Here is a 72,089-nt window from a genome sequence, read left to right on the forward strand (position 1 = left end):
TAAGTGAGGGTATTATTTACAAATCGAATCCTCAAGTTCTCAAGTGGCTTCTTCAGTGCCATGATTCCGTCACAGAACCTTAACTTGAGGAATGATCTTCTTCCTTAAGACTTTTTCATCTCGTTCCAGAATCTGAACAGGTTCCTCATCAAATGTCAAATCATGTCTCACCTTAATCTCCTCAATAGAACATGAGAGGGGTCCAACCGGTATCGTTTCAGTATAGATACATGGAACACATCATGAATCTGATCTAATTCAGGAGGTAACTTTAACTGATAAGCCACAAGTTCGATACATTTTAAAATACGATAAGGCTCGATGAACCTCGGGCTTAATTTGTTGTTACGACGAAACGAAGAACCTTTTTCCATGGAAAAACTTTAAGGAATACTTGATCACCTATAGAATACTCAATATCACATTGTTTTAAGTCTGCATACATTTTCTATCGATCAGAAGCTACCTTAATACGGTCTTGAATCATTCTAATAGTATTCCCAGTCTCTGAAACCAACTTAGGGCCCAAAACTCGACATTCACCTAACTCAGTCCAACACAGAGGGGTATAACACTTACGACTATACAGAGCCTCGTAAGGTGCCATTTGAATGCTAGATTAGAAGATGTTATTATATGCGAACTTAGCCAACAACAAATAATCCTCTCAACTACCCCAGAAGTCGATTACACAACTTCGTAACATATACTTTAAAATCTGAATGACTCGCTTAGACTGTCCACCGGTTGAGGATGATACGCTGTACTAAAATCTAATTGAGTGCCCAAGGCCTCGTGAAGCTTCTTCCAAAATTGAGAAGTAAAACGTTAGTTTTTGTCAGAGATGATTGAAACTGGCATTCCGTACTATCTTATGCTTTTAGAGACATAGAACTTAGCCAATTTCTGAATCAAATGGTCCGTCCTGACCGAAAGAAAATGAGCAGACTTAGTCAAATGATCAACGATGACCCAAACTGAATCCTTCTTAGTAGGTGTCAAAGTAGTCCACTAACAAAGTCCATAGTCACATGCTTCTACTTCTAAAGGGGAATTTTAACTAGTTGTAGCAGATGTGAATGTAGTTGATGCTCCACCTTAACCTTTTAACACGTTAGACAATTAGTAACAAAAAATAGTTACCTCCCATTTCAAACTAGGCCACCAGTAAAGCTCACGAAGATCTTTGTACATCTTATTCCTACCAGGATGCATAGCATAATGACTACTATGCGCTTCTTGCAGAATTGACTGCATCAACTCAACATCATTAGATACACAGATCTGACCCCTAAAACACAGAATCTCATCATTATTTAGTCCAAAATCAAAAGTCTTACCACCCTCAATTTGACGAAAATGAGAAAACAGAGACTCGTTACTAACTTTAGCTCTAATTTGATCAATCGAATTCGACTTAACTTGCAACTCAGCCAGAAGACTACCATCGTCAAACAAACTCAAACGAGCAAAGATCTCTCTCAGATCAGTCATCGCTTTACAATTAAGAGTATCTGCCGCAACATTAGTCTTACCGGAATGATACTCTATCGTGTAATCATAATCCTTAAGCAACTCAACCCATCTACACTATCTATTGTTCAAATCCTTCTAAGTTAGCAGATATTTGAGACTCATATGATCGGTGTAAATGATATACCTCTCACTATACAGATAGTGCCTCCAGATTTTCAGAGCGAAGATAACTACAACAAACTCAAGGTTATATGTAGGATAGTTGCCCTCGTGTGACTTAAGCTGTCGAAATGCATAAGCCACTACCTTACCATCCTGCATCAGAACGTACCCCAACCCGACGTGTGAAGCATCGCTATAAATAACAAACTTTCTACCACCTTCAGGTTGTACCAGAACAGCTGCCTATATTAGAACAGACTTAAGCTTTTCAAAGCTCATCTGTTGCTCATCGACCCACACAAACGGAGCATTCTTACGCAACAACTAATTCAGAGGAGCTGCGATAAGAGAGAACCCTTCGACAAACCTCTGGTAATAACCTGCCAACCTAAGGAAACTATGGGTCTCAGACACATTTGTCGACTATTTCCACTCGATCACGGTCTCAATTTTTTTAGGATCAACTCGGATCCTCCCGGCAGACACAACATGCCTCAAAAAAGTAACCTCTTGCAACCAGAACTCACACTTGCTAAACTTAGCATACAGCTGTTGCTCTCAGAGTATTTGAAAAACTATCCGGAAATGCTCATCGTGCTTCTTCTTAGTTTTAGAATAAACCAGAATATTTTCGATGAAGGCCACGATGAACTAATCTAAATACGACTGAAATACCCGATTCATCAAATCCATAAACACAGTCAAAGCATTCGTTAAACTGAAGGGCATGACCAGGAACTCATAATGCCCATAATGAGTCTTGAAAGCAGCATTATACACATCCGTCCCCTTAATCTTGAGCTGATGGTAACCAGAATGGAGATTAATTTTGGCAGATGTCCTACGAAATTGATCGAAAAGATAGTCGATCCTTGAAAGTAGATACTTATTCTTTACTGTAAACTTATTCAGTTAATGATAATCCATACACATTCTCATCGTGTTATCTTTTTTCTTAACAAATTGAATCGGTACTCCCCACAAGGACACACTTGATCAGATGAACACTCGATCAAGAAGTTCTTGAAGCTGGGCTTTTAATTCCATAAGCTCCCTTGGTGCCAAGCGATAAGTAGCAATGGACACCGGAGCTGTACCTGGTAATAGTTTAATACCGAACTCAACTTCTTTGTCTAGAGGTACTCCCGACAACTCATCAGGGAAAATGTCCAGAAAGTGTCCTACAATTCTAATATCCTTAACAGAAAGCTTTACAGAACCAAAATCAGATACAAAGGCTAGGTATGCCTCGGAACCTCTCCGAACTAGCTTCTTAGCTACAAGAGCGAAGATCATGTTAGAAAGATAATCTCAATGCTCACTAATTATAATAATCTAACTATCCTCATCCGATCTCAGAGTAACCGGCTTAGAGGTACAATCTAAATTAATTCGATGTTCCATGAGTCAATCCATTCCCAGAATCAAATCAAACTCACCAAGCGGTAATTCCATAGGCTAGCCGAAAACACAATGCCCTGAGTCTCTAATAAAACCCCTCTATATATCTTATCAACTCGAACCGACTGACCCAAGAAACTAATTATAAAAATCTCTTTAGTCGTACACTCAATAGATATACTCAAATCCATAGATACAGTGCTAGATACGTATGAATGTGCAGGCCCAATATATCAAAGAAAAGTATGGAATATTATGAATAAAGAATGTACCGTTATAACATCGGTATTGTCTCTATTCTCGCGGTGCCACACGGCGTACGTAAGAGCAGGTTGTCGTGCCTCAGTCTAAACCACACCTCTACCCGGTGCTTTATAACCTTTTCTAGAATTGATACCACCCCTGGCCATACCACAACCCCTAGGTGGTTGTTGATCCATTTTCAGAGGTTGAATGGAACCTAGAGGTGGAGCCTGTGTAGGAGCTAGCACCTGATCAGATCGATGAACATAGTTCCAAACGCGGTGCTCTATTTGTTGGGAAATGTGCCCATATTGTACTAAACATGTAACTATTTTCTATTTAATTAAACGATGAATAAATAAATAAAGTTAATTTCACATTTCACTGTTCTATCTTTTGTATTTTGTCTTTTATATTTTACAAGCATAGCGAAATTATGAGAAGCAAATATTAGCTCATTGATTGTCTAAAGTTCAAACTGAAGATAAGTGACATTTGTAAAGAACATTTACACTGCGAGAAAGACAACTTACTTCAGTAGATAATCTAAATGAGCCTGTAATCCCGTAAAAGAATCAAAGTGAGTATTTGATTCAAATACTAAGAAGGATTATTATGTTGTCTACAATTCCAATTGGGGAGATGGTTAGTCTTGGCTATCGGAGCAGTTGACTCCACGAGTAGAGACATAGACGTATTCATTGGTAGAATGATACTCTGGACTGGACCTAAGATGAATTAATTCTGAATCCATTTGTGAATTAATTTCCCTGTTGACATTAATGGTGTGATTTACCTAAATCCTGAGTTAGTCACTGACCATGCTTATGCACTCATATGCTTTGATATAAGTGGATGCTTATGCTTTAAAGATAATCGAGCCCATAGTCAATATGTTGGGTACATGACTTGTGTATGGCATGACTTTACTAGCAACAGTGGAATTCATAGCTCAATTAAAGTGTTAATGATATCTTCTCATTGAATTTATATGTATTGATAAATATGAAACGTGGCCACAGGTTGCTAGTTCTCGAACGAGCAATTTATCATATTCATTTGTTGACAGTGATCATATCAATCATTAAGAAGACACAATGGGGACACTGAGATAAAATAATATTATATTGAGTGAACGGATTTAACTCAAAAGAATCAAGGATATCATATGCGGGTAACACACACATGACGAGGTCATTGGACAAAGAAGTTAGATGAATTGCTTTCGTAAAGAGTATACAATAAGGAGTTTTCAATCATTGTACTTATTGTGGACTGACTCCATGATTAAGTAATTGCGAATTATCGTAACGATGCTTCTGAATATAATTGCAATCACTAGAGCCTAATTGTATATGTCCGATTGGTCTCTCTACAAGCTCAACAAAAGCTCGACTAGACTGTATTGGAATTTGAAGAAAATTCTACAACTTGAGAAATAATTTAATTGAGTCGATTTATTCAATGTGGAATTAAATTAGGTGGTCGTGAGAATTGTTCAACTAGAGAATTTGCTTAAAGAATTTTCTTGAAAAATTAATTTGGAAAATCTAATTGATTTTTGAAAAAATTAGTTTTGATCAAGTAAAATTAAATTAATCAAATTAATTAAAATTAATATGATATTTTTAGAACTTAATGTTCAAGTCAGACAATTGGCCCAATGGGTAATTGAACTTAAAAATTGGACTTGAGATCATAAATTGACCCCAGGAATCTAAAATCGAGACCAATACTAAAAAAACTAGTTGAATCGGGCTCGGTACATAAAACCGAGCCGACGGTCCAATTGGTAGCTAGACCGAACTGGCAGCAGTCGAACTAACTCAAGGTGTCATAAGGGTGTCGCACCTGCATCACCGGACACGGCGATGCCGGCAACTGCGACGACGGTGTCCCGGTGGCTGGCGACAGTTGGTAATCAGTGGTTGATCAGTCAAAAATTTACACTTCTACTGGGATTCTACCAGAAAATTTGATTTCAAATTAATTATTCAAAAAATAATATTATTTTAATATTTTAACATTAAATTAAATTAAATATTTATCTTAATAGTATTTTATTAATTTAATATTAAAGTGATTATTGTAATATTAAATTTAATTTAATTTTATCTTATAGATAAATATTCTATTATTTTAATAAGATTTAATACTAAATTTAACCTAATATTTATCTTGATAAATATTATATTAATTTAATATTAAAGTGATTAAGTTTAGTCATAGTTGAACTCTCTAAATTCTTTATATATAAAGAGAGTTTCAGGACATTAATTACACACTTGAATTCACGAGAAAGTTGTAGAGAGAAAATTCTCTAAAGAGATTATTTCAGAAAATTTCTAGAGATTTTTTTCTTATTGACAACTTGAACCAAAAGCTTAGAGAAATTATAAAATTACCCCATTGATAATTTTTGTGAAAAATTTTCTGATTCGAAGTGAGCCCACACTCAGCAGACGTAAGCTATAGGATAGCGGAGAAGACTACTCGGTCGAAGCACTCATTCTAGACGAATCGAAAATGTATAATTTTAATTAAGTATTTATTACTTTAGATATCACAACTAAGATACTATTTTGGAAAAATTTTAAAACTCTGATTTTTCACTAAATTTATTTTATGTTTCTTTTTCCAAACCTGCTTTTCCAATTCCATTAACCCATATCGGAGGCAAGCCCCTAACTCGTCTAGATGATGCCTCCCACAATCACCACAAGTCTGAATCTTAGTCGAGGCAGCTGATGCCTCGATCCTCGGAGGATGACACGGGATAGAAGAAGCCACCTAAGAACTTAAGGAAGCTATGAGAAAGTAATATCCGAACCTCTTTTCTGGTAAGATTTTCTTGCACAAAAATTCCCTTAGGGGGAGAGTTGTAACAGCTAATTTTCAGTGAAATCAGAACAGTGATTTTGGAACCACAAATTTGATGTTAAAATAATTCTCTTATTATTATTTTATTGTCTATAACATGATAGTAGTATCGTATAAAAATTTCATAAAGAGATTTTATCGTTTACATGCTCAATTTGATAAAAAAAAGAGACTAAATCGCATAAAGTGTAAAAGTTGAGTTCTAGTAGCTAAATGATTAAATAGTTATAGAACCTTAAATTATGAATTCTTAATTGGTAATTAGACCATAATTAGTGATAGTGGATGTACATGGCTTGGCATTTGTGTAATTATTAATGTTATTAAAGGTTATATATGTAAATAGGTAAATAAATGATAAATTAAATAAAACCAAATTAAAGCTATCATCTTTAAGTTATTCTTCAATTGAAATTAGGGCTTTGGGAAACCATTGTTGAGCTTAAACTTTTGGCAACTTCATCTTGCTCATAGGTAAGTGATTTTTATCTCGTTTTTAATAATTCTTATGTTTTCAAGATCGTTGTAGCTTAATCTAGCTATCTCAGGGACTAATTTGTAAAGCTATTAAATGATTTAAGTTTTTCAACGAATGAATATTGGTTTCTTTTGTTGTTTGATGGAAGAAAATGGATAGTTGTTGTTAGATGAACAACTTTTGTAAAGAAATTTTTGATGAAATTATCAATTAAGAGTTAAATTGAAAAATGTGAAAAATTCATGGTATAATTTGTGAATTAATGAAACGTGTGGGTTGTTATAAGTGTATACCATATTCGGCTAGGCTTGGGTAGGGGTAAAATTATATGAATTTCATTTTTCCGAGCCTAAGGATTAAGTTGTAAAGAAATCAAAACATTAGGGGTAAAACTGTAACTTTTCAAAAATGTGAATTTGGATTGAATTGAATAGATTAATTATTAAATCTATTAGATCTATTCATTTTTATCAATATAATCCACGTACGGCTTTAGATCGAGGAAAGGAAAAAGCTTCAAATTAGACGACTTTATTTTCTACGTTTATCGTCGAGGTAAGTTCGTATGTTTAAATAGTGTTTTCAATTATTATTTAAATGCTATTATTACATAATATTAAATTGTGTGTTGACAAAAAAAATTCAACGACGTAACGGCGATCATCGATGAATGAAAAAGGATGACTTCGGCTACCAATTATGAAAAGGGATGGTGACGACCATCAAATTATGAAAAGGGATGGCTTCGACTATCGTATTAAGAAAAGGGATGCCTTCGGCTATCAATTATGAAAAGGGATGGCTTTGGCTATATAATTATGAAAAGGGATGGTGACGACCATCAAATTATAAAACAGGATAGCTTCGACTATCGAGCCATGAAAGGGATAACTTCGATTATCAAATTATGAAAAGGGATATGTTAACCATCGTACTATTACCTCGTGTGAGCTTCGGTAAGAGTTTTAATGTAAATTTCATTATTATGATGAAAGGTACATAATGTGTACCTTTATGGAAATTAAGAGTATGAATGTATATATATATATGAGTTTTTGAATTAGTTGTTCTCATGTTGAATTTGGATATACATGCTTTGTGTTTGTTTAATGTATTGACAAACTTATATTATATTTGTTACAAACTTACTAAACATGACATGATTCCTTTGTGTTTATTTTTCTGTATTTATAGTTATCAGAAGCTCATTTTAGTTGGAAAGTCGTCAGAGATTTATCTCATTATCCATTGGCTATATCGGTACCTATGGATGTTTTTAAGTTCGGTTATAATGGCATGTATAGGCTTTTGGTTGTTGAAGTTGCCATTTGCTTGTCTTGTATTTAGAATTTTATGTGTTATTGTGAACTTAGTTTGATATGTAAATATCTAGTTTTTAGGTGGTTGTTACCTTTGATCTTGATGCTTGGATGTTTAAGGATGAAATGGTAATCTAAAATGGAAGCTATAAGTATCTTGTGATGTGTAAGAAATGTGATGAATTGGTACCTTGTTTTATATGAAATATATGTACATTTTGGTGCTAGTTGTTGAATGGAAATTTTGGTACCAATTGATATGTTTTAGTAGGTGAATTCAACGGTTGGTTATTAATGTAAGATTATTCCAACTTTAGTTAAACATTTTAGTCAAATTGAGAGTGTATTTATACAAGATTAAATATTGAGTTAAAGTGCACCATGGGCATATTGGTTGAATGATTGTATACCTTAAATTTATAGCTTGATTATGCTTGAATTTGATGCCTTGTTTTGGCTTGCCTATATGTGAAAATTTGGTTGTAGGTTCATGGCATGTTGGGCGAGAAAAATGGCTTGTAAAATAGCCTATTTTCATCTAAACGGGTAGAGACATGGGCATGTATCTTAGCCATGTGTGACACGCAGCCAGGTGACATGATCGTGTGTCTTCTGTAGCTTTCGTAGGGTTACAAGTTAGGTTATTACATGGCCTAGCATAGGGTCTAGCACACAGGTCTGTGGTTTGGTCAAGTGACGCAAGTCACTGAGTTACACGGTTACGGGTACAAGCTGGGACACGACTGTGTGTCCCTACTTCAAATGTCTACATGGCCTGAGACACGGGCATGTCTCTTGGCCGTGTGACCCCTGCAACTTTGAAAATTTTCCTCGTTTCTTGAAAAGTTATTTGAGTTTTCAATTTAGTCCCGACTTGTTTCTAACGCATATTTAGGGCCTCGAAGGCTCGTTTAAGAGATAATATGTATGTTTTAAATTGGGTTTAATATGATTATTGATGTGATTTGAAATGTTTGAAATTTATGTTCGTTTGGTTTGAAAATTCGATAATGCTCTATAACCCTGTACCAGCGACGATTACAATTTAAGGGTGTTACATTTATTAGTATCAAAGCTATGGTTTAGTCGATTTTCGGACTGAACGTAGCGTGTACGAGTCTAGCTACACATGCCATTATATAACATGTGATAGTGTGATATCTCATGATCGTCTTATAACATGTTTTCTTATAGCAATGACATCCAACTGAGTTGACTCTGATGAAGTCGAAAGTAACGCACAAGTCTTCATTTACGGAGAAACATCTAGTGGTTCAAGGCCTGTATTTGAGGGTTGGGGAGAAGATAAGAAAGCTTTCTTCCAAATAATGAGTGAGTGGTTTACCGAGTTCGTACAAATGAACCTGGCAGCACAACGACCTCTACCCCTACCTGTTTCCCAACTGGTTCCCATTGTTCCTCAATGTATGGAAATAGTACGAGTTAATAAGCCGCTAGTCGACATAATTTGAAAATATAGGGCTGAAGAATTTCAAGCTACAGTTGATGATGATCTTGAGAAAGCTGAGTTTTGGTTAGAGAATAAAATTCGAGTTTTCGACGAGTTATCTTGTACATTAGCTGAATGTGTAAAGTATGCGGTATCCCTACTAAATGATACAGCATATCAGTGGTGGAATACTTTGATTTCAGTTGTACAGAGGGAGCGTTTCGATTGGGAATTCTTTCAAAGCAAGTTCAGAAAAAAGTACATTAGTCAAAGATTTCTGGATCGGAAGCGTAAAGAATTTCTTGAGCTTAAGTAAGGTCGTATGAAGTATAAGAGTATGGACGAGAGTTTGTTCGATTGAGTAAATATTCCTAGGAGTGCATTCTGACCGAGACTACAATGTGTAAATGGTTTAAAGATGGATTAAATGAGGATATTAAACTTCTAGTTGGGATTCTCGAACTAAAAAAATTCGTTATTTTAGTTGACAGAGCACATAAAGCTGAGGAGCTTAGCAAAGAGAAAAGAAAAGCTAATTTTGAAGCCAGGGATTCAAGTAAAAGGTCGATCATAAAATTGTATCAATCACAATTGAAGAGATCGAAAGAACACCATAGACGTTCGATTGTTTTAGTGGGATATCCTGACAGAGACTGAGGCAAACATTATCCAGGTTCCAAGATGCAAGCTACATCTATGGCTAGCGTAGGTAGCGTTAAGGATAATAAACCTAATTGTTAATGATGTGGACATTGACATTTTGGTGAGTGTAAAGCAAAAGGCGGGGCGTGTTTCAAGTGTGGTTCTCTTAAACATTTTATTTGTGATTGCCCAGAAATATATAAGAAAGAAAAAGTTCAGAATATTTGACCTAGCAACACTGCCACGAGGGGTAGACCACCTTGTAACCCTGGAAATGTGAGTAGTAGCTAAGGTGAAACAAAAGATTCTGTTGTGAGATCTGAAGCACGAGCACTAGCTAGGGCTTACGCTATTAATACACGAGAGGAAGCTTCTGCGCCAGATGTTATTATGGGTACTTTCTCTATATTTGACATTGATGTTATTGTTTTGATTGATCTGGGATCAACTCATTCATATATGTGCACGAATTTAGTGTCTAGTAAGAATTTAACTGTTGAGTCCACTGAATTTGTGGTTAAAGTATCGAACCCCCTAGGTCAGTATGTGTTAGTTGATAAAGTTTGCAAGAACTGTCCTTTAATTACTCAGGGTTATAGTTTTTTGATTGATTTATTGTTATTAACGTTTAATGAATTTGACATGATTTTGTGCATGAATTGGCTAACTCTACATGACGCTATTGTAAACTGTATACGAAAGCTTATTGTATTGAAATGTCAAAACGGTGAGACACTTCGTATTGAATCAGATAGTGTGAGTAGGTTGCCTATTGTTATTTCAGCTGTGTCAGCACAGAAATATGTAAGAAAAGGATGTGATTCTTACCTTGCATAAGTATTGGACTCTAAAATATCTGAATCGAAGCTTGAATCAATGCCAGTGGTTTGCGAGTATTCTGATGTGTTTCCAGAGGAGTTACTTGGATTACCGCCAATCAGAGAAGTTGAGTTTCCTATTGAATTAGTACCGGGAACATCACCTATCTCAATAGCACCATACAGAATGGCTCCTACTAAGGTTAAAGAGTTGAAAACACAGTTGCAAGAGTTGACAGATAGGGGTTTTGCTTGACCCAACTTCTCACATTAGGGTGCACTGGTTTTATTCGTTAAGAAAAAGGATAGATTGATGAGATTATGTATTGATTACCTTCAGGTCAACAAGGTTACAATAAAGAACAAGTATCCTCTGCCTCGAATTGACGATCTGTTTGACCAGTTGAAAGGTGTAACAGTGTTTTCGAAGATTGATCGTCATTCTAGTTACTATCAGTTACGAGTTAAAGATTCGGATGTACCGAAACCTACATTCAAAACCAGGTACAGATACTATGAATTTCTTGTGATGCCATTTGGTTTAACTAATGCACCTGTAGTACTTATGGATTTAATGAACATAATTTTTAGACCATATTTAGACAAATTTGTTATGGTATTCATTGATGATATTTTGATTTATTCATGAGATGAGTCTGAGCATACCGAGCACTTGAAAATTGTGTTGCAAACCCTACGTGATAAACAAATGTTTGCCAAATTTAACAAATGTGAGTTTTGGCTCCGAGAAGTAGGTTTTTTGGGACATATAGTATTGGGCGAAGGCATCAGAGTTGATCCGAGTAAAATTTCAGCCGTTGTTGATTGAAAACCATCGAGAAACGTATCTGAAGTTAGAAGTTTTTTGGAATTGGCCGATTATTACAGAATATTTGTCAAAAGATTCTCGATGATAGCCACACCGATGACACGATTATTACAGAAAGATGTGAAGTTTGAATGGTCTGAGAAATGTCAGCAAAGTTCCAATCAGTTGAAAGCACTATTGATCGAGGCACCAGTTCTAGTTCAGCCTGAATTGGGTAAAGATTTTTTTATTTTCAGCGATGCATCTTTAAATGGTTTAAGTTGTCTTTTGATGCAGGAAGGCAAAGTAATAGCTTACGCTTCTAGACAGTTAAAGCTATACAAAAAGAATTATTTGACATATGATTTAGAGTTGGCAGCTATTATGTTTGCGTTAAAAATTTGGCGACACCATTTGTTTGGAAAAAAATGCCATATATTTACCGATCACAAGAGTTTGAAGTATCTAATGTAACAAAAAGATTTGAATCTGAGACAGCACAGATGGCTTGAACTGTTAAAAGATTATGAGTTGATTATTGATTATCATCCGGGAAAAGTGAACTAGTTGTTGATGCTCTGATTAGAAAATCTTAATTTGCTTTGCGATTGATGAATACACAACTGACATTATTTGATGATGGTTCAATCTTAGTCGAGTTGAAAGCTAGACCGATGTTCTTACAATAGATTAGCGAAGCTCAGAAGTGTGATGTTGAGTTGCTAGCTAAACGGCAAAGAGTGAGTTGATTTCCAATTAAGAATTTCATATAGGACCCAATGATTGCTTATCGTTCAGAGGTAAAATTTGTGTACCAAAGAATTCTGAGCTCATTCAGAAAATCTTGCTTGAAGCTCATAGTGGTAGCTTTTCTATTCATCCGGGAAGTAATAGGATGTACAATGATTTGAAACAGATGTATTGGTGACAGGAATAAAACGCGAGATTTCGAATTTTGTATTGAGATGAGTATGTCAACAAGTTAAAGCTAAACATCCTGTACCTCTTGCAGCCAGTAATGATACTGGAATGGAAATAGGATCGAATTACAATGGACTTCGTATTGATTTTACCCCTATCTCTGAGGAAGAAAGATACAATTTAGGATGTTGATGATTGTTTGACAAAGTCTACACATTTTATTCCAGTACATACAGATTATTCCTTTGAGAGATTAGTTGAATTATACGTTTCTGAGATTGTCAGATTGCACGGGGTGCCAATTCCCATCATTTCGGATAGAGATCTGCGGTTTACATCGCGATTCTGGAAAAAGTACAGGAAGCTCTTGGTATTCGGTTGCATTTTAGCGCTGTATATCATCCTCGGATCGATGGTTAGTTTGAGCGAGTAATTTAGATACTTAAGGATATGTTTCATTGTTGCGTATTAGAGTTCAAAGGTAACTGGGAGAAATATTTCTCATTGGTCGAATTCGCGTATAATAAAAGTTATCAGCCGAGCATAAAGATGGCACCGTATGAAGCTTTGTATGGTCGTAAATGCCAAACTACACTATTCTAGACTGAGCTCAGTGAAAAAAAGATACACGGGGTTGATTTGATTCATGACACTGAAGAAAAAGTAAAGGTGACTCAAGATAATTTGAAATTAACTTTGGATCGAAATAAATCATATGAGGATCTTAAATGTAAAGACATAGAATTTAAAGTTGGCGACAGAGTGTTTCTAAAAGTATCGCCCTAGAAGAAAGTTCTTCGATTCGACCGTAAAGGAAAATTAAGTCTGTGATTTATTAGGCCGTATGAGATTATTGAAAGAATCAGACCTGTTGCGTATCGATTAGCTTTGTCGTTAGAATTAGAAAAGATACATAATGTCTATCATGTTTCTATGTTACGCCGGTACTGATCTGATCCTTCACATGTTATCTCCTCAACAGATGTGGAGATTCAGTCTGATATGTCGTACAGTGAAGAACCCATCCAATTTTGACTCGAGAGGTTAAACAATTGAGAAATAAGAATATAGCTTTAGTAAAGGTTCTTTGGCAATGACACGGGATAGAAGAAGCCACCTAGGAACTTGAGGAAGCTATGAGAAAGCAATATTCGAACCTCTTTTCTGGTAAGATTTTCGGGGGCAAAAATTCCCTAGGGGGAGAGTTTAGTTTTTTAGTGAAATCAGAACAGTGGTTTTGGGACCACAAATTTGACATCAAAATAATTATTTTATTATTATTTTATTGTCTACAACATGATAGTAGTACGGTATAAAAATTTCATAAAGAAATTTTATCGTTTACATGTTCAATTTTATAAAAAGGAAAAAATCGCGTAAAGTGTAAAAGTTGACTTCTAGTAGCTAAATGATTAAATAGCTATAGAACCTTAAAGCATGAATTCTTAATTGGTAATTAGACCATAATTAGTGATAGTGGATGTACATGACTTGGCATTAGTGTAATTATTAATGTTATTAAAGGTTACATATGTAAATAGGTAAATAAATGATGAATTAAATAAAACCAAATTAAAGCTATCATCTTTAAGTTATTCTTCAACCAAAATTAGGGCTTTGGGAAGCCATTATTGAGCTTAAACTTTTTCAACTTTATCTTGCTCATAGGTAAGTGATTTTTGTCCCCTTATTAATGATTTTTATGTTTTCGGGATCGTTGTAGCTTAATCTAGTTAGCCCATGGACTAATTTGTAAAACTATTAAAGGATTTAAGTTTTTCCACGAATGAATATTGGATGCTTTTGCTGTTTGATGGAAGAAAATGGATAGTTGTTAGATGAATAACTTTTGTAAACAGATTTTTGATGAAATTATCAATTAAGGGTTAAATTAAAAATTGTGAAAGTTTCATGGTATAATTTGTGAATTAATGAAATGTGTGGGCTATTATAAGTGTATATGATATTCGGCTAGGCTTGGGTAGGGATAAAATTGTATGAATTTCATTTTTCCGAGCCTAAGGACTAAGTTGTAAAGAAATTAAAACATTAGGGGCAAAAGTGTAATTTTGCAAAAATGTGAATTTGGATTTAATTGAATAGATTAATTATTAAATCTATTAAATTTATTCATTTAGATAAAGATAATCCACGTACGACTTTAGATCAAGGTAAGGAAAAAGCTTCGGATTAGTCGACTTCATTTTCTATGTTTATTGTCAAGGTAGGTTCGTACGTTTAAATAATATTTTCAATTATGATTTAAATTTTCTTATTTCATAATATTAAATTGTGTGTTGACGAAAAAATTCAAAGACGTAACGGCGATCATCGATGAATGAAAAGGGATGGCTTGGGCTATCAATTTTGAAAAGGGATAGTGACGACCATCAAATTATGAAAAGGGATTGTGACGATCGTCAAATTATGAAAAGGGATGGCTTTGGCTATCATACTATGAAAAGGGATGGTGACAGCCATCGAATAATGAAATAGGTTGGTGACGACTATCAAATTATGAAAAGGGATAACTTTGGTTATCAAATTACGAAAAGGGATACGTTAACCATTGTACTATTACCTTGTGTGAGCTTCGGTAAGAGCTTTCAATGTAAATTTCATTATTATGATGAAATGTAGATAATGTGTACCTTTGAGGAAATTAAGAGTATGAATGTATATATATAAGTTTTCGAATTAGTTGTTCTCATGTTGAATTTGGATACACATGCTTTCTGGTTGTTTAATGTATTGACAAACTTAGACTATATTTGTTACGAACTTACTAAGCATGGCATGCTTACTTTGTGTTTATTTTTCTGTATTTGTAGTTACCGGAAGCTCGTTCGGGTTGGAAGTCATCGGAGATCTATCACACTATCCATCGGCTATATTGGTACCTATGGATGTCTTTAAGTTCAGTTATAATGGCATGTCTTGGCTTTTGGTTGTTGAAGTTGCCATTTGCTTGGCTTGTATTTAAGATTTTGTGTGCTATTATGAACTTAGTTTGATATGTAAATATTTAGTCTTTAAATAGTTATTTCCTTTGATCTTGATGCTTGGATGTTTAAGGATGAAATGGTAATCTAAAATGGAAGCTATAAGTGTCTTGTGATGTGTTGGAAATGTGATGAATTGGTACCTTGTTTTATATGAAATATATGTACATTTTGGTGCTAGTTGTTGAATGGAAATTTTGGTACCAATTGGTATGTTTTAGTAGGTGAATTCAATGGTTGGTTATTAATGTAAGATTATTCCAACTTTAGTTAAACATTTTAGTCAAATTGAGATTGTATTTATACAAGATTAAATATTGAGTTAAGGTGCCCCATGGGCATATTGGTTGAATAATTGTATACCTTAAATTTATAGCTTGATTATGCTTGAATTTGGTGCCTTGTTTTGGCTTGCATATATGTGGAAATTTAGTTGTAGGTTCATGGCATGTTGGGCGTGAAAAATGGCTTGTAAAATTACCTATTTTTGTCCACACGGGAAGAGATACGGGCTTGTGTCTCAGCCATCTGTGACACACGACCAGGTGACATAGTTGTGTGTTCCCTGTAGCTTTTGAAGGGTTGCAAGTTAGGCTATTACATGGCCTAGCACACGGGAGTGTGGGATTATTTCAAAGGGTACATGGCCTAACACACGGGGGTGTGGTTCGGCCGTGTGACCCAAGTCAATAAGTTACATGGGTACAGGCACGGTTGGGGCACAACCGTGTGTCCCTACTTCGAATGTCCACATGGCCTAAGACACAGGCATGTCCCTTGGCCATGTGAGTCACATGGGCATGTGACCCTTGCAGCTTTAAAACTTTTCCTTGTTTCCTGAAAAATTCTCTGAGTTTTTGATTTAGTATCGACTTGTTTCTAATGCGTATTTAGGGCCTCGAGGGCTCGTTTAAGGGAAAATATGAATGTTTTGAATTGGTTTTAATATGATTATTGATGTGATTTGAAATTTTTTAGATTTATGTTCGTTTGGTTTGAAATCTCTGGTAATGCTCTGTAACCCTATACATGCGACAGTTACAGGTTAGGGGTGTAACAACGAGCCTCCACATAGCTCGCCCATACATACTTATTTTGGAAGGCATTCTTGAAGAAATCCCAAGAAATTTATTCGGCATGAATGCCCTGCTCAATAGTTTGCCACCACTGATAGGCCTCAACTCAGAGTAGAAAGACGACACCTCTCAATTTCTAAGCAGGAGTGTAGTTGATGTCGTTCATAATGCGCTTACTAGCTTCTAACCAATAGTCGGCCACTGTAGAGGCAAATCTAATGACACCCCTAAATAGCTCACCACCATTTGATCGTAGTCATTTAGTAACGGACCCTCGACTCTCAAATCTGGAATGGGCCTAACGACCCTCTCTAACACACGTAACATAGCCTAGGATAGTACGTCATCCCCGGCTGTCAGAGTCTAAGACCTAGTCTCAGTAGTAGAGTACCAACGGTCTCGTTGGTCTCCGGATTAGGCATACTACCTATAGAGGATGATTCTGCTCGAGCTTCTCCTTGGCGTCCACGACACCCATGCAAACCCTGTCCATGACTACCGCACAAACTCATTATATCTACTTATCTACAGTGCAAAAAGTTTAAAGATTAACTCAAATTCCCATCAAATATCATATTTCACAGTTCATATCACAGTCTCTAACTAAACCATAAGTTCAGGCATTATAGTAGTTTCCTATCTAAATGGTATAGGTAAAGTAGAAGTACTTACGAGTTGGACACCGGAGACTCGGTCTTTTATAAAATCAATTTTCAGAGTTACTCGAATAAAATTCTCCTTTAAAACAATTTTAACAAAAATAAGAGCCCAAAAACACAACCCGAGTTTTGTAAACCTAGCTCTGATACCACTAAATGTAACACCCCATACCCAACCTAGACCTTAAGACCAAGTCTAGATGTTACATCAAAACGTTTAAAGGAAAAACCAACCTTTAAGTATTTAATTATTCGTCATACCAAAAGCATTTCAACAGTTAAACCAACATGAAAATCCAAATTTACAAACTGTAGGACGAAATAAAACGTATGATAGTTCAAATTTAAACAAACAAAAAAATATCTAGAAAAGAGAGATGACCGAGCTCCCGCCACACTGAGCCTCTGAAGTCTGTGGATTTCTTGTAATCCTGTTAACAAAAAGAGTGAGCTTATAACTCAATGTGTGTAACCAATATATATGTAAGGCAAAAATATAGATATAAGAGTAGTTTCCCAAATTCAGATATAGAATCAGAAATAGATAATACTCAGTTTTATTGTAACAGTTCACATAAGATGCAAAACAAATTGGATATAGATGCAAAATAGATTAGAATCAGATGCAATTTCCTACCCCAGTCTGCTACACACCATCTCCAACCATCCCAACACACCATATAGGGTATTACGTACCCATCCAGCCCTACACACCAATTAGTGTCAGTATGACACATTTCAGAGCGATTACAGACTAGCTGCCAGATCAGTATGCGATAAATCGCCAAAATTAGATACAAATTTGTGGCTTAGCCACTCAATTCGACAAACCATTAAACAGTAAAAAATTCTTTCTTTATACAATTCCCATCGAATGCAGATACAGATATCAAATATCAAGGATGTTCATACAGTTATTTAATTATGGTTCATAATTAGATAATACAAATTATTATCATTTAACAGTTATCGCATCAATTATACGTACAGATAATCGATTATTCAGCCTCAGAATATTGGATATCAAGTTATACAGTCTAATTCAGATCATACGAACCTTATTGAAGGCCTACGTTCGATTCGAAAGACGATTACAGCCATAGGGAAAATTTTTATTATTTTGGCCCACACGGTTGTATGACTCAAAATAGTGAGTCATACAGTCTGGCACACGGCCAAGCTGTAACACCCCTAACCTGAATCCGTCGTTGAAATAGGATTACGAAGCATTATAGTAAAATTGTAACGTAAAAACATAAATTTTCAATTATTTCATTAAACATATCATAATCAATTCATATTCATGCATTTCGTCCCTTAATCGAGCTTTCTAGGCCTTAGAAACACGTTAGAAATTATTCAAAACTAAATCAGAAACATTTGGAACATTGAAGAAAAAGTTAGGAAAATTGGACTGTAGAGGTCACACGGCCGTGTGGCTAAGCTGTGTACCTCACACGACTGAGACACACGCCCATGTCTAAGGCCATGTAACAATTGAAATAGAGACACACGGCTGTGTCCTAGCCCGTGTTCATGCCCGTGTAACTCTCTGATTTGGGCCACACGGCCAAGCCACACGCTCGTGTGCTAGCCCGTGTAACTTTCGAAAAGGCCTCAGACACTTGTGTGCCAAGCCGTGTAACTACCTAACTTGCAACCTTTAAAACCTACAGGGGATACACAGCCGTGTCACAGGCTGAGACACACGCCTGTGTCTTTGGTTGTGTGGACAAGAAATTGGCCAACATCAAGCTATTTCCTTCACCCACCTCAAGCACGTACCTAAACACATTTTTACATATTACCAAAGCATCAAAACTTACCCAAAACATGCATAAAAATGACCAATTCACTATACATTAATCCATACAACCAATATGCCAATAAGGCACCTTAATCACAAACTATTAAACATACCTAAACATATGCATTTTTGGCCATACATCAACTATACATAGTTAACTTATTTCCATACCAAAACATACCACAATTGACCACATTTCCAACATACCATACTTGATCCATACCATATCAAAATAAACTTGCCATTTGGGTCCTTATTCACATGCCTCAAAATCTCATAAATGACACAAAACAACCATTTCCAAATGGTACCAAGCAACCAACAAATTTACATATGCCAAATTCAACACTTAGCATTCAATCCAAACTTTAAACATAAGTTCCCTATACATGCCATTATAACCTTGGCTAGAACATCAAAAACTATCGATATATTCACTGGATAGTGTGATAGATTTCCGACGAGCTTCCAAACCAATTAAGCTTCCGATAAACTATAAAACATAGGAAAGAAAACCATGTAAGCATATAGTACTTAGTAAGCTCATCAAACATAAAACATAACATTTCATTACATAACATTAAATTTAGGCATAATACAATCCAACCATAAGCTTGGCACAAACCTAAGCACCAACAGCAACACATGTTAGCATACTCAAACATAATCCACATGAATTTAACACAGGTAAGCCATTACACATAAACATAATTCACTTGAATTCACCATCTTTTTTAGCATAACATGTTTTCAATGTAACTCATCATTTCAATCCTTTTAATAAATAAATATCATGGTTCATATTGAACACTTACCATTCATTTCCTTTTCATGCCCGTTGAACCGTTTAGAATATCATCGGATACGCGGGATAGCTCACACGAAGTGTGCTAAACATATAACCGTAACCTTTCATTTCCTTTACATCATTGCTCACACGAGCTGTGAAATGGGCCTACTCACACGAGTTGTAGAGTATCTGCAAAAAATATAGGACCTCAGCCATCGGTAGGACATTCAAGACTAGCATCAGAAACATGAAAACCCTAATGATATGTCATTTGTATCCTATGAATTCCTAAGGTTCAAACGGGGCTCGATAATCGTCGTAACTTTGTTGGATTTACATCATACAGTTGCATAGAAATTGTTATATTAACATATAAATCAATACATGGCATTAAAACGATATATAATCATACGAACTTACCTTAACGATTAAGGCATAGAAATAGGTTGACTAATCCGAAGTTTTAACTTTACCCTGATCTAAATTTGTACGAGATTTATCTTGATCTAAATATACAAATTCATTCCATTTATCATTCATACTATTCAATTTCATCCAAAATTTATACTTTTCATAATTACATTTTTACCCCTAATATTTTAACTTCTTTACAATTTAGTCCTTAATCTTGTAAATGAAAATTTATGTAATTTCATCCCTAACCCATGCTAGAAGAATTTATTATGAACACATATCAACTCATATAAATCATCATTTCACAATTTCACCATGTACTTTTGCTACTTTTACAAATAAGTCCTTAATTGACATTTTCATCAAAAATTACTTTACAAAAGTTGTTCATTAACAACAAGAACTCATAATATTTCATCAAATTTCATAAAATAATGCAAATATGTTCATGGAAAAACCTTAATCCTTTAACAGTTTTGTAAATTAGTCCTTAGGCTAGCTAGATTAAGCTACAACGATCCTGAAAACATAAAAATCATTAAAAACGGGACAAAATATCACTTACATGCAATGGATGAGTCTGCCAGAATTTCAAAGCTTGGATATGGCTTCCTCCTACCCTAATTTCAGTGGTTAAAATTCTTAAGGAAGATGATACCACACTTTTGTTTATTTTAATTTTAAGTTGATTTGTTAATTACATTTTTAACCTTAGTTATTTACCTTAATATTAACTTAAATCATGCCCAATATTTTCCAATAACCTTATGAATGGTATTATTACCATTTAAGTGCTCTTATTTTAAATTTTTATAGCTATTTGATACCTTTAGCTACTAGAACTCCACTTTTGCACATTTTACAATTAAGTCCTTTTCACTTAATTAAGCATGCAAACATCAAAATTTCTTAACGAAATTTTAACACGACCCTAACATAGTCTCGTAAATATTAAAATAATAATAAAATAAATATTTACTCGTCAAATTTTTGGTCCTAAAACTATGGTTCCGGTTTCACTAAAAATGAGTTATTACACAAGCACACGTCTGTGTGACTCACAACCCCTCACACGATCTAGACACACGCCCTTGTCATTGACCTGTGTGACCCTAAATCCAAAACAGTGAGTCAGACGACCTGGACACATGCTGGTGTAGCTTATGTGACCCAAAATACAAGCAGTGAGTTACACGGCCTGGTCACACGCTCGTGTCCCTAGCCCGTGTGCCTCTAACTCATAAATAGTGAGTTACACGGCCTGTCACACGATCGTGTGGCTCACACAGCCTACCACACGACCGTGTGGTGTCAACAGTCATTTTTTTGGCATTCAAAAATCGTAAAAAAATCGAGTTTTAGGTACACACCTGGTACAGTTTCGACGTAGAAGCACCTAGAAGGAGTCCAAAACGTAAAAATGGTAATAAAAAGCCATTTAAGCAATTATTCACAACATAATGCTAAAATTAGCGCACAACCCCAAACTTATGTCAAAAAAATTGACATAGAACCCCGACTTGAAAAACATCTGTTACCTTATACGTAACAATGAATTATGAAATCAGTGCGTTGGAGTAACCGTTCTCGCAAGACCTTTGCCGAACAAAACCCCAATCACACAATTAACATAGATTCAAACAAACCACAATTATTTCTAACTTCAAAGCAAACAACGAAATTTCGTGAGACAAAAGAGAATAACAACAGAACTTGTGCAATGACCTTTCAATTGACTTAAAGAAGAACTTAAAATTTCCAATTAAACCCGATAACAATCAACGGAAGCAAGTAAAAATGAAAAAGAGAAAAAAAATAAAAGAAAGAAAGAAGAAAAGAAAAATGTGAAGGGAAGAAAAAAAAGAGAAAAAAAAAAGTTAAACAAAACTTTTTTAAACAACACAAACTAAAAAAAAAAATCTAATAGGCTTCCACAAGTAGCATAAAAATATTTCATTAATGCATGCACAAAGATTCGAACACAGGACCAGAAAGTAATTAAAACTTAATCATCGAACTAGCAAACTCATTGTTGACATAGATTAATGCAGAAATAAACTTAAGTTGAGAATCCATAGATAAGGGTGAAACCAAAATAATAGAAAATTTTCAAGAGGGAAAACTTGAACCCCTAATCTCAAACACATAAATAGAATACTCAACCACAGATACAAAGACTCAATTATTAGCAAACTTTAACAATCAAAACATCAAATTTTTGGGGCGTTACAATCACCTAAAAATGCATTAAGAATGAGATTAAAACATGTTACTTTTAACAGTTATCAATTATAGTGAAATCTCCGTTTACTCGTGCTTTTTTATCCTATTTTGAGAAGTTTTTTCACATAAAATTTTATGTGTTCGATCTTTTCGATTTTATTTTATTTACTTATTTATTATACACAAATTAATTCCTACCACTAACAAAAACAATATCGGTTTAAATTAAACATGTTTGAATGTATCATCATATATATTCGTTTCTGAGTAAGTTTCTCAACTTAATAAATATGAATTTAACATAATGAATTAACAATTTTATTAATTCATACACTACAACTGGACAAAAAATTTCAGTTCATGGGATTGAGAGTCTGAAAATGGCATCATATTTGTGTTGGGCCAAATGAAGCATGAAAGGGAACAACTAGAAGTGGTTTGGGTATTGCTTGGGGAAATGTGATTTCAACATGCCACTAAACTTTCAAACCAGAGCTGACCCAAGTCCACTCTGTCCCACCAGTTTCCCTTTTCCTTCTAGTATTCACTCATATTGGAGATGTACTAAACAATTTTGGGTGTAAAATTCAATTGTTGATATAGCGCTCCAAAAATGGCACTCTTTTTCCAATAAGTTATTGATCCATCCCCAAGATTTTATATAGGTTTCAAATCTGATAGCATCAACTTCAAGATTCCAACTTTGTGTGCGAAAAATTTTCACAATGGTAGAAATTATAATGTTTATTTCGATAAAAAAATTAAAATTAAAAGGACTCATTATTGTTGTACCTTTCAATTTGCATTAGTGTTTTTTTTTTCCTTCTTTCTCTTATTTGATCATTGTCCTTAAGATTATGATTTTTTGAGTGCCATGTCCATGGCCATGCGCTAATGTATCCACTTTGATTTTTTGCCATTAACATATCCAACCATTACCATTTTTTCCAATTTTATACAATCATCATTTTGTAAAATAATTCATAACATATTAAATTTTTGGACATATTAAATTTTTAGGCTATGTTTGGTTCAAATAGTATTAAAATTGGATATATCTTACGGTAAATGTATTGTGGAGGTCCTTGTATTAAGAATTAGATTGCATTATCCCTTTATTAAAAATGAACAAATTAGTCATGTACGTTCCTTTTTTATTAAAAAATTCATCTATTTTTACTGTTAAAAACTGGCATTACTGACAAAATAACTAGACAGCTACAAATGGCGTGCCATGTGTACCTCATGCTTCCGTATAAGGATCAACTTTTAAAAGAATGAGCAATTTGCTCTTTAATTTAACGTACAATGACTAATTTGTCCTTTTATTTTAATAGAGGACAAAATACAATCCAACTCATAGTATAAGGGCCTCCATGAAACTTTTAACACACTTATGTATTGTTTGATTTTAACATAAACTTAATATTTTTATTCGATCTAATAGGTATTAGCTCTTATTCTCTTTTTAAACTAAATTTGGTCATTGACTTTTCAAAAAGAGTCAAATCATTTTTTAAGTGAAAATGTTGACTAAAACATTAAAATTTTAATAATATTAGCGTGGTAACCCGTATGGCGGCCCATGTGTACTTTATGGTGATATGATATTGTTTGTTTTAATACCATGTCGACAAATAATTTAAAAAATATAAAAATATTTAAAATTAAAAAAATATAAAATGTTCATAATTTTTAAAAAAAATTAACATGAATATATGTATATTATTATGCAAGTTGTCATGTTTAAAATTTTAATATTTTAATTAATAGTTTTTATTAAAAAAATTCTTTTTGAAAGGAAGTGTGGTAATCAAATTTGGCATTTTGGGATTGGTGGAAGAGTGGTGGTTTCAAGTATCCCCTGTTGCTAAAAATGTTCATAGTGGCTTTACAAGATGAGTGGTAGGTTGACAAGTCTCTAATGTAGTACCCTTTGTCCTATTATGGATGTTCACGGAATTGATTAACTCAAATGGAAGGTATATTTTATAATTTTATGTTATATTTTTATTTAACAATTCAACCATTTTTACATATTTTATAATGTTATGGGGATGATGATGGTTCCATTACTCTTGATTTAATAAGTATATTATGTTTATTATGTTTATGAAATTAACTTTGTTTTAAACTATGATTACATACGAAGAACTTTTATATACTTGAAAAGTTTCATTTTATTCTTCAAAGAAATGATTTCTTATGTAACATATTTAGATATTCGAGAGATGTTTATGTTCATGCGTTAGATTTGTATAGAGAATATTTTATATTTTAAAAATTGTGATCGAGTTTGTATGGTATTTTATGTTTAGATAATTATAGATAATGTTTTATGTTTAAATATTTATTCGTGTTTAGAAAAAATAAATTTTTTTATTTTATATTTAGATATATTTCAAAATAGTTTCTCTTTTGTCTACAATATATGAAGATCAATACATTTTTATTGAAGTGAGATATTCAAGATTATTTTTCCATGTGTAAAAATAAAATGTCAGTAATGACAATATATCACAAAGAAAAGAGAAATAAAAATAAAGAACACACAGATTTTTACGTGGAAACCCTTTCGAGAAAAAACCACGGATAGAGGAGAAGAAAATTCACTATGTCGAATTCGAATAATTACAAGAGGAGTAGACTATGTCTATTTATAGGCTTGTAAAATCATATTCTAATAGGAGTGTAGTAAGATTGAAACACCTTATTCTAATCAATATCAAATAGATGAAGTTTAATAAGGTTTAAAAAACCTTATTCTAAAATAAAATAAAAGAAGTGTAATTCTATAAGGATTTTACTTTTATTTTATTTAAATAAGGATTCGGGTCACTTAATTCTAACAATCTCAACCTTGACACGAATTCTCAATGAACAAGCTCTTTATCGCGAACTCTCAACGAACAAGGTCTCCACCTCTTCCATAAAACCCCTTAAGGGTTTAACTTCAACAGTGAACATCAATCAAGTTTAAGCGATGCTTAAACTTGGTTATAGGAAGTGACTTAGTCATCATATCTGCAAGATTTTCATGAATACTAATTTTGCTCACAACAATATCACCACGAGCAATAATATCACGAACAAAATGATACCGAACATCAATGCGTTTTGTTCTCTCATGAAACATTTGATCTTTTGTAAAGAAGATGACACTCTGTCTGTCACAAAATACTGTATTTATTTGAAGGTCTTCATTAAGTTCACTAAAGAGTCCCTTCAACCAAATAGCTTTTTTACAAGCCTCAGTAATCGCCATGTACTCAGCTTCAGCGGTAGACAAAGCAGCTGTAGTTTGCAAAATGGCTTTCCAACTGATTGCACAACCTTCGATTGTAAAGACATAACCTGTGAGAGATCTTCTTCTATCAAGGTCTCCAGCAAAATCAACATCAACACACCCAATGACTCCATCTCTAGTTCTTCCAAAATGTAAGCAAACATCAGTAGTACCTCGTAAGTATCTTAAAATCCACTGAATTGCTTTCTAATAAACTGCTTTCCAATGTTCTTTACCGAGATTCACCATGTATCTGCTAACTACACTGACTGCATATGATAAATCTGGACGTGAACAAACCATAGCATACATGAGAGATTCCACTACACTAGAGTATGGAACATGTGACATGTACTCAATCTCATCATCTAATTGTGGAGACAAAGCCGATGAAAGTCTGAAATGGGCTGCTAAAAGAGAACAAACAGGCTTAGCATTTTGCATATTGAATCTGCAAAGAACCTTCTCAATGTACCCCTTCTAACTTAGGTACAATTTACTTGCTTTTCTATCTCTGAGAATCTCCATACCAAGTATCTTCTTTGCTGGTCCCAAATCTTTCATCTCAAATTCTTCACTTAGTTGGACTTTGACCTTTCTTACCTCTCATTTATCTTTTACTGCTATCAACATGTCAACAACATAGAGGAGTAGATACACAAAAGAACCATAACTGTTTTTCTTAAAGTAAACACAACTGTCAAAGCTACTTCTTTTGAGATCATGAGAAGTCATAAAGGAATCAAACCTCTTGTACCACTGTCTTGGTGACTATTTTAAACCGTAAAGGGACTTTTTCAGTAAGCAAACATAGCCCTCCTTTTTTGAGACTGTAAAACCCTCTAGTTGTTGCATGTAAATATCTTCCTCAAGTTCTCTATGCAAAAATACAGTTTTTACATCTAACTCCTTAAGCTCCAAATCATGCATGACCACAATACTAAGCAAAGCTCAAATCAAACTATGCTTTACAACTAGGGAGAACACATCTATGAAGTCCACTCCTGGAATTTGACTGTAACCTTTTGCAACAAGCCTTGTTTTGTATCTGGTTCTTCAACTCTTGTAGCCCCTTATTTCTTTTTAAATACTCATGTACTATGAACAAACTTTTTGCCTTTAGGAAGTTTCACAAGATCCTATGTTTTATTTTTGTGGAGTGATTCTTTCTCCTCTTACATAACAAACATCCACTTTTTTGAGTCTTCACAGCTAACCACCTTAGAATAAGTAGATGGCTCTTGGTTTGCATTTATATCTTTCACCACATTTAAAGCATAAACAACTAGATCAGCTTCGGCATACATCTTTAGAAGGTTAATCTCTCTTCTAGTTCTGTTTTTGGCGATAGAGTATTGTGGTGAAAAAGTAACTCTATTCTAAATTACTATACTAGCTTGAGGAGTCGACTCTGTTGTGGATTCTAGATTAATCTGATGCTCCACTTGCTTTTGTTGTTATTTATTGGAAGAGTCTTTAAAAGATAAGTTATGTAGCATAACAGTTTCATAAAAAATAACATCTCTTCTGATCATAACTTTTCTATTTTTAGGAAACCATAACTTATACCCTTTTACACCAGCTTTATAACCAAGAAAAACACATTTAATGGATCTCGATTCCAATTTTCTATTATCAACATGAGCATACGCAAGACACTCAAAGATTTTTAAATCAGAATAGTCAGCAGGATTATCAGACCATACCTCTTGTCGAGTATTTTTCTCAATGGCAATGGATGGAGATCGGTTGATCAAAAAACATGCAGTAGAGGCTGCTTCGGCCCAAAATGACTTTGGTAAGTTGGCATTTGACAACATACATCGAATCTTCTTCATGATCGTTCTGTTCATTCGTTCTGCAACGCCGTTTTACTGTGGAGTATGACGAACTGTCAAATGTCTCACGATCCCTTCTGACTTGCACAGTTTATTAAACTCATCAGAACAGAACTCTAAGTCATTATCTGTGTGGAGGTATTTTATTTGTTTTCCAGTCTATTTTTCAATCATAGTTTTTCAAGACTTAAATATGGAAAACATATTGTTTTACTACTTCAGGAAGAACACCCAAACTTTTCTGGAAAAATCATCAATAAAAGTTAGCATATAATTAGCTTCACCTCTCAAATGCACTCTAGATGGCCCCCACAGATCAGAATGAACATACTCCAACATTCCCTTCGTGTTATGGATTTCTTTGGTGAATCGAACTCTCTTTTGCTTCCTAAAAACGTAGTGTTCACAGTATTTTAGTTTGCAAATTCCTTACCCATCAAGAAGTCCTCTTTTGCTAAATTCTGTCATGCCATTCTCACTCATATGCCCTAGGCGTATATGCCAAAGTTTAGTAATCATCATCTAACAAGGAAGAGGATGCGACAGCTGCATCACCAGTAACAGTAGAACCCTGTAAAATATGTAACTTGGCAGTCTTTCTCTACCCTTTCATCACAACGAGAGAACCTTTGAAAATCTTCAAAACCCCACTTTTAGCTGTGTATTTGTACCCTTTTGAATCAATAGTAGCCAATAAAATTAAATTTCTCTTCAATTCTGGAACATGTCATACGTCACTAAGTGTTCTGACAACTCCATCAAACATCTTAACTTTAATTGTTCCAACACCTGTAATTCTACATGAAGCATTATTTCTCATCAAAACAACACCTTCAGACACTGTTTCATAAGTTGTAAACCAATCCCAATTGGGACTCATGTGGAAGGTGCAGCCCGAATCAAGGATCCACTCCCCGCTCACTTTAGAATTGTTGACAGAATTGACTAGAAGTTCATCATCACTGTAGTCTTCTACAACATCAGCTTTACCAAAATTTTCTGATTGTTTTCCATTTTGATTCGTAACCTCCCTTTTGATCTTGTTCTGTAGCTTATAGCACTCATATTTAATGTGCTCTTTCTTCTTGCAGAAGTTACAAGTTTTACCTCTATTTAAAGACTTCGATCTACCCTTAGATTTACCGCGAAGATTTTGTTCCTGTGTCCTTCCACGATTATCATTAGCATTACGATCTTGTCTTCCACGAAAAATGAGACCCTCTCACTGAGAGTCTGTTTTAACCACATGATGTTTCATCTTATTATACGAGGTTAAAGAATCATAAACCTCATCAACTGTGAGAGATTCACGGCTACATAAAATCGTATATCTAAAGGTTGAATAAGACGGGGGCAACAAACAAAGTAGAACCAACCCTAGATCTTCCTTATCATACTGAACCTCCATGGCCTCCAAGTTTGAGAGAATTTCTTTAAACACTGTTAAGTGTTCATGCACAGACGCACCTTCCTCCAAACGATGAGCATAAAGATGTTGTTTCATATGCAGCTTGCTAGTTAGAGTTTTTGACATATATATTTGTTCCAACCTCTTCCATAATCTAGCGGCGGTCTTCTCCTTCATCACATCCTGTAAAATTTCGTTAGACAAATGCAGATGTAACTGTGTTAACGTCTTTCGATCCTTGCGCTTTTTCTCTTCCTCCGTTAATGTTGAAGGCATCTTATCTACCCCTAGAAGGGCTTCCTCTAAGTCTATCTATGCAAGAACTGATTGCATCTTTATCTGCCACAATGCGAATCTGGTGTTGCGATCCAACAGCGAAATTTCATACTTCAAAGATGCCATTACCGTGATTAAGATGAACAACCCGGAAGCTCTGGTACCACTTTGTAAAAATAGAATGTCAATAATGACAATATATCACAAAGAAAAGAGAAATAAAAATAAAGAACACACAGATTTTTACGTGGAAACCTTTTCGAGAAAAGACCAATGGCGGATGAAAAGAAAATTCACTATGGCGGATGAGAATAATTACAAGAGGAGTAAACTTTGTCTATTTATAGGCTTGTAAAATCATATTCTAATAAGAGTGTATTAAGATTGAAACACCTTATTCTAATCAATATAAAATAGATGGAGTTTAATAAGGTTTAAAAAACCTTATTCTAAAATAAAATAAAAGAAGTGTAGTTCTATAGGGATTTTACTTTTATTTTATTTTACCACTGTATTTTATTTAAGGGTAAACTACACCCATGGTCACTTTTGTTTACCTTAGGTTACATTTCAGTCACTTATGTTTGAAATGTTACGTTTAGTCACTTACGTTATTGTGTTGTAACATTTTAGTCTTGGTAGTTAATTGTCGTTAATGGTGTAATGGTAGTGACGTGTACGTTAAATTATCATTTCAAACAAAAACTTCAAGTTAAATTGTACAATTGGTCCCCATAATTTTTCATTTTGAGCAATTTAATTCTTTTATGTTCTTTTAACTTTCTTTCTTTATTTTCCATTCTCTTACGCTTCTCGCTGCTTTTCCTACCTTCTTTATTTCTTTTAACATACGGAAGTCGAATTGGTAGTGAAGAAAGAAGCATGGTATGAGTTTATGGGTTTTGGTTATAGGGTTTTGGTTATAGGCAAATGATGATAGTCGACTTCCTACTTCTTTTTTCACTGCCAATTCGACTTCGTAATATGTTAAAAAAAATGAGAAAGATATGAAAACAGAGGGAGAAACAAAAGAGAATGGAAAAAAAGAAGAAAGTTTAAAGAACATAAAAGAAAAAAAATTAAATTACTTAAAACGAAAAAAATATGGGGATCAATTGTATAATTTAACCTAAAATTTTGTTTGAAATGATGATTTAACGTGCACGTCACCATCACATTACACCATTAACGATTTATTAACGGCTCAATGACTAAAATGTTACAACATGATAACATAAATGACTAAAACGTAACATTTCAAACATAAGTGACTAAAACGTAACCTAAGGTAAACAAAAGTGACCATGGGTGTAGTTTACCCTTTATTTAAATAAGGATTCGGGTCACTTAATTCTAACATCATGTTTATAGGCTAAAATCTCATTGAAAATATTATAAATAACTAATAAATATCAAATAGGAGCGATTGTAGATATATCCAACATTTATGGAGATGATAATGATATTTAATATTAAACATCATCATTAGTGAAGTGAGGCAATAGGCAAGGTAGAGCATGCCAATAGTAGGGTGGTGGTAGAATCGATAATATCTTCCTCTACTCCACTCCATTGCCATAAGGATCCGAAGGAAGATGGAAGATTTGGATGACATTGGGGAAAAAATAAAATCATGTAGGTAATTTCAAGGAAGTTTTATGTTGTGCGACTGTTGAGGCTCTGATGTTATTATAAGTTATATAGTAATAATGAACCAAATAATTAGCTAACATATATGGTTTTGATCCATTAGAAAGAGCATGGGTTGCGACAACCAGAAGAGGCTGAAATTGATGCCACTGACCACTGTTGCCCGAGATTAAAGCTGAGAAAGTAGCTACAAAGGCTGCTAAGAAGGCACTCCCTAAAGAAACCTATTTCAATTTTTCGTATCTCCTTGGTCTCGCCTTAGTTTTCCCTTCATTACTTCTCCATTGAAACATTATTCAGTTATGCCGATTGGTTGGTTGGTTAGTTGAATATCGCTATGTGGAAAACTTTAGTTTGTATTTTCAGCATCATGCATTTGCTGATAGTACTTGATTGTTGCTACTTTCGAGCTTTGGGTGTTATTTAATAGCTATTACCAGTTACAAAACTTGAGCATCAACACATACTTGTTACCCTGCAAGGCTAACAGACATAGTTGCATGTCCTATTACAGAAATGGAGATTTCTAGCAGCTTCTACAAGACAGATAAGATCATGTTTGTATGTGTCTGGTACTCTCCTTGGTCTTTAGATATTTCATTTTTCCACATCTCAACTGTCACTTGCTGGTTCGGTCTTTGAGCCATCGGTTTCAAGGTCCAACTTCTCTTGGATATGACTAGAGAGTTGGTGTTTCTACGGTGCCCACATTTAGAATGATATTTTGGGGGGCATTGGTGCATTTTTTTGCAGGTTCCTCTACTGCTTTATAAGGTCAATTTACAACTCCTCACTTTGTCCTTTTGCTAGAGATGAGAAAATTGCATTGAATTGAATTAAATTATAGTGTTTGGTTTGATTTCGACTTATTTATTTTTAAAATTCAGTTCAATTCTATTTGGTCTGATTTAGTTTTAGTTATAAATTTTCAATTATCCAAACTGAACTGGATTTATCTGTTTTATTTAATTTATAATTTATTTTTATATAAAGTATTTTATATATTAAAATAATAAAAAAATAATTTAAAAGTCCTATGAAAAAAATTTAAAATTTTAAAAATCAATAAATTAAATTCGAAACAATAAAATTTAATTTAATTTTAGAAAAAGGGACCTTCTATGGTTGGATCCTGGAAGTCTGGAATGCTGGCTGGCCAGTAAGATAAGAGATATTTGTGCTATATTTTAGGCCCAATGATGGGGAAGTAGCTGCACCCTAGCTAACAACTTGTTGGATTTACTGGTCACCTTGGCTCAACAAAATCAAAGATACCTTCCATAATGACTATTTTTGTCTATGAAAAACTTGAAGTCTATCAATTTTCTTGATGTAGCATATATATATAAATAAATTGTGAGGTTAAGAATTAATTAATTTTTAAAATTTTAAAACTTTATTATTATTTTTAGAAAAAATTAAGAAATAAGAATTAATTGTTAATGTGTCATATACGTGGACTGTCACATAGATTGTGTCAGAAAATTTAACAACTGTTAATTTTTTTCATCTATTTTAAGATGATTTGATAAATAATACAAATTAAAAAATTAAAAAAAAGTTAAATAAATTTCTTACAAATTATTATGCCTTTTTAATATTCGGAAGTTGAACAAATTAGAATTTTTGTAATGGAGGGTTACTGTTTAATTTTCCATTGAAAGGGTTATATGGTTGCAGGGTTGAAGGAATATTGGTGAGTTATGGTTGGTGCAAATTGAATAGGTAAGTGGATAAAAATAAGCTGCTACATCATGTCAGGTTCCCCCTGTTAGCGCTACATCATGTTAGTGGTTCTTTTTTAATTATTCGATGTTCAAAGTGTAATGCGCCATAATCACAAATTAAATCATCAGCAAACCAGCTTATTCATCTGTCTGCTAAGTAAATATAAAATTAGTTATGCAAGGATTGCTCCATCTTACTTCTCTATTTTTTGTTTTTTAAATATATTTATTTAGAAGTGAGTTCAAAATTATACTTTTCAATAACAAATTAATTTTTAAAAATTAAATATATCACATATAGAATAAATTTATTTATGGACCAAATTAATCGCTCAAGTCTGAAGGCTCCCTGATTTGAAGGATTTGGATAAAAAATAAACTTGAAAAATGGGCTTGAAAAAAATTAGACATGTTTAATGTTTTATTTTATGTTATTTTTATAAAACTACTTTAATGGAAACATTAAAACTATTAAGATGATTGTATATAAAATTTTAATAAATAAACATATATATTAAATTAAAAATAATATAAACATATTTTTAAATTTTATAAAAAATATGGATGAACACGAAATGGGTTTAGATTAAATAATTACAAATATGAGGGGTTTGGGCAAACATAAAGTGTGTTAATATCATGCTTAAGTTCAATCTCAATGTGTCTTAACTCAGCCCACAAACACCTCTGATATATATATATATATATATATATATATATATATATATATATATTTACACAAGGTCTCAAACTCCCAACCGAGATGGAAATGCTAATTTCTTGCCACATTGATTGCCTAAAATTTAAGTATAAAATTTAAAATTTTTATCTATTTAAAAATTGATCAAATTTTCATGAGTATGAAATTTAATTTTTATCGGATATAAAAAATTGCACAAAATTTAACAATAATTTTTTTATCAATATACTTTATTTTTAAAACAGAAATTATCCCAACAATTATTTAATCAATATATTTTATTTTTAAACACAAAATATCCCAAATATTTTTAAATGGAAATTAAAAATAATTTTAAATAAACATGTGTATGTATTAATAAAAGTATATTAAATTAATTTTTTAATCAATAAATTGGCTAGATTTTATTAATATACAAAAGAAAAAACAAAACTGAATAAGACCCAAAATTCACGGGCTTAAAAGCAAAGAAAGAAGCATAAATGACCCGACCCAACAACACAATGCCCAAAACCAACCAGTCCTAAAACAAATTAAGGTAAAAAAATAAAGCAGACCAAAAGACTGACCAGCCACATTCAATGATGAAAAAAGCCCAACAATTCATTTCCACATTTCAAGACCAGGCGGTTGCATCCAAAAACCCTCTTCCATTTCTTTTCCATCGTTCCCGATTCTTTCATCCCCTAAACACAAGAGCTCTTTCAATCTGGTTCGCGCCGCTAGTCATCTTCCATTCTCCGTCTGCCAAATCTGGAAACCCCACCTTCCATGTAAGTTTGCTCCTTCCTTCTTAAACATTATGCCGTTAGTATATGAGAAAGTTGATTGGCTTTCCTGTTCACATGTTGAAATCGAACCCACCGGAATTTTTTCGAAATTTGTTGAATATTCCTTATATAAGCACCAATTTCCGACTTATTAAGGGAATTTATTCGACATTTATTAACAACTGATAACGAGTCCCCTTCAAAGATAAGATCTGACCAGCCCATTTCCATACTTGTTTGTACTGCCCAAGAACATGCAAGGGCCTCTACAGCGAAAGCGGACGCAACATTTTTATGAAGTATTGTTCGTGAGACCAGAACCCAACCGCCAGCGTTTCTTGCCACTCTTCTAGAGCAAGATTGAAGACAATCTTTGTCAAAAGCCTCATCAAAATTAACTTCGATAAGTTCACCATGTGTGGGAATCCACTGGTCATTCGCACTCATTCTAGTAGGCCCATCTAACTCTGATTTATCAATTTCCACTAAGCAGCAAAGTAAATCATTTGCGATCTTCCGTCCAGTTTTTGTCTGTTTCTCATTGACTGTTTTGTTTCTATCTAACCAGATTGCCCATAGTGCTCCTCCAAACATCCTACTAGTATGATGATTACTCTCCCTAAACACCTAGGTAAGCTATTCAAACCGGCCCAAATCTGCTCTGTTTAAAACCCAACGAAGGCCTAATTGTGACCATACTTGTAATACAAGGCAATTTCAAAAATCATGGTCCCACTTTTCCATACCCTCCGTACATCGAGGGCAGACAGTATTAATCACCAAGGTTTGAAGGTTCAGATTTGTAAATGTAGGGATATAATTGTTAGCAATTTTGCAGATTGTAATCTTAATCTTAGTGGGAAGTTTAAGGCTGTAGAGCTTCCTATAAAAAGCATTAGAAATGGTCAGTAAATCATTAAAATTAGTCCCAAAAATACCTACTTGTAATAGTTTATAGGCACTCCGGATCGAGAACTTCCCCTAGTGTTCACCCCGCCACACCACAAAGTCATCATGTTGCACGTTGGCCAATAGTATCCGTAGAATTCGTTTTGCATCCCCAGACGAGAAGGTATTGAACACAATCTCCTTATTCCAATCCCTCGTAATATTATCAATAAGTTATGCCACAAAGGAAACAACATTATTTTGCATGTCATCACATAATTTGTAATTAACTGAACCTGGAATCCATGCATGCTCCGAGATTAAAATGCTTTCCCCCGAACTAACTCGCCAGCACAAGCCCTTTTGCAATAAACCTTGGCAGCCTAACGTGCTGTTTGGTTGGGTGTAATGGGTATGCCATTACAGCCCTATTCCGTGGACCCCACCTATTCCGTCGTTTGGTTGGGTGTAATGCCCTATTACGGGCTTATTACATTACGCCCCTATTCCTAAAATCTGCTGCTTTCTATTCCCTTCCAAAAGCTCAGTTTTGCTTCCCCATTACAGCTCTCGATTTCATCTGCCCTGTTTTACCCTCCCAACCCGAAAGCCACCTCCACCCTCTCCCTCCCAACATGAAACAGAAGCTGCCAGCAAATCTTTTGTTCCTGAAGGTAGCTGCAAAAAAAAACTGGAGGACCGGCCACACCAAGTGAGTTTTTCTCAGATCTGATTCTATAACTTTTTCCTTCCTTTCAGCCGCCACAACTGCTTCTTCGTCATCACTCATCAGCAGAATGCTTCTTCTTCTTCATCCACTCGCCGGCCGCCAGTCATCCGTGTCCATTTTCGGACAACGGTGTCTTGACAGTTCGTATTCTGTAGGACACCAGTACGAGAGGGGAAAATCCGTGTTGGTGCTTCTCCATTGCCTGACATCCTCATACAAGAAAGGTTTTTTATTTGCTAACATTTTACACCTCATTCTGTTCTCTGAAAAAAATTTGAATTTTGATTCATTCCCATATGATTCATCCCTTGAAGCAATATAAACTACAAACTGTGTGGCTTTATATTCAATCTCAACCTTAGTTAGACCTTCTTGTTGTGGTTCAAACAAGGGAGCAACTATATATGAAAAATCAAGTTTTATCTTTTTACAGAGGTTCACCATCGTTTTCACTAAAACTAACGACATTCTTCTGGTTTTTTTAGTTTGTTAGTAATATTGTTTTACCATTTTTATTTTCAGCTTGACATAACTGCAATCATAGCTGAGATTTACATTTGGAGCTTCAATGGCGATTTCATCTCTCCCTTGTATTCAACCTGTAAGAGTTCCTTTCAAAGCTTGTAGCTTCTTTCCTGCTGGTGTTTGTGGTGGATTCAAAAATAAGAAAAGGATAAATGCTGTTGTTTTTTCTTCGTTGAGGAAAATTTCCAACGATATCAACATTGAATCCAAGGTACTTTTTTCTTTAATGTGCATTTGCTTGATGAAGCAGCCAACTGTTTTTAGTAATTATCTGCTTGTCTTTTACTCCATCAAGGCATTGGCTGATTAAATAGTTTGCAAGCATGGATATTATATTATACGGCTTTACCCCTTATCCTTGAAGAAGAAGTGTTAAAATACTATCTAATAAAGTATATCTTTCCCAAATGAAGACATAAGGACAAGCTAGATTGATTAGCTATTAACGAATGGAGATGTCAAATAGAAGAAAAAGATTATCGAACTTCGAATTTGTGTAAGCAGTCTTGCACTAATAACTTACTTTGCCTTAGCCATGAATCCTGGCTTCTTTGCCACAACTCACGCCCATTTGATGCTGATATTATTACTGGTAAGTTAGCCCGGCATTTGCAGGCCAAGATAAAATAGTCCTGAAACAACTAATAATGTTATTAGTATTCCTCAAACCCTATTTTCATCTATGTGTTTTGACTAGTGCTTAAGAATTAACTGGAATATGGGAGGTCCCAATCTTATCCATTATGGTATGAATTGTTACATATCTGGAAAATAAAATATAGGATTAATGGTAACCGTCTCTGGAAGGAGTCAAATGTTGCCTGGTACTATGAGTTGAGGTACTAAGCCATTGAGGGCTTGGTGGTGATTGGCAAAACCCTTTTGCTTTCGAACCCCTTGTCCTCTGTCTCTATGGTTTTCTGATTTCAGTTCTTTATTCTTAAAAATCAGATCTCTAATTTGTTTAAATTATATTGATGTGGAAATTTGTTTTATTACTAGTGAAAATACAATATGGTAGTTCTTTGCACTATGTAGACGCATGGTTATAGTGAAGTTGTTATTCTTGTATGGTATCTCATTGATTTTGTATATATATTCTCTTAGACTTCTGTATATTTTGAAAAACCGCACATCTATAAGGACCTAAATATCTAAAAGTTTTAATTTTAGGTTGATACATTGTTGGACAGTATCAAATGGGATGACAAAGGTTTAGCAGTGGCTATAGCTCAAAATGTTGACACTGGAGCCATATTAATGCAAGGCTTTGTCAACAGGGATGCACTAGCTACAACTATCACTTCTAGGAAGGCAACGTTCTTCAGTCGATCACGGGCAACATTGTGGACAAAAGGAGAAACTTCCAACAATTTCATCAACATTTATGACATATTTGTTGATTGTGATCGCGATTCTGTTCGTTCTATATAACTTTCTCATTGACATCTTATTGATTGCTTAATTTATGAAGTTTAACATAACTGAAACTTCTCCTTTAGATAATTTACCTTGGGAAGCCTGATGGTCCTACCTGCCACACAGGGTCAGAGACATGCTATTTCACATCAATAGGAGATTTGTTTAAGGAGCAAGAAGTAAGCAGCTCTCATCTTTAACAAAAGTGCTGTCACAATCTTTTAGTTCTACTTCTACACTACCTTATACGGTATTATTTGCAAGTTCTTATTTAACTTGGTTTGTATTTGTAGGTTGAAGAAACTAACTTGGCATTGACAACTTTATACTCATTAGAGGCTACAATTTCTAAAAGAGAATTAGAGTTAGCAGGGAAACATGGAAAGCCTTCGTGGACTAAACGGCTCTTACTTGATGAAAACTTGTTGTGCTCAAAAATCCGGTAAAGTTATATTACCTTAAGCTACAATAGTAGTATGTGTCCCATTAAGAACTGCAAAAAGTTCAAAAACAAAGAAAGTAGTGTTAAACCACTAATGAACATGTCTAGAAGTGTGTATATGGTATATGCCCTATGTTTTGAAGTCTTTACTCTTTAGCATGTCTAAGAGTATGTGTATAGTATTTGCATGTTGAATTTTATATAAGCAAATTAAGTGATCAGTTTACTAATGCAGGGAAGAAGCAGATGAGTTGTGCCGAACGCTGGAGGAGAAAGAGGACAGTTCATGTACTGCCTCAGAAATGGCAGATGTGATCTACCATGCTATGGTTTTGCTAAGGCGCAAAGATGTAAAGATAGAAAATGTTCTAGAAGTTCTTCGGCGAAGATTCTCTCAATCGGGTATAGAGGAGAAGCAAAGTCGTGCATCAACCGAGAGTTAAATGTAAGTTGTACTTTTGCTAAGGTCTAGATTTGTAGCTTTTATCCCATGTTTAGGTTGTTTTCAATAAATTCGAAATAACCTATCTCTGTCATAATTACCAGTTTTTTTGCTTTTCTTTTCGAAGTAGCTGTATTTTGATTTTACTTGACCTTTTCTTGTATCACAATAAGATGCATTTTGTTTCTTAAGTCCGCCATAATATTCTGTTTTTACTCTGTTTCTTGGGTGCTTGATGCCGAGGTCATGGGGTGAGTAAGGGTTGGGTCAAGTTTATGTATGGCATGACCACCATTCATATTTTTCCAAGTCGATTACAATATGAGTACATTTTATCTATATAAATTGTTAATCCGAAGTCTGTTCAATCTTTAGACAAAATTAACCTTGCTAAACAAGTTATGCGTGCAATTTAGTTGGAGAGGTTTTTTGTTAGGTCATTAAGACTTTTGTTGGTTAAACTATTAGAAATTCAATAGCAAATTGGGTCCTCTAATATAAAAATGAGCAATTTAGTCCTAATATAATTCGTTTTGAAGCAAACAAGTAACTTTTGAATAGTTTTAATATTTTCTTATCTAAATGCTCGTGGAAAAATTGAAAATAAACATGTCTAAAAGTTTAATTATAAAAATCCATCTTTCTACAGAAAATACAAAAAAAGTTAAAATGAAAGAAGAAAACAACATTAAAGACCAAAACTAGAAACAAAAATGAAATTGAGAAAATAAAATTTACGTTCTAAATTTTAGAATTTGAAATTGTTGATGCACAAACAATAGAATTTTAATTTGTCAATGGACAGAAAATCACTGATGAGATGAGTTGAAAGGTGTTTTACGGTCGGAAATGGAATACATAATTGGGAATATGAAGAAAAATCCTAATTCATTATGTTGTTAAGCAAATTGAACTTGGGTTGCTGATGTTAAAGTAACAATCATAAAATCATTATTCAAAGTCAAATTCAAATATTTTAATATTTGATAGAAGAAATTGATGAAGTTTGTTGATACAATCATAAGAATATTTAATATTAAGAATTTTATTAAATTATATATTTTGTTAAATTATATTTAATAATAATTATTTTAAATTATATTTTATAGTATTATATATTATGATTTTAGTAAATTCATATATTTTATTAAATTATATATTTTTATTAAATTATATTTAATAATAATTATGTTAAAATATGATTAAATTATTTATTATTTGTACCTAAAAAAAATTCTGCTAAGGGTATTCTAGTCATTTTAGTTTTTTTTCCTTATGCTATTACAACATCATTCCATTCAACCAAACACAAGAATACTATTACAGCACGTTTGGTTCGCTGTATTGGAATAGAGGCGTAATGGAATAGAGGTGTAATGGAATAGAGGCGTAATAGCAAATCAATTGTTTGGTTGAATGTAATGGAATAGAGGCGTAATAGTAATTTTGTGTTTGGTTGAATGGAATAGAGGTGTAATAGCATAATGGAAAAAACTAAAATGACTAGAATACCCTTAGCATAAATTTGTTTGGGTAAATGATTATTGTTATTGTTATTTAAATTTTAATAAGATTATTAATATCAATAATAAATAATTTAATCATATTTAAACATAATAATTATTAAATATATTATAATTAAAATATATAATTTAATAAAATTCTTAATAATTAATATTCTTATATGAATTTACTCAAATCATAATATATGATACTATAAAAGATAATTTGAAATAATTAATATTAAATATATTTTAATTAAAATATATGATTTAATAAAATTCTTAATAATCAATATTCTTATATGAATTTACTGAAATCATAATATATGATACTATAAAATATAATTTAACATAATTATTATTAAATATATTATAATAAAATAGATAATTTAATAAAATTCTTAATAATTAATATTCTTATATAAATTTCTTGAAATCATAATATATGATACTATAAAATATAATTTAACATAATTATTATTAAATATATTATAATTAAAATATATAATTTAATAAAATTCTTAATAATTAATATTCTTATATGAATTTACTCAAATCATAATATATGATACTATAAAAGATAATTTAACATAATTATTATTAAATATATTTTAATTAAAATATATGATTTAATAAAATTCTTAATAATTAATATTCTTATATGAAATTACTCAAATCATAATATATGATACTATAAAAGATAATTTAACATAATTATTATTAAATATATTTTAATTAAAATATATGATTTAATAAAATTCTTAATAATTAATATTCTTATATGAATTTACTAAAATCATAATATATGATACTATAAAAGATAATTTGAAATAATTAATATTAAATATATTTTAATTAAAATATATGATTTAATAAAATTTAAAATACTTATAAGTAATAAAATTTCTTATATGAATTTTTATAATTTAAAATAATTATTGTTACATATAATTTAATAATAATATATAATTTCATAAAATTCTTGATAATAAATTTTCTTATATGAATTTATACAATTTAAAATAATTAATATTAATAAGTGAAATGTTATGTCCGATTAGGAGCTAACTGTCTGTTATGTCCAATTTTTCCCAGTTTTTATGTTCAAAGGATTTTAAATGATATATATTGAATCTGCAGATTACAAGTTTCTTATTTTTACAACAGGTCCAAAACTTGCACAATCCAAACTAAACTGGATATATTTATACATTATATATATAACATTCAGTCTCGTTAGGAAACATGAGCTACCCATGTTTACCTACTTTAGTAAACAGGAAACATAGGCCAAAACACCTCAATGCAAATGCAATCCATGTTGAAAGCGATGTTCCGGAGACGACAAATCCAAAGCTTCCCGAAACAGCTGCATTTTCTTTCTTATCTGGACCAACTTGTCATAAACACACCAAGGAAAGCTCAGGAATGATCCCTATTCATTCCCTCATTATACTGACCCCAATAACTTGGATGATATGTGACATAGTACCAAGCTGAGGCTTTTGCATATGCATCATCTATTTCTTCATCCAACTCGCTTCCTTTTTCATTGAACCATGACCCAGCTTCCTTTCTCAATGATCTCACTGCTATGCTGATCGCTTCTGCATCTCTTTTCTTCGTAAAAGATCTCGACATTTTCATGATACCCCCACTGAGTATTTCAGCCTCCGTTTTGACCCTGTAATAGTCCATCACATTCCCCAATTTGTAATCGTATTTACTTTTGTAGAAGAAAGCATCGTCAATATAATCCTCAAAGCCTTCAACTTCCATGTCGGGATCATAAAACCTCTGCATCTTTTCCCGAGTTAAGAACTTAATCGAGCATTCATTGGGTGCAAGGTTCTTCACCTCTCGGAAAAGCTTTCCAATAACATTGTGTGATTGATAACTTGGCTTGTCTGGTTTCTCCATGAAATCCGAAAATTCTTTGACCCTCAAGTCTTGTGGTATTTCAGCTGGTACACCCGTTTTCGGAAAGTCAACTGCAATTGAAAATAGCTTTGTCAGGTTCTCTATCAGCAAAAGCAGTATGAGCATTTGAAATTATTCCCAAACTGTCATTGACTATGTAGTTTGTGAAGTATTCTTCAATTTCTGCACCAAGATGTAGCAATTATCAAAATCTCATAATTATATCTACACATTAACAAAATACAATAAAGCAAACCCAATAGATATCAGTTCAAAAAAGGACGCAAGCACAAAGAATGGATTACAACATAATACAAATACAAATAATAAACTTGAGCCTGAGTAAAAATTTCACTAGCTTAGAGCCTTCGTAATGTGAACTTAAGTATCAAGAAACTTTTCTGCACATATTCCAAGCGGATTTATACAAAATACCCAACGAAAAATAATGTTGAAAACAACTCTCAAAATAACACAGTTCAAGTCATTATAACTATTATACTAGTGCCAATTGATGAATGAACTTGTAAGAATCTAGAAGAATGTTAAACCAATGACATCCTCGAACCAGAAAAAATGTTGGAGGAGGAGAAAGCAAGAATCATGCATTTCAAACATCAAGAAACTATAACAAGAGAAGAGGATAATCAAAAGTCATAACTATTAGATAAATTCAAGTGGAATATAATGAATACTTCAATACCGAAAAGCTATTACCTCAATGGTAACTTCATGATCCAATTTGGTTGTTGGAGCGGTGAATAATCCATAGCATTGATTTGCTTATATGGAATCAATTCGAGGTCCCAACAGACAAAGTAAGTATCACTATCCAGATCACTTCGAGCATTCATTGGGATGAGGTCTAAAATTTGATTCTATTTAGTGTCAAGAAATCACCATGCATTGTGAAATATTACGAATACAATCAAGCCTACCATCTTGTTATTATGTGTAAAGACACTAAAAACACCAGATAGCTTCTATAAATTGGGCGAGATTTAACACAAATATGCAAAAGAACACGGTATAGCTAATCGCAATTCGGTAATACTACGCTTGTAAAGGAAATGCTCAACAAGTTCCACCAAGAAGAAAAGAAACATGCATTTTACTCTTGCATAACAATCAATGATAAGTCCACCAATAAGGGACAAAAAGAAGAAGCTAGAATCATACACTAAAATGATAGGAACAAAATAAAAGGCGCTTTTGCAAAGTATAATGAAGAACAAACACTTTCTCGAGTAGCAAGAAAACGTAGAGTATGCCCTTTACGTACTGGTTCCTTTCTATGGAAAAACAACACAATCGACCATATGGTGCAAATCGGGCACATTGATGATCTTAATACACGCACATCGCCGGGTGCAAGCGGGGTTTTGGCAACAATTACCTTACCTCGAACAATATCACGTTGGTCAGATCTAGAGCCAGAAAACTGCACAAAAACTTGGCCATAATTCAAGGTTCTAGTTTCATCCAGACATCCCATCATAGACCTTCCTTTTTGAACAAAAATCCTGGCTTTAGTCCGCAACTTCAGCAACTTCGAAGCTCGAAAAGTTGAAGATAAATATGCAATCGGAGAAACTAACCTGTAATGAGCAAATCGGGGCAGAGTGCAATGAAGAAGAACCTGTAATCAGAAAAGGGGAAACTGATTAGGTTAACACTGCAATAATCGATGAAGAAGTCAATGCACTAACAAGGCAATAACCTTTACCTTTCAGTAGCAGTAACCTGGAAACCCACCAATTGAGAGCAATTGAAATAGTGACAGAGAGAAAAAGAAAAGAAAAAGGTCGACTGGTTGAGAAGGCCAATCGAAAGAGTGACAGAGAGAAAAAGAAAAGAAAGAGTTACTGGTTGTAAAGAAAAACAAAAGAAAAGGTTGAGAGACAGAGGGAGCAAATCAGTCGAAACTTGAGCAAATGGGCAGAAGGTAGAAGGAAGGAAGAGGAGACGCAATGGGGAAGCCAATTGGGAGGGTAAAACAGGGAGGGTAAACGATGCAGCACCTAATCTGAGCAAATGGGATGTATTACAAATCGGTGGATTTCACCGATTAGGTTAGTATTGTATTACAGGCGTAATAGCATTACCATGAACCAAACGGAATAGAGGCGTCTTAAGTGGGGCCCACCGATTAGGGGTGTATTGGCCAACCAAACATGCTGTTACAGTTCTATTCCATTCCATTCAACCAAACAAAAGGATTACCTATTACGCCTCTATTCCATTACACCTCTATTCCATTACAGCGATCCAAACGTGCTCCAAATACTTTTCCACGAGTAAGATGGTAGATTACCTAGCCTTGCATTTAAAAAATCAGAACTAGGATAATACTTAGCTTTTAAAACACAAGCTAATAAGGAATCTGGTTGATTAATAAGCCTCTAGTCCTGTTTGGCTAAAAGGGCAATATTGAATTTTTCCAAATTGCAAAAGCCCAAACCTCCATCTACCTTTAGAGTAACAAGGCCGAGCCCAATCACACCAATGTATTCCTTTCTTACCATGCCTCTTTTGCCACCAGAACCTCGCCAATATACTTTCAATTTCCCTACATAACATCTTAGGTAACGGAAAACATGCCATCGAATAGGTTGGGATGGCTTGCAACACCAAATTTATAAATACCTCTTCCCCCATTTGAGAAAGGAATCGTGTAATTCACCTATCAATCCTCTTCCTAATTCTATCCTTTAATGTTTGAAAAGTAACTTTTTTCTGTCGTCCCACCATATTTGGTAAGCCTAAGTACCTCTCCCGGTCGTTTGAGTAACACACTCCCAACTACTGCGAAATCAGCTCACTATCTAATTCTTGAGTATTTGAGCTATAAAAATTGTAGATTTATTATAGTTGACACATTGTCTTAGGCACCTTAAATACTCAATCAAAATTCCCTTCAAAATTTGGGGACCTCGCTCACTTGTTTCCCCGAAAAGGATAGTCATCAGCAAAAAGTAAGTGGGAAATTTGGGGACCTTGTCTGCTTACTTTCACACCTTTTAACAACCCTTCCCCAAAGCAAAGACGCATGAGGGTGGATAAACCTTCACTACAAATTAGAAATAAAAAGGGACTTAACGGGTTTTCTTGTCTAAATCCTCTTTGAGGTTGAAAAGAAACTCCCATTTGGCAATTGATACTAACTGAGTATGGTACAGTTGATACACATCTCATAATGACCTCAACCCACCTAGAATCAAACCCCATGCATTCTATCATATTCTTAATAAATCCCCATTCAACCTGATCATATGCCTTATATCTAATTTGAGTGTCATAAAACCTTTTTTTTTTTACTCTTTTTTGTCGAAACATGTGTAATAATTCATAAGCAAGGAGTACATTATCCAAAATTAAACATCCCGGGACAAAAGCACTTTGTGCTTTATCAATGCAAACTTCCAACACCTTTTTGAGAATGGTTTGCTATTGCCTTTGCTATCAGTTTATAAATAACATTATAGAGACTAATGGGTCTAAAATTTATCATCTGTTTTGGTTACGGCACTTTTGGAATAAGAAATATATTCGTGGCATTAATTTGCTCCATCTCTTTCCCTTCGTTCAAGACTTCTAAACAAAAAGAGGTTACACATTCACCTACGATATGCCAACATTTTTGGAAAAATAATATCGGAAAACCATCAACCCCCGGCGCCTTTGTTGGCCTCATATCTTTTAAAGCCACAAAAATCTCCTTTGTCGTATACCGGGTTGTATTTAGTCTATATCACCTATCTCGTTAGTAACAAATAAATTTTGAAAATATTCTGCCGCTACTTCCCCTATTCTCGAAGCCGTCAAAACCTCATTACCGTCATCGGTTTCCAAGCTTTTTATAGTATTAATTTTCCTGCGAGATGAAGCAAACCTATGGAAGAAACTCGTATTCCTATCTACCAAATGCAATGAATTAGCCCTCGCCCTTTACTCCCAATAGACTTTATCCTTATCGATTTCCATATTCAACTGTACTTTTGTATCAATAAGTTCAGCTATGTTATCATCATCCCTCTCATTGTCCATAAGCGTCTCCAGTTTCCTTGTTAACTGACATTTTAACCCAGCCCTTTCCATCTTAACCCTTTTAGCCCAAACTTGTAAACCTTTATAAAACTCTTTCCTAGGAATGACTCCGATAACCATACTTAGACTTAAGTATCCCATACGTAAGAAAACCATACTAGACTTATAAAAGTATTCTAAAAGGATTTTTTATCTATTTATTCTATCTATTTAGTGAGGATCTTTTCTTTGTTTCTTTCATATTAGGAAAGTATTTTACTATACTTATGCAGTCTGTTCTAAGAGTAAAACACTCTCTTCCTATTATAAAAAGTTCAAAGGATTCTAAGGCGTATCTAAGGGCTAATACTTCTGCGTCTATCCCTGATACTATTCCTTTTTCTTTAAACTTTCCTGAATTATATCTACAAAGTTTTTCTGATGACTTTGAAGCATATTTATTGTCTTTCTTATAAAGGGCAGCACCCCATCCTTCTATCGAACCACCTGTTTCTATTATCAGATAATCCGAAGGGTATTTCCATATTAGGAATTTTCTTAATCTCTTCTTTTATTCTAATCATGGTTTTTATATCTTCTGGGACAAAACTTCTAAGTCCGTTTTCTTTGTTTTATTAGTTATTGGACCTATAAGTTTGGACAGGTTCTTTATAAATGGTCTTGCATAATTTAGCAGGCCCAAGATTTCTTGGATGTGTGTAAGACCTTTTAACTTCTTAGGCATATCTAGGATTTTCTGGGCTATTATTAGCTGATCCTTGCCAGGGATGTTTTAGGCGTTATCAGATGTATATAATTAATGACTGGTCTTGCTTTATTTCTTATCTGTTCATTATGATTATTGACAAAAAAAAGTCGCGCTCCTATCTCTTGATTTTGATCTTCTTATTAGGCCTAACTTTTCTAATTTGTCTATTTGTTCTTTATACCATCCAAGCTCTTGGTTAGAACATGGAATTGCTTTCATTCTAACATCTTTTGTATCATTAATGATTTCTAATTTATATTCAGGTTTCTTTTTATCCCAATGTTTTAATGGATGTTCTATTATTTCTAGTTTTTCTAACTTACTCTGCATATTTTCTAATTCTTCGTCTATTATTGGTTCTAAGTCTTTTCCTTTGACAAAGAATTCCTTAATTACTATCCTTGATATCTTCTAATATCTCCTCTATATAACACAATTCTAATTCTTCTGTTATTTCAAAAATTTCGTTATGCGAAAATTCTTTATTAATGTCTTGACACTGGTATGGTCCACCACGCTTTTCAGTCGCACTCTGATTTATTAGTTTTCTGTCTATACTATATGTTGGTATTTGATTCTGAGCAGAGATAGCCATATCTTTAAACTCTAATCCAAGGACCGCTACATAATCATGCATACTAAGGTCTCTAAGACTTATAGTATTTAATTCTCTTATCTGTTTATTCCGACATTGGTCAACTATTGCCAAACAGACCTTTTCTATATAATGATAGACTTGACTTATAGATCCATCAAGAAGAGTCGCTCTTCTTGGGCTTTTATACTTCTTTTTAAGCCTATCAGGAACGTACTTCTCATTTATTTCAGAGGTTGTGCAACCTGTGTCTATTAGACCTTTATGAACTTATCGTTGATTTTTATAGTGACTAATAAGACATTCATTTATTACTGAGGGTAGCCTACATATTGGGCCATTAGTATTTTCAGCCATTTCTGCTAGTTCTTGGTCATCATGATTGTCTGGATCTTCTAACAGGCCTTTGCCTTTATCTAGCCTAGCTACTGCAGCTCTCATTTTATCCATATGTACTTTATGTTCTTTATCCTGCTTTCCTATGTCTTCCAGATGCCTTTGTTCTATTATAGCTATTCTTGTTTCTAGAGCATCTACTCTTTGTTTTAAATATTTTAATTCTAATTTATCTAATTTCTGTTCTAAGGTTGGTTCTACCCATTCGTAGCCAAGTTTTTCTGTTAAACATCTTCTACATGCTCCTAGTCTACATTTTTTACATTTTGCACGTCGGTCTATAGAGGGAAACCATTGACAAGTAAAACATTGTCTATCATCGGATCCCGTGTTATGTTCCCAGTCATGTTGACAGGTTGTTTCGGGTATGTCTTTCATCATATGGTTTATATCAAAACCTTGAAAGTTTTGAATCATATCTATAAAATTCTTCTACTTCTTCTAAATCTTCTATGTCTAAGGCTTCATAATCTCTTCTATGTCTAAGGCTTCATAATCTATTTCTGAAACCATGGAGTATACGGTTTCTGTATCGCTCGTGTTATAAGTTATATGAATAAAATCTATATTCCTATTATTAGTGAGCTTAGCTTCTCTATTATAGGTTTTATGCTTTCTAGGAAAATAATATAGTATCATATGAAACATAAGATAGTGTCTTTATAAGTCCTATTTTGATGGTATTTTCTAACATGTTTTCGAGGGTTTAAGAAAGGCTTTCGGGCTGCATATTTTCGAGCCCAAACTTTCTTAGGTTTTTCTCTTGGTTCTTGGACTACGTATTTTGGCTTATTATAAATCTTCTTGGGTTTCTTATGGGGTTTTCTCTTGGGTTTGCATTCATAAGAATTTGACCCGTATTACTGAGCTGTATATATATTCTTACAGAAGGAATATGATCCTCCTTTTATCTACAGTTGTATTGCCATCTGATCGCATTTTCTACTCAGATGTTGCATTATAAAATAACTTAAAGTTATTACATTATAAGTATAATGTTCTTTATTAAGAGTTTTCCATATTTTATGTTCTTCTATTTCCCTACCTTGTGCTCCTGGTAGCTTATTAGCTTATGGTGAAATTCTTCATTATGAATGTTCCGACTTAATGACGCATAATGTATATAATCATTAAGGAAAAGGATTACATGAGTCCAATCCTTAAGAGTTAATTGTTCTAATTTTCTAACTGCGTCTGACTGTTGGCATATTCGGATCACTTCCTGTTGATAGGTTAGTAACAAGATTTATAAAGTCTGTGGATTATTACCCAAGGATAAGAGCTCTCTATATTCATTCTCATAAGAGGCTTTGATATTATCCCAAGCTCTCTTGGCTGTATTTCCTAAGGTTGTTTCTAAGTATTTTTACCATTTCTTCTGTAGTATGTTTAAAATTTTTTTCTAAGTAATTATTAACAGTGATTGTTTTCCATTGATGTATAACTTCTGGCCAAACCTGGGGACTATACTTAGTCAAGTTTAGCAAATTATCTTCTACATATACTTCTAATGCCATTCTAATTCCTTTATTCTTAAAGGGGTATTTAGGTTCTCTATAATCAGAGGTACTGTTTCGTATTGATATGGTATCACTGCAGGTCCTGTTCTAGGTGGGTTTAATGGTGTGTTATGAGGGTTTTTATTTGGTGTATCTACCTTCATTGGTGTTGGATTACTAGTCTGTCCTGGTATTATCTCTCTAGGAGGTGGTGCGGACACTTGATCCGTTAAGTCTTTTGGTATGTTATTGAAGAACTTATCAAAGGATTCTTCTATATCATTTCTTTATGAAGTATTTTAAACAATTCTAGATTAAGAATTCTTCTTTTTATGTATTTAATTCTTTGTTCTGCATTTAATGTTATAAAGTATTCTATTTTTCTAAATCTTTGAATTCTGGTTTATAATCTTCATATTCATTAATTCTATCTGATTGTGTCGAGGATATATCAATATTTTTATAATTATTGAATCCTACCGAAAGATTTCCAAAATTATCGCATGAAATTCTTCCTGCTTGAGGAATTAATGTCTGATTATGCGTCTGAAAAATGTCCTCTAATTTCCAGGACTAAATTCTGGAGCTTTTATAAAATTTATGGATTTAGATGCAATTGCCTCAATTACATCCGAAATCTCATCTGCATTGTGGGTAGCTTTTCCTACCATACCTAATGTTATTACTAAATTTTCTCGTTCCATATTCCCATAACCTTTAGTCATTAGGAAAAAGTCTGGTGCACAATAAAATAGTCCACGATTTTTGTTCATGTCTACTTCCATTGTTGCTATTATCTTATACAACCTAATTGGGTCCTGGTCATACCTTTGACTCCAACTACTATTTAATTCTTTCGAATTTTGTCTATTTATGAAGGGTAATGTTTCATATTCATTATCACCACATTTTAGTGGTTTTTCTTCTATTTTCTTTATTAATCTTGTTCTTGTTATAAACTTAGAATGTTTATATAATATTTAGGGTTTAAGCAACTTGTGATTATGTTGTTTAAAGTTTTCTATCTCTTAATCGATATCTATTGTTTCTGATATTTCTACTTTATCCAGTATTAAAGATTTTACTAAAAATACTTTTATTTTCATTATTATTGTTATGGCCATTAGAGCTGGATCCCTTAAGGGTGACGCTCGAACCACTGAATGGCTTAAACATCCTTAACTTCTATTATTCTTTAATTTGGGTCTATTATTAATCCTTTCTGTGGATAAATTCTACTTTCTATGGATCTTACCGCTGTTACAGCTGTATCTTTTAAATTAGATCCTATTTGGTTTATCCAATCTGTTATACAGGTTCTACTATCTTTTGCTATTAATTGTCTATCAAATTTTATTTCTGAGACTTCAGTGGATGGTAGTTTATTCTTAATAGCTAATTGCTTCTAGTTTAGCGTTAAGCCTTTCTCCGTTTATCGCTGGTGTTATTGATCCTCCCTGTTATAGCTTGCCTATCAATGATATGTTTTATCCCTTCTATTTTCTTTTCTAAGATTTCTAATTTAGTTTTTACTTTTAATTCTAATTAAGCTTTGTATTCTATAAGCTAATTCGTCTGTTTTATCACTAAGAGTGGTAAATCCTTTTACTCCTAGCAGTATTAGGGTATTAAGCTGGGCTTGCTTACTAGCAAAATTATTATCTTTTATGAAACCAGAGTAACCTTTTTTTGATACGTATTCTTCAGTTCTTCTAGTAATATCGTTATAAAATTCTACTTTGTTATTATTAAACGGTGTCAAGGACATCAAACTCCTCCTAGGAATGACTTGTACACAGCTCAACTTATCCAGGATATTCCCCAAATCCTTCTTACCTCTTCTTCAAACGAAGCCTCAAACGTCCACCAGGCTTCTAACCAAAATTTTTTCACTTTCCATTCGTTCTTTTCCCGTGCAGTGATCGAAAAAAGAATGGGGTAAATGTTTAATTTTTGCATTCAGAAACATACACAACCAATCATTCGTAGCCACTTATTTATCTAACCTGCATACCCGACATCTCTTAAGCAGCATTCATCTAGAACATTCTTGAACAACTCCATTCGTCATTCATTTTTGGGAGCACCCCTAATTTTCTCAAAAAAAAAATATTTATCTCATGAAAATCCCCACAAACAAGCCATTGGATCCTCCCTAAACTTTTGAGGATGTTCCACGAATCTTCTCTATTACTTGCACACGGAGCCCCATAGAACCCACTGAACCTCTATTCCCAAGCTTCATCCGCTTCTTTGACCACTACATCCACATGGTTTTTTGAGAAACTACGTAGAGTAATTACGATCGAATCCTTTCATGCCAGGCATAATCCTCCATGAGTACCTACTACCGATACATCAATCCCATTAACGAACCCTCATCTGCTTCTAATTATTGCCATCTGTTTCTCACGTGTCGAAGCCTTCTAATCGTCCTTGGATTCCCCAGTCCACAAACATTCCAACATAAAGTTTTTATTGTGCTCAGTCAGCTTGCCTCGTAGCAGGCCTCGGTCCAATTATAAAAAGAGTAGAATGATACTCCAAAGTAGTCCTTTCAGCATCCGGAAGCATCGACACTACAGGTTCTTCATTCCTGAATTTTAATTTTTTGTTACCTTCCCCATCAGGCAGAAATTCATCATTTTCATTGTCCTTATTCGAACCTAACTCCCCTTTTTTCCCATCATTCACTTCCTCTCATTGTGTAGCCATCACCCCCATGCTATCCTCTTCCACCGAACTTTCTTTGCATTCTCACTTTTACCCTCCATATAGCCTGATTTTCCAAGCTGACCTTCCCCAATTTCAAAGTCCATCCCTACATCTGCAACAATTGACTCAAAAGAATCCCTCAATTTAGTGCTAATTCCCTCAATCAATGGTGAGGAAACCATATTAGAATCCCCCAAATCGCGCCTCAAATTATCAGTAACTATATTTGCTAAAAAACTCTCCCAAAGCCCTATCGTCAACTGAATGGTGAACCGTCGCCGGAAACTGTACCGTAGGGTTTCCTCCACCTTCACCTCCTTCACCTATCTTCGATAGCTCAATATTCCCTATTTAAAAGCACTCACACATTTATTTTTAGTGGAAAAATTGAATTGCAAACTTTCCTTTCCAAGCAACGAAGTTTCAGCCCTTAGCGCAACTGAATACGGGAAATCTTAGCTCACTTCCTCCCTTTCCCCCAACGGGATCAAATCACATTCTTGTACCCAATGTCTCATTCTCCCACAACCAAAACAAAAGGTCACCAAATTTTCGTACTTAAAAGGAGATCCAAACCCTTACATTCCCATCCGTTGAAATAAATATACCCCGACGTACAGGCTTCTGCGCATCCAATTGGGCCCAAAGTTGACAAAACTCCCATTTAATTTCTAACCTTATTACGCCGCCAAAAGTCGATCCAATCGCATGTAAGAGATCCTTTTTTATCAAATTTTGGCGAGCAAGGATTGATTTTTAACCAAAAAGGGGAAAGGACAAGCCTGAGTTTTGATCGATCTATAGGGTTTCTTAGACGATAAAAAAAAAAAACTGTCTCCTAAAAGGCCAAGGGCGACCCTCCATAATCATCTCCAAATCATCTTCGCATTCAAACGAGATAAAAAAATAAGCTCTGCCCCGCCACTTGAATCTCAAATTTCTTCTTCGGTTTCCAAATGCTCTTCAATTGTGCCCGAAAACTATCTGGATTGTAAGACTTTTGGGTCCAAAAAGAGCATATCAATGTTGGGTTCTCATTAGGGACAACTTGTGAACTCTTCAGTGTTAACTGAACCAACTCTTCCTCTAGAAGGGATATCTCATCTCTCCTCTTTTCGATTTCGATAAAGTCACCACCCTCCTTCAACCCAACCACAGCAAACACTGTTTCTCTAGGACATTGAGAGAGAGCACTCTTGACTTGTACTTAATTTATTTTCTTTTTATAAATGAAAAACCAAATAAGTAATAATCGAAAAATTAAATATGTTAAATTAAATTAATTGATTTCTTCTTCTCTTTCCATTTCTTTATGTAAAATTAATTTAAAATAATGATATTTATCATAATATATATTGATTTAAAATTTAGACTCGAAGTGACAAATTTGAAATAAAGTACTGATTTTACGTTGTAAAATCTGATTTAAAACATTGATTTAAAGTGATAAAATTTGAAATAAATTTAAATTTAAAAGTGATAGATACAATATTAATTTAATTTTTTATTTTATGTTTTAGATACGGGGTTTTTATGGACTATAAATACCCATTAGAATATTGGCAAAGTTTTTTTTTTCAGACAAAATAGCAGGTAGTGAATTTTAATTGTGAAAGTATAAATTTTATTCAAAATTCCGAAGAATGGAGAGGTGTCTCGCATTCAAGAGTCACGATGGACATTGCATATTGATGTAGCAGTGGACGATATACATTCCATTCGAAATTCCGAATGATGGAGAAGTGTCTTGCATCCAAGAGCCATGATGGACGTTGCATATGTCAATTCAGCGGTGGACAATATAGATACGATGGAGAGGAGTTTGAAAATAAGGATAAGATTTAGAGGTTCTAAATAGTTTTATTTCTAAATTTGGCGAATACTGATCGACGATGACAACATTGGTGTCGGAAACAACAAAAATAGAAGTCGAGAGAAAAGAAAAAGAAGCTCTCTCTTTGAAAGAGAAAAAAAGAAAGGAAAGAAAATTAGATTAAATAAGTTTTATTTAAAATAAATAATAATAAAAAAGTGAATTATTGGGGGGATAACTTCACGATCAATCTTGATATGTTTCTTTATTTAGTTTTAATTTTATTTTTTATTCCATATTTAATTATATAACTCTTTGTTGATATTTTATATTATTATTTGATTTGACTTTTCTTATCTATTTCATATTTGTACTTTAAGTTAATTCTAATTCTAATTTAAATTAATTATAACATTAATATTCTGAACCATTAATTATATATTTATATATACGTATTGTAACAATTTTGTCTTTCAATTTTTCCTCATAATTATAATATAAATTATATTCATAATATTACAAATATATTATATTTGAAAATTTTAATATATTTTTGTACGTTATTTATATATTTCAAATATTATTTTATCAATAATTTTAATTAATATACCATTATTTAAATAATATCAAAATTTTGAAACACAGACTAGTACCCATATTTAATATGAACCCAAACAATAATGATATTTTGAATAAAGTTAGAGGGATTTATTGCTATTTTTTGGGTCAGCTAAATGGGAATGGAATTATTAGGGTATCTTCTTCTCCTAGTCTTGTTATAAATTAAGAGTTCATTAATGTCGATGGCCAATGGGTCAACCGAAAAGCTGAGTCTTTTGGTACCAAATAAACCTAATATCATCAAGGCAGTGCGATAATCCCTCAAGCAAAAGAGGAAAAAAAACACCTTCAGTTTTTGAGCCGAAAATGACCAATTTTGGCATGAATTTCCAACCCATCTTTGCGTGGAAAATGTGGGAAACTTTAACCTACTACTTTGTTGCCCTCATTCTAGAACCCTCATACTTGTGAGCTCAGCAGCATTACCAAAAGGTTGATTAGGTATTCCAATAACATTACTTTTAATTATTAGGTCATTGAGGCTTAACTCAGGTAATATTAATATTATTGTTGATATAGGAAAATATAAGTTTAAGTACGTTCAGAAACATTTTATTTTTCTATTTAATAGTTGAGTAAAAATTATGAATAATTTTAAATATTGTATAAAAAACTATTAGAGTAAATGTAAAATATACTTATATTTATAGTTCGAAGAATATTTACTTTTCTTCCTCTGGATTGAAGAAAATTCCATCAACTCTCTTGAGATTTATTTACCAAGTAAACTTTGAATAACAAAAAACCAATTATACTTATTAATTGTTTATCTATGTAATTTCTATTTATTTGTCCATTTTAAATTACAAAAGAATAAAAATAATTACATATTGAAGTACTATAAAACTAAGTTTAAGTATTTAACATGTATTTTATAAAAAACATATTAACAAAAATGTCAAAAAATTATAATTATTATTTATAACTTTTTTTTTAAATCAACTACAACCAATGAGGTCTTATTGTTGTGGATTGACCCATATAAGCAACGAACAAATAAAATAGAGAAAATTAAACACAAAAATATTTACATGGAAAACTCCTCCGAAGAGGACAAAACCACGGGCAAAGGAGACTTTGGCTTTTCACTAAATGAGTAAACAAACAAAAATACAATAGAAAAAAATAAATCTAAATGTACTAAGCATACAAACCCAAAACCCCGAAAATAAAGTCCTAACTCGGGAACAAAATTCTCTGTATAGTTACCACCAAAACTCATCTGCAGCTACATCTTATCGCCCTCAAAGAAAAACCCTTGCTAATTGGTGTTGCATTGATGGGGAATAATTTTCCATGTAAGATAATCAGAATCGAAACAATAGAAATCGGGATGCACGACGAAATTATTCAGACACTGTCAGATGTCAGACATGTGCCTGATTTAAAGAAAAATCTCATTTCATTGGGAATTTTAGAATCAAATGGTTGCAGGATTGTTATTGACTCAAATGGCTTAAGGGTTTCTCGTGGAGCTCTTGTTGTGATGAGAGGAAAGAAACAAGGCAACCTATACGTTCTGCAAGAGTGTGTGGTGACTGGTGCAGCTGCAATTATCGAAGAAGAACCGAAATTGTCGCCACATTGCGACGAGAACTATCATGACGTCACGATGACGTGACGTGCTTATTTTTCTGGGGAATCTGATTCAACCCAATTGTGGCACATGGGACTCGGTCATATGAGAGAGAAAGGTATGATCGTTTTAAGTAAGGAGGTCTTCTCAAAGACAATAGAGTTAGAAAGTTAAATTTCTGCAAACACTACATTTATGGGAAGCAGACACAAGACAGTTTCGATTCAGTAGTGCACAGAATAAAAGGGATTCTCGGCTATGTTCATTTTGATTTATGGGGTTTGACCCAAGACTTCTCAAAATGATGTAATAAATATTTTCTAACCTTTATTGATAACCACTCCAGGAAAGTTTGAGTTTATTTCTTGAATCAAAAGAACGAGGTCTTTGGAATCTTCAAGCAATGGAAAACACTGTTAGAAAAAAAGATTAGGAAGTCCATAAAGCAGTTAAGAACGGAAAATGGTTTTGAGTTCTATTTATCAGAGTTTAATGATTACTACAAACAGGAAGGGATAGAAAGACATCACACTATTGTTGGTACTCCGTAACAGAATGGGGTTGCTAAAAGGATGAATATAACTTTACTCAAGAAGGCTCAATGTCTACTTTTCAATGCAGGCTTAGGGAAAGAATTTTGGGTTGAACCCGTCAACATGACAAGCCATTTGATATTTCAGTCTCTACATCAAGCATTGAACGAAAAAGTTCCAGAGGAGATATAGTCAGGTAATCCTCCTAATTATTCTAACCTTAGAGTTTTCAGTTGTCCTATTTATGCAAAAATTAGCTAGGGAAAGCTTGAACCTAGAGTCATGAAGTGTATTTTTTGGGTTTCGCTGTCGGTATTAAAGGTTTCAAGTTGTGGTGTTTGGAAACCAACAAAACCATTATTAGTAGAGATGTTATGTTCGAAGAATCTGCTATGTTTCATTCAAAAAAAGGGTCGCCTTCATTTAAAAACACAACAAACCAAAGTGTCACAAGTAATATGGAGTGGAAAGAAGAAGCAATGGTTGATATCGTGACAACATGAAAAGCCACAGCGCAACGTCACAACGAACACGGGCAACGTCCTAATGAGGAAACAAGGGATGTCATGATGACACGACAGAACTCTGATTCTCGCGAGATTGAATTTGTTTTAGATCAATTTGGGGCTTTATTTAACTCATAGGTGCCCTCTTCATCTCAATTGCAAAATTACAAGCTGCTTGTGATAGGAAAAGATGAGAAATCCAATCACCGTAAAAATACTGTGAAGGAAATCTAAAGGAATATGCTCTAAGTGTTGCAAAGAGTATTGGTTCAACCAATCCTACAAATTATTCCAAGGCGGTTTAGGTCTTCGATTCTAACAAATGGCTCGATGCGATGGAAGAAGAGATTGAATCTCTTCAAAAGAATGAGACTTAGCAACTAGTAAAACCACCAATCGAAAAGAAAATAATTAATTATAAATGGGTGTTCAAGAAGAAGGAAGGTTCGAGTTTGAGTGACACTAGATATAAGGCAAGGTTGGTTGTAAAGGGTTATAGTCAAGTGGAGGGAGTTTATTTTCATGATGTTTTCTCTCCCGTTGTGAAACACACGTCCATTTGGGCATTATTGGCCCTTGTTGCATCAAACAACCTTGAGTTGGAATTTGAAAAGAGTGATTTGTAACAATTTGGGTTCGACTTTGGGGCTATAATTATCCTAGAGAGATGGTAGATTAGGCTTAAACCAAGAGTTGTACGAGAAGAATTGTTCAATAAAATCATTCTGTAAATGAGGCTCCGCAGAGTAGGATCATTTCTAAACTATGTTAACAAATATCGTGTATTTATTCTCTCTTTACTTATCCCTTTGACTCATATTTTGGATTTTTTATTTCTCTCCATATTTTATTTGTTTATTGGTTGCATTATGTTTAAACACTACCAGTCTAAACGTTTGTTTGAACAAATAGCAAACCAAGATTCTTATAATATATAATAAGGTTTTTGCTAAAGTAAGCTATATAATGTAAAAAAATTAAAAATAAAGAAATACATATAACAATTTAGTTAATTCATACAAATACTCTATAATTTTTCTAAGGTAAAAAAGTTAACTACATCCTAAGTCTCTTAATAATGGTTTAGGATTTATTGATCCCTAAACTTTTTTTTTTTAATTTAATCCTCAAAATAGTATTATATCAATTAAGTCTTTCCTCCTACCTTATCATTAGCTTGGACATTAAATGCCAACTCAAATATATTATGGAGCATATTTAAAATAAGTTGGTCAAATTGCAAACACGTGTACCTATTGCATACGACTTAGATATGGCGAATAAGCAAAATAGCTCTCGTAAATTTTAACAACACTATATGTTTTTTTTTTTTTTGGTGAATGACAAGATGAGGGCAAAGTACTAATAGCAACGCGACTAGCGTGACTCGAACCCAAGCCACACCTAGGGCGGTGAATACCTTGGCCATCAAGCCAACACAAAGGATTTACTATATTTTTTTTGTTTGTTTAAACATGCCAAATCCAAACTATTCATACAATGTATGCACACATGTTTTCAATTTGACGATGTTTTTAGAAAAGTTTCATGTCAAATCTGAAGTGGCATTTAATGCCTAAATTAATAGTAATGTTAATAGAATGACTTAATTGATATAATACTGATATTTTGAGGATTCTAAATTTTTTAAAGTTTAAATATAATCTAGAATATGAATCATAATTTAAGGAGATGTTGGCCAAATGGAGAGATTTATGTGGACAACAAAGTGCAAAAACAGTAGCATTAGGGCATATAGTTAATGCAAGAGAAGGGAGATAGAAGATTAGCTAAGTAAGTTATGTGGGGAGGACAGATAGTTTTGACCCATATTGATTGCTTCTGGAACCATCACCTTCAAACAATGGGTGACTACCCACCCACCTAACTATTTTCAACCTTATACTTCTCAATCCTCAGCCACACAACACTTTCATGTCTCATATGTTATCCTTTATATGGTCATTATTATGTATGGGCATTTCACCAAACTCTCAACTTTTCCCACCAACTAGGGTTTTGCTATCTTAAGCCACTGTGTGTCTTGTACACCTTTACTTTTCCTTTCACTTCCATACAAAGTTCTTGTTCATGCTTGATTTTGATTCACATTGTCAGAAAAAAAAATGTTAGAGTTTCTTGCCTTTGATGTTGTATTGAATAACTTTCTTCATACGTTTTTAACTCTTTGATTATGTTAATTAAACATATGATTAGAGAGATGTTAATTATTGTAAACTATAACCTGAGAACATTATGGAGTCAATATTATGCTCATTCAGCTACTTTATACTTGAATAATATATATATATATACTCTTTTCTTAATTATTAAAATTAATAATAATAATTAGATTATAACATAGTTATGATGCGGGTTATATTTATAAAAAATTGATATAAAAATAAATAAAAAACTTGATTAAAATAGTAAAATTAAGATATTGGAGATCATGGTATTTTTGTTCAAAATTTATTAGGTGAATTTTTCTAGATTTTACATAAAATATAAATGAAAAAACATTATCATAATAATGTTTGTTATTATATAAAGGAATGCAGTTTTAGTAATTTCTTAAGCGAGTTGGAACTCGATTAATGAGTGACACCAAATTAATTAATCCTTTAGTATTAAGGTCTTTATTTAATAAAAAAAACTGTAATTGATTGAGCTTATGTAATTAAAAAAATCAAGTCCTCTTACTAATGTTTAAACATGTAATGTGGCATCATCCTATTGGCTAAGATTTTATTAAAAATTATAAAAATTTTAAAAGATCTAATAAAATATTATTTAATTATAAAAATGTTGTTGGATGGAACAATATTACCACCATCCAAATATATCACTTATTTTCAGTAATACTTATTTTTCTAGTTTTGTGGATAATTAGGAGAGAAAATGATATTGCTTCATGTTTTAAAAACATGCTGTTAGAAGCAAATCATTACAAAATGAATAACCATATCCCATAAAACATACAACAAAGTAAAATAATAATATTTAAACCATGTACTAATTAACCCAAAGCTAATTAGAGCGCATCTAATTTAATTAGTTGTTGAATATATAAATTATATTTTCAAAATTTTGAACAACTTTGGCTTGAAAGGAAAGTGAAAGGGGAATTAAAATCTGTAATTGGTTTGAGTTGTAGTTGTAGTGCTAAAAAGAGTTTTTATTTACTTCATTTTAGCCCTCCATCTTTTAATTGATTGGTTTTGGACAAAAAAGAAATGATTTAATTGTTAAAATTTTAATGGCCTTGACATGCTATTTTACGTGTACTTCATTGCTAATTTGGATAAATTTTCTACAAAATTTTATGAATTATTGAGAAACTAAACAAGGATAGAAAAGAGAGGATTGAAAGCAAAAAAACAGAAAAGAGTCTTCTTATTTTATTGATTTAGCTCTAATATCTGAAGCTAGGTATTTATACTAGTTGCAACAACCTCAAATAATTTTCTCTGCAGTTCACTAATCGAATAACAACAATAAAACTAACGAAACTCAAATGCAGTTAACTAAGCTACAAGTCTCTAATAATTGTATTTAGGCTGCCACGTCAATGCTATTAAAATTTTAACAGTTCTGTCAATTTTCAATTCAAAAACAGGCAATTTAACTAAAATTTAAATATTGTTAGTCAAAATGACCCCCCAAAGAATAATGACCCAAATAAGGACTAAATTTATCATTATGGCAAAAAGAAAATAATTAATTTAAAATACCCTCATAACATGTTAATCATTTCATACATGAAAATTAAGATTTTAATTTCCAAACATTTAAATTTTTATATTCTTTTAAAAGAAATTTGAACTTTTTTGGCTTTAACATTTTTTAAAAATAAAGAACAATTTTTCAGAATAAAAGTCAATTGATTCAACTGAAATTGATTTATGACTTAAATATCTATTCTCAATTACATAATGGATGTGCATAGTTGTTAGTTGTAAAATGGGAGCATATCTATAAGAGAGTCTTTGTTTTTACTAAGGTAAAACAACTAAAGGAGAAGAGAGATACAAGTACAATTATTTCAAATGAATTTGGTCTCATAAAAATATGAATATAGAGTTAAATTAACAAATTATGAGATAATTAAACAATTATACAAATACAAAATAAATGCATTAACGTGTAAATGTTTATACAAAATCATATCATTTTAAATACATGCAATAGGAATATATAATTTCTTAAATATATGCAAAATATGAGATCACGTAATACAAAAGCACAATATGCATTAAAACACATACAAATTATTAATAACTAAAAATATGTTTATAATATTCTGAACCCACCAATATTAACATGAATGCATAAATGTGGCAAAACCGACATTGTAAATATACTAGATCGTGGCATAGGGTTTAAACATAAGTGAGTAAAAATAATTATATATTAATAATTTTAATATAAATTGACATGAAAACCAAATATGAATTTGATTGAAATGGTTAAGTTGAGAGATGAATGTTCAAATCTTTTCATATACATATGTTCTTTTAGATTTTATATGAAAGAAAGATACTAAAATATCCTTAAAATATTATTTATTACTTTGTAACAATTGAGTTTAGACCGATTGAAAAATAACACTAATTCTATCAAACTCTTTATGAATAATATATATTCTATTTTTATAGAAAATTTTGACTTTGTGTTGTTTCATATTTTCATTATTTCTCACATTGATTGTATTATGAGTTCGAAATTATCAAAGATTAATGAATTATATTTAAATAATTCTATATGCATAGTCTAATAAAAAGAGTTGTCTTAATTAATTATTTCACTGCTTACATGTTATTATAATTTATCAATTTAATTATCTGGGAGTATCCCTGTTTTATGATAGAGTAACCAATAGCTCTTTGCATTTTATGGTGGACAAGGTTCAAAGTAAATTGCAGGGTTGGGATGCAAGGTCGTTGTCTCTTATTGTAGGGCCACCATGGCACAATCCGTTTTACTTGTGATTCCAAGTTATTTCATGCAAACAATGCTAATTCCTAAAGGACTTTGTGAGGAAATCGAACGTATGGTGCGTCAGTTTGTTTGGGGATCCTCAAGTAGTGGTAGGAAAGTGGCTTTGGTTGGTTGGGAGGATGTCTGTTAGCCTCGAGAGCATGGCGGTCTCAGTTTTTGAAAGCTGCAAGATCATAACACTTTCTTCATGATGAAGTTGGGTTTTAAACTTGTGGTCGATTCTATAGCTCTCTAGGTACAGGTTCTTCGAGCGAAATATGGGGTGGCTAATGGAATACTTGAAAATTTTTCCCGTAGTAGAAGCTCTTTCTTGTGGAAATCCCTTACTAAGGTTTGGCCACTTATTCGGGAGAATCTGCTTTGGTCAGTGGGGGATGGGAGAAATATCAAGTGTTGGCGTGATCCTTGGATTCCAAATGTAGGGTCTCTCGTTAATTTGATTCCCGGACATTCTAGTCTAAATTTAGGCTATTTGCTTAGTGACATGGTTGCAGCGGATGGTACTTGGAACCTTGAGATATTTTGGATCTGGTTGCCTGAGATAGTCATCTAAAAGATTATTGGAATACCCCCACCACATTCGACAACAGGTGTTGACAGGATAATCTGGGGGGGACAATGATGGGTTCTTTTTCTGTTAAAAGTGCTTATGGGAAAATTTGGGAAAGTTCATGGAAACTGAAGGAAGATGCCTAAAAGATCCCTTGGAAGTTCAAAGTCCCCCAAAGGGCAAGGTTTTTTGTTTGACTGGTGCTCAAGTAGAGGTTACTCACTAATGTAAAAAGAGTTCGTCAGGGCTTGGGGCATAGTCCGGCATGTGGAGTTTGTGATCATATCTCTAAAGATGTGTTACATGTATTAAGGGATTGTCCTACATCTAGAGATATTTGGAATCTTTTAATTCCCACTGATACAAGAATGGCTTGTCTCAAATTTACATAATCGTTATGACATTTGCTTTGGGGAGGTCGATTAGGAATGTCTTTTTGGGATTATCATCTGACGTATCTGGAAGAACTGCATCCTATTTATCTTTCAGGGTGCAACCTGGAGTAGTAACAATACTATTAGAGTCTCGTATAGTTGGGCCAAACATTTTTTGGAGACAGGTAAGAGTCCTTTGAGTACGGATAGGGTTCTTAGTTTGTGCTCTAACTTGCCTGGGAGTTGGGTATATTTGAATACATATGGTTCCGTTAGGCTTGAGGATGGTTCTGCGGCAGCAAAAAGAGTTGTGAGAAACTGAAATGGGGAGTGGATAATTGGTTTTAATAGGTTATTGGGGAGTTGTTCAGTGTTCAAGGCTGAACTGTGGGACATATTGGATGAGTTAGACATCTTAATTGTTTGAGGTTTTGATAATATGTTGATCTAGACTAATAGTCTTGAAGTGGTTACGACCATCTAGGAGAGTCTCATAGGAGGGTCCAATTCGGCTCTGATTAGGAGGATTCTTCAGTTATTGTCTCAGATTCCTCATTGGAATATTTGTTACAGAGCTAGAGAATAGAATCAAGAAACTGATAGTCTTGCCAAGTTGGCTCACTTGGGAAGCCAAGGATTGCGAATGTTTGAAATATCCCCGTTTGGAGAGTTAGGCTAGTTGATGTAGTTTGCTTCTTGTAATTTTTTCTTTATCATATATATATATATATATATATATATATATATATATATATATATAAAATAGCATTCTTGTGGCAATAGTGGTATTATAATCTTTTATATAATTATTTGTGTTTTATTTATTTTACAGTTCGAGTTTTAACTTTTATTTGAGTGTATTCAACTAAAATTCTCCTAATAATGTCGACTTCAATATTCAAACTTAATAAAAATATTAAGAACCTTTTCCAACCATTTTCGATAATAATTGTATTATAATTAAGAATTCAAAACTTAAAGTTATTTACTAAATTAAATTGATAATGATGGATTCCACGTAAAAAACCTCAAATAATTGAAGGATTTTAGAATTTAATAAATTGTTACTCAGTAGTTTTTGACATGCTTCTTCTAGGGTTGAGTAAAGTGGGTTCCTACCGTAGTCCATTGAAATTTGCAAGTGTATCACAAAAATGCTTGTTAATTAAAGCTGTAAGCACTCGTGATTACTCGGATAATAATATTAGGTAAAAGTTTATTTAGATAATAATAGTTAGAGAAAAAATAAAAAAATAATTAGTACAAATTTAAATTTTAAAAAATGACTAAAATTTTCGTACAAAATAACCTCTTTAAAATAAGTAAAAAAATCACATATTTTAGCCATTTAAAAAAAAACTCATAAAGCCATAATATGATCCTTGCGATAACCATCTTTTCGTTTCTAACTAGACATTTCGACAATGGAAGTAGTGTTTGGGAATTAATATTTGGATTTCAGAAATATGTAAATGAGTAATAAATTATTTAGAAATAATTTTAGATTTGTTAGAAGTAATTAATTTGAAATCCTTAAAATATTTTTGAATTATTGTAATTCAAATTCAAATTCAAATTCAAATTCAAATAAAAGAAACATTCAATTTACTTTATAATTAAAAATATCTTTTATTATTATCAACCCGATTGAAATAAATTTTCTTACTCAAATTTGGACGATAAATTGAAATTTTAAGAAACTTTGTTTAGTATATTACTTAAAATTAAATATGAAATATAATTAAAGTATTTAATAAAAATAATATAATCTTAAATGAAGTATTATAAAATAAAAATAATAGTTGAATTTATTCTCTATTAAGTGATAAGTAAGTCTCTATTAACTTATCGTTTGTCAAGCTTTTTTTTAGTTTTCTTTGTAAGTAATTGATTGAATTTTTTCAAACATGTTTTTAATTTTATTGAAATAAAAGGGACTCATAAATAGCTCAATTTGATTTATTAATAGAAACATCTATTTATAAAAGTAAAATAAACAATTATATTTAAAAATTAAATAAAATAATAATTCAAAATAATGATAAAGATAATAACAAATTGATTTAAATATTTCAAATCTTAAATTTTGGTTATTAAATCTTAACTAAGGAGCTGATCCGACCTTCCAACCGATAGATAGGTGTAGTGGGCAGGCGGGGCTGGGGTCGGGGTTGGGCCGTTGGGGATAAGAAAGTGAAGGAGGGTTTTAGGTTTGGGCCCACAAGTGGTGTGCGAGTGGGTCCCATCCCCTAACGCCGCAAGTGGGAACGGCTCACAGTCCCATGAGCCTACGTCCGGCGGCTTCCCAACTCCAACTACCACCCCGGTTGGTCCCATTTGGGATAGAGACGTTTCCCAGCCCCTCAGCATTCCCCCCCTTCCTTTTCCTCTTATTTACAAACACTGCCATTTCACCATTACGCATAATTACATTGCTTAACCTAAATTCTCAATTTATTAAATTACAAGTTCCATAATTAAATTAGATAGGTATATATTATTTGGATGAAAAAGATATATATGTTGAATGATGATAAAATTAGATAGGTACATCTTATTTGGATGAAAAAGATATATATGTCATCATACAACCTAGAGGTGTTCGTGGGTCGGGATCGAGTGTTTAAACATGATACTAACATATTTTATGCTTGTCCAAGTCCGACCCGACCCAAAATTTGAACCTAAATTTTGTCCAAACTCACCCACAAAAGACTAACTCAAGCCCATTTTAGGCTCGTCCATATTATTTTTTTAATTTTTTTAAAAAAATATTTATATAATTTTATTTTAATATTTAATATGTTTATACATTTTTTATTTATCAAAAATTTTTATATAGTCATCTTAACATTATTTTAATATTTACATTAGAATAGTATTATATATTTACTATATATTTATTTTTTAATGTATTCTAAATTACATAATATATAAATATAACATAATATAAAGTATTAAAAACTTTAAATGGGTGGGCCAGGCTCGAGCCTTGAATGTTCAAGCTCGAGCCCGAACCATATTTTAAATGGGCCTAATTCTTTTGCCCAAGTCCCCATTTTCTGGGCTTAATATTTTTACCCAAACTCTCTCCCTTGGGCTTAGACTGGTAACCTGACCCATGAACAGATCTAATCTAACCTGCTTGTAGAATTTAAAAATTTCACTGACAATATAAATATATATATTTACATGTATTTTGGTATGATGTATAGGTAGGTAAAATGTAATAAAAACCCGTGATAGAAGTAGAAGGGTTATTAATAAATATTGATTACCAATAATTAAAATATAAGTTTAAGATATTGGTGAAGTTATTGTTGACACCTAATTTGGAGTTTAAACACTAAATCATCCTTATTTTAGGGTCTAAATCTAATGTTATTGGAATTGAAGATAGTATTTATATTTATTTACACATTTAATGTGTATAAAAAATGAAAGGGTGAAAAAATAAAAAGGTCCCACCTCAAGAGTGATGCATGTGATGTTGGTGGGAGTTGAAGTAATAAAAATTAAGATGGAACAATTATTAGGCTATTGATAGAGACTAAAGAGAGTAGCAATAGCTATATTATGTTATGTTATTTTCTTTTAAGAAAATAAAAGGGTGAATTTGTTTGAGGGGAAATATCTCATGGAAGCTTCTAATGCCTCTACCTAACACCTTTGAAAAAGCAAGCAAATTTATTGTAAATAAAAATTGAATTGTGGAAAAGTGTAAGGGCCATCGTGTTTTCTTTTTCCTTCGTAAGTTATGGACTTCGATCTCTTTCTTTTAGGCTTGAATAAACTAAATATATTAGTTTTCTTTCAACGCACTTCCTGATTTATTATGATTGAAAGGACTTGGTATTTGATTGGTATCATCATAGCCACCTATTGATGATCGATGATACGATCATTGATTAGTCTTCATTTTAATCTCTAATTTGTTTAATTCCTAATACGGCTACTAAAGCATTGAAATTTGTCAAGACTGGGGGAGGATGGTGTCCTGGTTCGGGGACCATAGAGAGGAAGAAGAAGAGGAAGCCCCCCAATCTCGTGCTTTAGAATTTTATTATATTTTCAAAATATTCCTTTTTACATCATTTAATTCTTTCAATTGCTGTATCAAACATTGAGAAAAAAAAGGATAAACAAATAAAAATGTATTAACATCACATAACATTAACAAATTGAGATTCTTGATGTTGGTTATATGTGTGCATGACTCACGAAGTAACGACAAACCCCCAAGTGGATTTTGTTGGTTCAGGCAAAGCACCTACATCATCCATGCAACTAGTGTTATCAATTCACCTCGAACCAAACCATTTTCCTTTATTCTTACAGCAAACCCAACCATGGTAAATATGGTTCTTGTCGTCTACAAACCTTGAACCGTTTTCATAAACCCAAACATTAAACAACCGAGTGATTGTTGTTCATCCTAGTACTTAAACAAAACTGCCAAAAAACCCAACCCATTTCCATAAACTCTAAATCATCAAGGTGATGAGTTGAGATACCTTACACCCGTCTCAAACATGACTGAATATAGAGTGCTGCATCTATTATTGGAATAACTCAAACGATCAACTTACAATCAAAACACATAAATTCGAGTTCAATTTTAATTACTAAAAAAGAATACCACGTCATGTTTTAAATAAATGATTATTTTACTCATTTTTCAAAGATTTTTGTTTAGTCTATAAAAACTAAAATGCAGTGTAGAAAGACCTAAAGAGTAGCGTGACCATAGTCTAAGATTCAATGACATTCTAAGTTGAGTTAAAAAGTGTGAGTCTCATAAAGAAGAAGTGGTAGTTAACTGACATTATTTTATATTATGAGATTACCTTTATTAAAGTGAAGATTGCAACCTCTGTCTGCCTGCCTTCATCAATGCCCCATCTTCTCTCTACCAAATTCAACTTCATTTTCACTTCTTCTTCTTCTTCTTCGAGTTGTTGAAATGGAGTCTAATTATTTATTTCTGGCTTGGCAGGGGCATCACTGAAGCCATGTTCAGACCTTCATTTAGTTGCCTCCCCCGTTAAAAGTACAGTATCTGTCAAACCTTAATGTAATATAAATTAATAAGAAAGAGTTGAGCATGCATGCCTGTCCCAATCGTTTTTAATCCGTTTTGCGACACTCATCACTCCCATTTCATTGTTAATTAAGAATCCTTCTATTTTTATCAGTAATTTTGTTGATATTTATTGTGGAATATTGTAATAGTTAGGTGGGTTGGCCTAAATGATTAATGTTAGGGTTGGTAGGTACAGGGAATGGAAGAGTTTGTTAGTTTCTTCACGCATTTTTATTGTAGGGAATGGGAATGGAGGTGTATTATTATTAATATGAGAGTGGCTGAAGAAATTATAGGCGTACGTACCCACCACTCCCTCCTTCTTCGTTTCTCCTCCTCTCATCGCTTATCCATCGCTTACCCTTATTAACAAGACAAAACCCAAAATTATTATTAACTCCATTGAGAAAGAAAAAGTTGTTATTGTCACATGAACCAACCTACATACATCACAATAGTTTGAAAAATAAAATGAGAAACCTATATCTTCTTTTTTATTTAGGATTTGAATTTGAGATTAAGTATTGTGTCACTATATCCATCAGAAATACATATATATATATATATATATATATTAATTATGAAAGAAATATAAGAGACGAATCTCCCTCCTTCCCTCACTGCTAATAAACATTAGATCATAACAGCAAATAAAGCCACCCTTCTGAAGATTTGGTCAATTCTTTTTATTGGAAAAGAGAGGTAAAAACAAATGTGTAAAGGGACACCTTCCATGTTCTCTTCAAAGTTGAAGTGATTTGCATTGAAAGAAGAAGGTTTTATAACTCAATAAATGCATAAACATTCACCAACAACAATGATCATCTATACTACTAATATATGCATATATAATGTGATATAATAATCATACAAATTAGAAATAAAAAAAGAGAAATGAAAGAGATTTTAAAACTAATAACAATGATCTCCTTGTCATTTCTCTCCAATATTTTTTTCGGGGAGTTGAACTACATAGTTAAAAATCCAAATTTTCACTCTTCATTATTTCATTTCCAAACTTCTATATTCCAAGATACCAGATTTCAAGCCTAAGAAATCATAACCACTGCTGTTGTTGCTGTTGCTGTGGCTACTACTGCTGCTGCTGCTGCTACCTGCAGCAGTAGTGATGGTGCTGCAAGTGCAATCTTTGCTGTTTTTAACTCCCAAGCTGCAAATAAAACAAAGAGTTCTTCCTCCAGTTTTGAATGACTCTGGTTGGGTTTGCTGGTAATAAGGAGGGCTAATTCTGAGGTCCAAATTCAAGTCTGGACACCTTTCTTGAACTGGGATTTTCTTTTCATCTTTGGTGATAAATCCAATAGGGTTATTATTACTGTTAGTATTAATCTTCTCTTTCTCTTCTTTGGCACCACTGAAAGATATTGTTGTTACATCCTGAGAAGCCTCATTGAGTGGCCTGTGAGTTGCTGGATCAATACCTCTGCTCAATAGCTTCCTTCTTATATGTGTGTTCCAGTAATTCTTTATCTCATTATCTGTTCTTCCTGGTAATCTCCCCGCTATAAGAGACCACCTATCCCCCATAAAAAACCAATCAAAATTTCAAACACCACACACTAACAAAGTTGAATATATAATCTATCTATATTTATATACAACACTTACTTGTTACCAAGAAGGCTGTGCAGCTTGATAATGAGCTCATCTTCTTCTTCAGTGAAATTGCCACGTTTAAGATCAGGTCTTAAGTAATTGATCCAACGAAGTCTACAACTTTTGCCACAGCGGAGAAGGCCAGCAGCTTTAGGGAGTGAACGCCAGCAACCTTCACCATGGGCTCGGATGTAAGCTATGAGGCGATCATCTTCTTCTTTAGTCCACGCACCTTTGTTCGTATGAGCTTTCTCACAACAAGGAGACCTTCCCATAATTCAGTAACACAAAGAAACCTTTTTCAACTTGTGGAAACTAGCAGCACTAGTAGCCTACGTTTGCAGTTTTTCAATACTATACACACTAGTATAAAATATAATATGATATGATATATATGTGTGTGTATATATTATAATTAGAATCTAGGAGAAGTAGTAAGGGTGGAAAATGAAATGGAGGCCTTGTTTTTTGTGTTGCAGGAACATTGAGGCCGGCCCTTTGAGAGCACTTTAGATGCTTTTTTATATAGCCTTTTGACTATTACACACACACACACAACCAGAAAGAGAAAGAGCGCAGTGACCCTAATTTTAGCTTCTAGATGTGAGTTGGTGAGACAGGTTTGAGGGGAGTGGCTGGTAGCCTCTCTCTTGATGATATTAGCATCAATCATATATAATAAGTTAAAAGGGATATATATTAACTGTAGGTAACCTTTAGGTAGGTGTAAAGTAAGGTATTAAAGTATGGGTAGGACAAAGTGTGATCTCTGCTCTCTCCCACCCCATTCTTTTTCTATAATAGTTTTTTTTCCCTACCTTTGGCCCTTTGTCTAAACCTGTACTACTTTAGATTAATAATTTAGTTAGCTTTCATAATCTTTCCCCCAACTCAAATTAGACAACATGTACCAGAGTACATGTTCAACTTAAATATTTTATCATGTTGTTGGAACTAACATCCATCCTTACCAAAGGTTTTCCGGATTTAAATCTCAATATCTATCTATCTATCACCCTTTTTTTTCTTTATTAACCGGTGTGATCTCTTTTGTAATTGAAAAAGAATTAGAAAGAGAGTGCTATGACTCAAAAGTCTGAATACTATAAGATTAAAGAACCTTAACTATAATATTAAGCTCCATTACAGAATTATTTTTGTGTAAATATATGACACTAAATGTTGTCCAGTTGACTAGTTTTGTTTTACAAGAAAATTCAAATCTTGAAGCTGGAAACATTTTTTATATGTTGGTGGGAAAACATATATATATATATATATATATATATAAAAGGTTGCTATATTAGTGAAATGGAGTGGTGGATGGGATATATTAGTGAAGAAATCATGAAATGGGGATGGTAGTTGTGGATCTTTATTCTATTGGTATACCATCATCATGCAGGAGAGAGAAAAGGGAGGGTTTCTAGAAGACTTGGAGGTTGGGGTTCAGGGGCAGGATGATGATGAAAGAAAAAGGGAGAATAGGGAAAAGATAAATACTCTAAAATAAGTCTAATATTATATGAGTGTGGTTGTGGTTGTCTTTGTTTGTGGGCTTTGGTTCACCTTCCACCTTCCACTTTCCACTTTCCTTTTTATTTCTTTTTGGTTCTTCCCCCCCAAACCTTGTGGTTTAAGTTTAGGCAACAAATGGGCAGCAGTGAGGTTAGGGATGGGAAAGGTTGATTCTTTTTTCACCCTTTTTGTTGTTTCTTTCCCTCTCCAATTTGCATACTGATATTTGTCACCCACCACCACACATAACAAAACTCCCCTCCCCCCCTCTCTCTCTCATCATGAAATTCAAGTGGATGGTAAGAGCTAAGGATGGTGAGAACAAGTTGTTTTCGGTCTGGGGTAGAGGGGGAGATTTCACCTACTTTTTTCACCTTTCTGACTGTCCTTGCAACTAGTCCAATACCTGGCCTTACTTTGATGTTCAACTATATGGGGATGGGGGAGGGGGGGCCAGACAGGGTCACCATTTAAGATTTTTATTTTTTTCTACTTTTATTATCTTTATTTTTAACTAAAAACCCACCTAAGCTTATCCATTTTGTTTTGTTTCTCAACATTTGAACAAACAACAAATTGAATTTTACATCATAAGGGGAAAAAAGAAAATTAAGAATGGGCTAAAAAATGATGGATCAAAACATTTACCTACACGCATTAATTGAATGGTGCCTAACCTGTTTCAATCAGACGGCGCACATCATGATCGCAATCAGTTAGGTTGGCTTTTTAACCAAGTCTTTTTCCTAACCCAAGCAATCCCAATCTCCCACACTGCACAACCACATGACCGACTGTCCCATGA

The 72,089-nt window shown here is 33.2% G+C and overlaps 2 protein-coding genes, 1 long non-coding RNA gene and 1 pseudogene across 10 annotated transcripts; 1 reads left to right on the forward strand and 3 right to left on the reverse strand.

The window, feature by feature from the left end:
* Positions 1-34,058: 34,058 nt before the first annotated feature.
* On the forward strand, positions 34,059-38,861 carry LOC105785904 (histidine biosynthesis bifunctional protein hisIE, chloroplastic). 8 transcript variants are annotated; one of them, XM_012612094.2, is made up of 8 exons: positions 34,592-34,675; positions 34,793-34,855; positions 35,872-36,066; positions 36,365-36,578; positions 37,541-37,786; positions 37,870-37,965; positions 38,080-38,228; positions 38,464-38,861. In XM_012612094.2, the coding sequence occupies exons 4-8, from the start codon at positions 36,411-36,413 to the stop codon at positions 38,669-38,671; spliced, it is 867 nt and encodes a 288-aa protein (XP_012467548.1). In that variant the 5' UTR covers positions 34,592-34,675; positions 34,793-34,855; positions 35,872-36,066; positions 36,365-36,410; the 3' UTR covers positions 38,672-38,861. The 8 variants fall into 8 exon arrangements, with proteins under 8 accessions (XP_012467549.1, XP_012467552.1, XP_052489989.1 ...); XM_052634029.1 differs by lacking the exons at positions 34,592-34,675; positions 34,793-34,855 and adding an exon at positions 34,074-34,227; XM_012612096.2 differs by lacking the exons at positions 34,592-34,675; positions 34,793-34,855 and adding an exon at positions 34,893-35,786.
* A 2,611-nt stretch (positions 38,862-41,472) lies between these two features.
* On the reverse strand, positions 41,473-47,932 carry LOC105787045 (RNA-dependent RNA polymerase 1-like; annotated as a pseudogene).
* A 19,274-nt stretch (positions 47,933-67,206) lies between these two features.
* Positions 67,207-68,272, reverse strand: LOC105785907 (uncharacterized). The gene is made up of 2 exons (XR_008194246.1): positions 67,914-68,272; positions 67,207-67,336 (listed from the first exon to the last, which is right to left on the reverse strand). It is a non-coding gene; the product is annotated as an uncharacterized LOC105785907 (long non-coding RNA).
* Positions 68,273-68,975: 703 nt separating this feature from the next.
* Positions 68,976-70,421, reverse strand: LOC105785906 (myb-related protein 308). Its single transcript, XM_012612100.2, has 2 exons — positions 69,779-70,421; positions 68,976-69,686 (listed from the first exon to the last, which is right to left on the reverse strand). Exons 1-2 carry the CDS (start codon positions 70,039-70,041, stop codon positions 69,152-69,154), a joined length of 798 nt encoding a protein of 265 aa, XP_012467554.1. The 5' UTR covers positions 70,042-70,421; the 3' UTR covers positions 68,976-69,151.
* Between the last annotated feature and the right edge of the window lie 1,668 nt (positions 70,422-72,089).

Source organism: Gossypium raimondii, chromosome 1 (genome assembly GCF_025698545.1).
Source record: "Gossypium raimondii isolate GPD5lz chromosome 1, ASM2569854v1, whole genome shotgun sequence".
Lineage (NCBI taxonomy): Eukaryota > Viridiplantae > Streptophyta > Magnoliopsida > Malvales > Malvaceae > Gossypium > Gossypium raimondii.

Excerpts from the sequence above, each read along its gene's own strand:
- LOC105785904 (XM_012612095.2), top strand. The coding sequence starts at position 36,411 with ATGGCGATTTCATCTCTCCCTTGTATTCAACCTGTAAGAGTTCCTTTC. Across the intron at positions 37,787-37,869 it reads TTGATTGTGATCGCGATTCT|ATAATTTACCTTGGGAAGCC; the intron begins GTTCGTTCTATA and ends CTTCTCCTTTAG. Across the intron at positions 37,966-38,079 it reads ATTTGTTTAAGGAGCAAGAA|GTTGAAGAAACTAACTTGGC; the intron begins GTAAGCAGCTCT and ends TTGTATTTGTAG.
- LOC105785906 (XM_012612100.2), bottom strand. The coding sequence starts at position 70,041 with ATGGGAAGGTCTCCTTGTTGTGAGAAAGCTCATACGAACAAAGGTGCG. Across the intron at positions 69,687-69,778 it reads CACAGCCTTCTTGGTAACAA|GTGGTCTCTTATAGCGGGGA; the intron begins GTAAGTGTTGTA and ends TATGGGGGATAG.